The sequence below is a fragment of the Momordica charantia genome (assembly GCF_013281855.1).
Source record: "Momordica charantia cultivar OHB3-1 chromosome 9 unlocalized genomic scaffold, Mcharantia_2.0 BLBB01000009.1, whole genome shotgun sequence".
Taxonomy (NCBI): domain Eukaryota; kingdom Viridiplantae; phylum Streptophyta; class Magnoliopsida; order Cucurbitales; family Cucurbitaceae; genus Momordica; species Momordica charantia.
This window is the reverse complement of record NW_028275167.1, coordinates 12,759,034-12,831,122: the sequence shown is the minus strand read 5'-3', so window position 1 is coordinate 12,831,122 and position 72,089 is coordinate 12,759,034. Positions and strand designations below refer to the sequence as shown.

The following is a 72,089-nucleotide window of genomic DNA, read 5'->3' as shown; positions in this document are numbered from 1 at the left end:
TCCCCTTGCTAGCTCATAACGGGTAAAACGAGGATCAAGTTTTTGGAAGAATTTGAATTGTTCAAATTACTTAAGGGATTATATGTATATTGATACATTATAATATATAGTTAATTATAAATTAAAACTATATATTATGAGAGAAATTATTTGAATGAGATTCAAATAAAATTAATATGAATAAGATTCATATTAAAACTATAGGTTAAAAATAATGTGCATAAAATGTACATTAGAACTATAGGTTATACGAGAGAAATGTTTTAGAATATGATTCTAATTTTATAAATAATTAAGTGTTAATTATTTATGTATATATATATTTATTAATTATTAATTGGATTAATAATTAATTATATTAATTAATTTGATTAATTAATTATATATATATTACTTATTATATATATATTATTATATATATTATATATATATATATTAATATTAATAATATTAATAATATTATTATTAATATTAACTCCCCTGCAAAATTGCAGAGGAGTGGAAGGAGATGTGACGTGGGGAGTTACCCCACGTCACCCTTCTTCTTCCTCTCCAAGTGTTGGAGAAGCAGAACAAGAAGTGAGATACAGAACAAAAAAAAAAGTACTCCCATCCAATTTCTCTCAAAAGAAAAAAAAAAACTCTCTCAATCTCTCCCTCTCTTCGATCAAGGTGCTACCACAAGCACGATCCCGAAACCCAAGAGGATAGCGAGGAAGACGTAGTGGTGGTGTTCGTGGGAAACGTAGAAGAAAAATTCTTCAAAGGTAATGGTTTCCCCTGTATTTTCCCTCTTTCAATTTCGATTTTGTATCCCTAAAATCAGCAACGAAAATTCGCTTCCGCTCCGAGAATCTCATCCCTTCAAATAGACACAAGATATATCTAAAATTTGTAAAACATGAGAGGTTCAGGTATCGCCGAAATGGTGGTTTTGGTTTTCTTCTCCATTATCAGCTGCTTTAACATCTGGTTCATAGCCGCCATTTGGGCTTGCATTGAAGCTATTGTGTCTAACTCAAAGACTCCGGCTTATACTTGCTTCTGTGGTAATGACCTTCCTATTTCGCCTTGGTCATTAATCTTTGTCATCTTGTTTAAGATATCAACGATCTCATTTACCGACTTTTCTAGCAACGAGCCATTGGCTGCGTTGTTCAACATCATTATCGATGAATGATCCAATCCTCTATAGAACTGTTCAATCTGCACACATGCGGGCAATCCATGGCTCGGACATCTTCTCAGTAATTCCTTAAAACGCTCCCAAGCTTATTGAATTGTTTCGTTCTCCTTTTGTCGAAAAGACACAATGTCCTCTCGAAGGTCTGCGTTCTTGGTCAAAGTGTGGTACTTTGCCAAAAATTTCTCCGTCAGTTCCGCCCATGTGTTGATAGAATTTGGTTCAAGCGCATCTAGCCAAGTCCTTGCATTGCCCCTGAGGGAAAAAGGAAACATTTTTTTATCTTAGTGCATCCTCGGAGACACCAGAGAGTTGAAATGCATTGGCTATTTCAATAAAGGATTTGAGATGGGAGTAAGGATCTTCGTTAGTCAGTCCTCCGAACTGGCCCATCATCTGTAACATCTGGAACGTGTCTGACTTGAGCTCGAACTGTGCGGCTTGGGGTAAAGGATTATTTATCCCTGAATTTAGGTTGTGGAACGCATGAGTGACATAATTCTGCATGGCTACACTGGTAGGAGGATCAGATTAGGCACTTCTCCTGCTCGGTTTACTGCTCCTTCACCTGCCATATCTCCATTCACAGGTGGATTTTGTGGCGGTGAAGGATCTTGTGAATTTCTATTCATCTCAATGGTCTCTTCTTCAACTTCTTTTTTTTCTCGATCTTTTTTCAACCTCTGCTCACGCCTTACCCTCTTAAGGGTTCTTTCAATCTCTGGATCAAAGGTCAACCAACCAAACTCTATGCTCATACACAACTTCCTTAAAGGATAGATATAACAATTAAGTCCAATGATAGAGATATGCAACAATCATACATGAAACAATTCACTTGAAAAGAATATGATTTGAAAACTTAAGTCCCCGACAACGACGCCAAAAACTTGTTGGGACTTTCTCTACCTTCAAAAAGATTAGAGACTCGTGCAAGCACACACGGTCACAAGTAATACTCGGAAGTCATCCAAGGTCGAATCCTCAAGGACTTGTTCCTTTTCAAAACAGCTTTTAAGAAGTGAGCAGTTCAAATATGCAATTGTGATTTAGGAAGAAAATAGTGGTGAAATGTTGTCGTTTGGGGTTTTAATTAACGAGCAATGTAATGAAACTCAACCTCCTTGTCTCCTACCTCAGTTTTGATGCAAAACATGGAAAACATACTATGTTGGGAAAATGCACCAGGCGCAATTCCTGGCTTTTCTTGGGATTTGAGTTCTACTCTTTCACTACTGCTTTTGGTTGCTGCAGAGGCTAGGGTAACCTACAATCATATTCCTATGTGTGATTACAATCCTAGAGAATATCTACCAACTCATTTGCATTATGGGTCAGAGGGCCTATGCATAGGACCATGTTTTATGCGCTTATTCCTAAGTCACATCTCATATTGGTTTCCTATTATTTTAACTAACTCACATTTCCCAAGGTTGGGCTTTGGTGTATAAATTAAGTTCTCACTGGCCAAATGCAAAAAACGTAAAGAGAAGTTTTTAGAAACCAACCCAAAAAAGTGTCAGGCGCAATCTGGCCAAAATCCCGAGCGTGTTGAAAATCAAATCATTTGACTAAGGCATTCCACAAGGAGGTTGATAAATAATTTAGAACATGATTAAATGATAGTAAATGCACGAAAACATAAAGAAAGTATTGTTCATTGAATTTAAATGATAAATAAGACGTACAAGGAGTTCTACCTTGACCCTCTTCTCTCTCGAGCGTGAGGAGAGTTAAAACTCGCTAAAGAACTATAAAATAACAGAATAAACAAAGAACAGAAGTAATAACTCGAATTAAAAGCAATACGAAAGGTAAAAGCGTGAAAAACAAAGAAATGAACAACTAGAACATGAACATAAACCCTACAAACGTGTTCTACAACTAGAGAACATCTAAAAGAAGATGAAATGAAGCTTGGAAGGGATGAAATTCTGCTAGATGGATGGCTCCCTTTTATATAGCACCATACGTTGGTTGAAACTCCCCTCCATTTTAGGTGGAAACGGGTTTAGATTCACCTAACCACCTCACTTGGACTTGGACTCATGGTTTTGAACATGTGGGAAATGTTCTCCTTGCCATTCATTAATCAAAACGTGCGTTTTGACATTTTGCTCTCAAAAAATGCGTCGGGCGCAATTCTGCAAAAACATAATTATGTTATTTTCTTCCAAATTTGACCGCATTTATCTCATATTTTTGCTAAAGTACCATAGTTTGACTTTTATGCAGAAATAATCTATGCATGTTCTACTTTAAGAATATGTGGTCTTTTTTGGCAAATAATAATGGGAAAGGGGTAAAAATGTGGTCAAACTGGGCTACTGACACATGTTTCTGTAGTAAAAAGTCAACCCTAACAATACCTCTTTTATATCGGGTTCCATTTTTAGGGCACCCAGCTGAAAATTGTACGAACACGGTAAATCCCGTGTCTGGGCTATTACTGCTCGGTGAATCCATGCTCCAGCTCTGCTTCGCTCCAGCTTTCATCTGGTCTGTCTCGAAAATGCTTCGCTCACTATTCGATGGGCTTAGCACTCTCTTCATCTTTATCTTCTACTTCCAAGCTTGTGCATTTACACGAGAAATAAAAGCATTTAGTGCAATATTTAGTCAAAGCATTCAAGAGCTGAGACTTTTAGCTCGGATTCCATTTGCTAATCTTTTCTATGCTATTTACAAGCTAAACCCGACACACTTTGACATTTCTTTGAATAAAATCACCAAAATAAACACTAGAATAACTCTTTTTTGAAGAGTTGTCATACTTCCAAAACAAGATCAAAGCACACGCGTTCGCGCGCTTCAGCTGTGGGATTTGATCCCTTTAATTAGTATAAGAGTCTAGGCTCTGCTTTCGATCTTGTTTTGAATAACAAAGAAAATTATGGTGGGTGTTTGTCTTTACATTTGATTTATGTGGTTTGCAAATAGATAATTTCGGTCTTTGGCATTAGATTCGTTGTGTTGGGCGTTTAATCATGTAAATCGAGTTTGTAAGTCTATGTCGTTCGTGGCAAGGAGTTGTTGTGAAAGAGTACCAGAGAAGTGAAGAAAGACCAGAAAACCGAGTGGACAGTGCCTCGGCACTGGGGGCCGCACTTACGTGCTAGGCAGCGGTGCCTAGGCGCTTGTTAGGGTTGACTTTTTACTGCATAAATGTGTGTCGGTAGGCCTGTTTGACCATAAATTTGAACTCTTTCCCATCATTATTAGCTAAAAAGATTTACATATTCTTCGAGTAGAACATGCATAGAACATTTCTGGATAATTTGCAATATATGGTACTTTAGGAAAAATGTGAAAAAAATGTGGTTTAAGTTCGAAGAAAATCAAAAAAAAAAACATACTTTTTTACAAGAATTGCGTCTGACGCATTTTTGAGGTAAACTTGGTCAAAATGTGTGTTTCACTTAATGAAGGACAAGAGAGCCATTTCCAACATGTTTGAATCAACCCAAAATCGTGAGTCCAAGTGAAGGAAGGTTTGTTGAGAGAATCTCAACCTATTTCTGCCTAAAATAAAGGGTAATTCAACCACCTTGAGGGTCTATAAAAGGAAGCCACTCCCCCAACAACAAAGCATAGATTCTCATCTCATTTTCATCTTCCTTTCTCTCGTTCTTAGCTGTAGAGTTCGTTCGCAGGCTTAAGATTTACATTTTAGTTGTTAGTTTCTTGTATTTTCACTCTTTTACTTATCGTATTGCCTTTAATTCGAGTTTATACTTTCGTTCTTCATCTATTCCATTCTTTTAAAGTTCTTATGCGAGTTTACACTCCCCTCATGCTCGAAAGAGAAGAGGGTTAAGTTAGAACGCCTTGTACAATGTTATTTTTCATTTAAATTCAATGGAAATTATTTTATTTATGTCCTTGTGCGTTTTCTTTGCTTTAATTATGCACTAAGTCATTTATCAACTTCTCTGTGGAATGCCTTAGTCAAATGATTTGATTTTCGAACATGCTCGGGAGTTGACCAGTTTGCGCTTGGTGCATCTTGGGTTGGTTTCTAAAATATTATCTTTACATCTTTTTTCTATTTGGCCACTGGGAATTTGATGTATGAACTAAAGCCCAACTCTGAGAAGGGTGGGCTAGGTAAAATAATAGGAAACCAGTATGGGATGTGACTTAGACATAAGTGCATAAAATACGGCCCTAGACATAGGCCCTCTGACCCATAAATGAAAATGAGTTGATAAATACTTTCTAGGATTGTAATCACATAGAAATATGATGGTAGGTTACCCTAGCCTCTGCAGCAACCAAAAGCGGTTCGTGAAAGAGTAGAACTCATATTCCCAAGATTTATCCAATGGCTGGTGCTTTTTCCCGACGTGTGTATCCCCCATGTTTTCTATCAAAACTAAGGTACGAAGCAGAGAGGTTGTATTTTATTCAATTGTTTGTTATTTGAAACTCCAAACAACAACATTTTATCACTATTTTCTTCATAAACCACAATTGTATTATGAATCATTCACTTCTTTAAAATCGTTTTGAAAAGCACAAGTCCCTCAGGATTCGACCTTGGATTACTCCCAAGTATTACTTGTGACCGTGTACACTTGCACGTGTCTCTTATCTTTAAAGGTAAAAAAAGTCTTAACAACGCTGCTAGAACTGTAGAAACCCGAGAGCTCGGGCCTGCAGTAGTGGAGGCAGCGCCTAGGCGTTGTCCCGCTCCTCCTCGACATTGGGTCCGGGTGCTTAGGCACCAGGTTTTTTTTTTTTAAAGAGAATTTTAATTTTTTTTGTTTTTGTTTCATTTCTTATAGGAAGCCAAAAACCGGTCTATTTTGCTATTTAATTATTAATACATTTTGAATGTATACTTAATTAGTCGTATATGTTGCATAAAGTATGCCATATAGTTTAAAATCCCACCATAGGCTAAGCATGTTCATGCATCATATGTATATAATAGTTATAATGTATGATAGCATGATTTATTTTCATAATTAGTTAACATAAGTGTTGTATTAATTAGATAAAAATAAAGTTGCACTGAGCATGACATTGCTTTAGCGGATTTCAGCGGAATTGGTGGAGCTTAAGTCCATGGTGGTAGCATTAGCCAAGCATATCACAGCTCGAGACACTGAATTCAAAAGCCTCTTGGACCGTGTAGCCAAATCAGATGCCCCAGGCTCCTTTGCTCAGCATCGTGTAATCGACGATCTGCTGAAGCATAGCTCCAGTTCAAAGGAGGAAGAGATGCAGAAGGATAGTGGCTCTGTAGACGAAGAGAGCGAAAGTAGTTTGATCTAGCCAGTGGCGCCCCTCCCTTCGTCTTCATCTTTCTGGATCTGGAAACCCAACCAACCAACCAATATTAAATCAATTTTACCTTCTACATTTACTTTTTCGCAATTTTAATTTATGTCTTTTCATTCCCAATTTTACTTTCTGTCTTTAATTTATATGCTTAGTGTTCATTCTCCTATTTTGTGACCATCATGTCCTCCCCCCCCCCCCCCCCCCCCCCCCCCCCCCCCGGCTATTTTGAGGGAAAGAATTATGATAATCCTGCCTCTGCTACGTAGCCTCTTGTTTCTGTTCTGCTTTCTTAAGTAGTGTCTTTACCAAAGCATTATGAGTTTTTCCTCTATTTTTGAGTTAGCAGCATCCGCTTGCGGGCAGCAGGAGCCTTTGCTCTGCTTTAGCCTTGTCTTTAGCACGAAAGTCCTAGCATTAGCTCGTAAGTACAAGTTAGAGATAGAGAAATACTAGCGCTAACCTTCCTCATGGCCTCTCGAAACCAGCTCTTGCTTAGCTATTTCTCACCATATTTTTGCCCTTCCAGATTTAGCCTCTCTAGAGGTCCCTCGCACTCCATTAATCTTCTCTCAGTATGCTTCCCCCATCTATTTACTACTAAGTTTGGGGGTATGTTGTTGTGTCATTTGTCGCATTGGGGACAATGCTCGATTTTAAGTTTGGGGGTGTGCATTCAATTAGATACCCAAAAGGATAGGCTTCACTTGTAAGACTATGTATCTTTTTAGGCTTGTAATTCATCCATCACTTAATATATATATATATATATATATATATATTAGTAGCCCATAGTCGTTAGCCAAGAGGAATAGGTAAGCAAAGCTCTGGTAGATGAAAGGTAGTTGAGAAGTGCAGTGCAGGTGAATTGAAGTCTCTACGGAGAAAAGCAGGCGAGTGTTAGTACTATAGGAAAGAAGTCTTTGGCTAGTGCCGGAGCATAGACTTGGTTGCTCTCTTGAAGATGCAGCTAGAAAAAAAGAGTCATATATTCTTAGGTATGAGTTCGCAATAGGCACGAAAGTAGTATTGAGGCAAGGGGCGCTCATTTAGGTGCAAGCATTATCATTTTTCCAAGGCTGTAGAGTAATCTTGCTTGAGGACAAGCAAAGTTTTAAGTTTGGGGGTGTGATAACTCTCAATTAGACAGTGTTTTATAGGCTATTTGGGGTATTTTATGTGCGAAATGTGAGGATCCTTATCAATAAACCTAAGAAAAAGTGAGAATGCATCGAGTGGGCCCTCAAGCTACTACAATTCCTAAATTTCTTGATTTTTAATGATTTATGCTTAATAGTATAGCGTTATTGCAGGAATAACTAAATTCAGCTAAGGATGAGAGGAATGCTACCAAGATCCCAGGAATTAATGCTGGAGCCTATAATCACCAGGATGCCCTAGAGTGTATAACAGCGTAATAACTCATTGAGCTTATAATGTTACCGCGTCCGTACAACATCCAAAGGGTACCCTAATTTTTAAGGACCTAGTATATAAGGAAATGATGCCCTAGCCGAAAAAAAAGGCAACATTATTAATCCATTTTGGGTAGCATCGAGGGTCTCAAGCTTGTTGTAATATTCATTTCTTGCTATATTTTACAACTTTAAAGCTGATTTAATAGAAGTGTGTTTACTTTCCCATCTCACTAAACTTGTGTGGCCAACTTGGTTAGCGTGTTAGCTTACTTGAGGCTCGGGAGAGTCCTTGTTAAGTGGAGTTACTTCTGTTAGCTATAGTTCTCCTCTGTTAAAATGGGAAGGTGAACACTCAAGGATGGGGTTCATCCTGTAGCGCTTATAGATTGGTTTTATTGTTTGCTTTAGCTACGGCGGGAGTCGGGTTAAAGCATGCATTGGGTATCTCAAGAGAGAGCCGTGAATATCTGAGCAATCAGCGTTTTAAAGTATTTTTAGATAGGAAGTCGTGGAGAAAAACAGCAAATTGAAATCCCCTTCCCGATTTACTCACACATCGTCAATCTCGTATCATTTCTATGTTCTTTGGGTGGATGCTTCTGAGTGTAATAAGAGACTTTATCTATTGTTTGTTGTCTTTATATATTTCAATCTTATCAAAACAAAACCAAAGCATCTTTTATTTTTACTCTTGGTATTTTGAAATTACTTAGTCCGTTTGTAATCTATTTCCTTGAGGAGATGACCTTGTTTAAATACTACAACGAATAAATTGGTGTATACTTGCACCTTATTTCCTAGTTGTGAGGGAAACGAACATGTAATAGTAGAGACCTCGACTTTTGATGAAAGAAGCTTTCTCTTGGTCGGGCACATGCATTTTAATCTAGTTATACCCAGAATAAGCGTCCATGAAGCTTAGACTTTCTTGTCTGGCGGTTGCATCTACAAGTTGATCTATTCTCGGTAAAGGAAAAAAGTCTTTTGGGCAAGCTTTATTTAGATCCGTAAAGTCGATGCACATTCTCCACTTACCATTAGTCATTTTTACCAGAACTACATTGGATAACCATTAGCCACACGGTCTCTGATGCTTAAGTTAGAATCGGAATAGTCGAGTATGGTAGTTTCAAACATATCTCTAGGTTTTGGCTCACCCTTCTATTTATAGAAGTCAAATCCTAATACCTTTAGGAATTAATAAATTCGAATCTTAGTGTGTCGAGGAGATCTGGGCTTCCGAGCATGCGAGTTTCATAGTATGCCCAATGTCGAATCCATATCGAGACAATGCAAATTCAAATCGAGATGCGCTGAGTCGGGAGAGTACCGTCAGAGTTCTCGACCATGGAGCCGAGGCCTGGTCGGTTATGGCCGGCCCGAGTCGTGGAGTTTTGGCCTCCTTACCTGGTGTCGTGCACCCGCTCCTCTCATGGCCGAACTTTTCTCTTCCGTTGTTTAATATGATCTCGTTTTATGTTCCCATAACAAAAAGCTAATATAATGACCCAAAATTAGGTAAAAATATGAATTCGAATATAAAAAAAAAAGTACCTTTTTACTTTCAAAAAATAAAAAAAAATGTTATCTTTAATAATAATTAATTATAGAAGTTGGTTTATTATTAATTATTATTATTTTGAACTTGAAAGAAGTATAAAGGTGTGTTTGGGAGTGATAATAGAATTAATGATTTTAGAAAAAAGAGATTTAAGTAGAATTGATTTTAAGTTTTCTTAAATCAATTTTTAAATTTGACAAATATGGTTAATGAAAAAGGAAGTGATTTTGACAATGCCAAAAGTGATATTGGCTATGACAAAATCATTCCCAAACATACAATAAATTGATGAACCGTTATGTTTAATGTTTTATTATTATCTTTAAATGTTGTCTAAACGCCTCCCTTAAAAATCTAAAAAATGACATTTAAAAAAAATACAATATACTAAATTTAATTTAATAATATTTCTTTAAAATATGATGTGGACTCCACAAAGTTATTTGTTTTTAATGAAGTTATAGTTTACCGAGATATAAATAGTTGGAAGTATATGTCATTTTTTTTAGTTAAAATAAGTCAAGTTGACCAATTTTATGATTTCTGTGTCCATTCAATTCCACCTGGTAAATTAAATTAAAATATATATTATATATTATATGATTTTTATGGTTAGGTTTTACTTTTGGGCTCTTCTTCTTCTTTTTACCTTTCGGCCATCTCCTTCAGTCGAAAAAGCCACTTTTCAATTTTAACTCCTTTGTTCTCTTCTCTTCTCTTCTCCCGTTCTCCGCCAACTCAAAACCTTCTGTAGCTGATGAATTTAGCAGCCATGTCGACGCCACTTGTCGCCGCCCTTTCTTCAAATCTAACCTTCAACCTTCCTCTTCCTCTTCTCATTGGCATCTCATCTTCCCGTTTAATCGCAAAACCAAAACGTTTGATTTTCTTGCTCCCCCTGTGATGACGAAAGAGGAGAGTACTCAGCCAGAAGAAATCAACAACGAAGATTATAGTGGTTCAGCCATTGATGGCCTTCATCCACTTTACAAGGTGAGCTATCTTTATTCAATTACTGGAGAAAGAAATTGTAGCATGTAATAATATGCTTACAGATTTACTGAAGAATAAGACTATTTAAAGCCTATTGATTTATGTTTCCAACTAAAATTCGGTATATCACATATCAACCAAATTAACACCGTAACTGCTACTTGAAGGAAGCTCCAGCTCAGTAGCACATTGGGATAAAACAGGGGCAAATATTTCACACCCCCACAAAATTCAGTCCCTTTCCCACAAGCTCACAAGAGATTGCAATGTTAATCTAAGCGGGTTTCTAATTTCGAGGAAATTGCAATGTTGATCCTCCCGTGAGATGGCCTTTCTTTGTGGGTAAACTCTTCTACTCCTTAAGAATTTTTTCTGGGCTGATCTGTTTCTGTTCTTCTGTTAAATTTTAACTTCATGTGAGTCCAATATTCGATACGTGCTGGTGAGTGTGTGATAGTTGGTGGTAGAATGGTTAATAGTTAATGAAGCACACAAATTTATGATGTCTAATTTGTTAATAGAAAGCTTTTTGGAATTTTTGTCATTTTAACCAAAACATCTGCATCTGTAATGGCTTAAATTTGATTGCATAGGTTATGATTTTTAGTATGGTACCTATAGAAATCTGTTTGAAACCTTGACATTAGCCCGCTTAAATCATTGAGTAAGTTTGTGAGCTTTGTTTTCTATAATCGTTTGTAGTAATGAGTTCATGTTGTTAGTAATTATCCGAATCTTATTCATTACAGTTACTTTCTGAATTACCTCATGGAAGAGTAAGTAAACCACTTTGACTTTGATAGTGGCTGTTAAACCTTGTGCAAATATGTTATTTGCAATTTGTCCCAAATCACATCGTTTGAACAGTAAAAAATAAAAATAAAAATGTCACAAGAGGTAAAAAAACACAATTTTGGTGCGAGAAAGCAAAGTTTTTCAATTATGTGCCTTTTGTGACGTTTTTCCCGTCACGAAAAGTTGGATAAAAAACACTTTTTTCATGTTACGAAGAGGGTGAGGCTCGTTTTGAGTTATAAAAACCCTGTCTTTCTTTATCCCCTTCCCTTGTTTTCAGGCAAGCCAAGCACACACACCCTCTGTCGAAAAGCCTGGAATCCCTCATCATCCCTTTCTATCTCCCAAACCCATGAGTCATGAGAATGAGCGAGTAGATCTGCTACCACAGCTTGCAGCTGTCTTCTCCGGCTTGACGTGCTCGTCAGGGCAAGAACTTCATTCAGAATCAAATTAGTCTCTTGTGCTCTTTTGTGGAGGATATTTAAGTTAGTTTTTGTTATTTGCTGAGTTCTTTGAATCCATTTGTTGGTTTTGATTTGAGAAAGAATATCGTCTTGATAGAGAAACATGGCAGTTTTGCCATTGGTTGAGTGCTTCGAATTTTTACTCCATTCATGGTGTTCTCTGTTAGATTTAGAATATTATGTTTTGAATGAACTGTGTTGTATTGTAACCTAATTGTACACCTTTCTAGTTTTTTATTTTGACTGATTGCATATGTTCGCTGGAGTCTGTAGACGCCTTTGAGAGTGAATATTGTTTTTAAGTAAATAATAATAGAACAAGCAGATTATTGAAATAGTTAGATGGGTGATGATGGTTTTTGTAGTTATGTTTGTTAGGCTAAAATATGATATTAATCTTTCCGTGAAAGAATTTGCCTCATGGTTTATATCTGATGTGAGATTGATCAATTCTCTTTCTCTTGCTTCAAGTTTCTAATACTTGAAGAGATATTGACAATTGATATTAAATTGGGGTAGAAGAGATGTATGATAATAGGCCTAAGCCTTAATTTTATTTATCAACACAAGTCAAGCGAGTTTAGAGAGCTCCCTGCCTTTCTCAATTCTCACAGAGAATTCACAGACCTGATATTCAGCAAAAAGATACCCAAAACAGCCACCCCTTCCGCCATATATCACTCTGGTCCACACCAAACTAACAAATATGCTCTATGGGCCCACCTACAATTACTTAATACTCCCACTCACACCGACTCCCTCTTTCTCCGACGCTTACATTGATATACCCTAGTAATTGGGGGCCTATCATATGAATAAAAAGAAAAACTCTTCATGAGATTCGTGACCTTAGGAATTTATTTTTTTTCTATTGAAATTAGAATTCTGGTTACATTCATTTAGAAACTTTATGTTCATTTATTTGATGTGGCTTTTATTCCAAGAACTCTATCGTAGATTGTTGTTAAAACTAGTCACAATGGGGTTGTTTAGTGGACATCTCTATGTGAATGAATTTGAGAATGAGAAGATTTTCTTGATGAATTTGTTGGCTGAAATTGAATCTTATTATGTAGATTATTTCACGGGCGCCCTCTGTGAGGCCCCTCATAGTAAATAAGTACTCTAGGAGGGGCAATGAGGAAAATTTCCCCACCAACGATTAATGGGCTTGCTGGTATGGTCTAGAGGTAGGGGAATATATTTTGTGTGGGTAGTTTTTTTTTTTTTTTTTTTTTTGTGTGTGTGGGTAGTTATGGGAAGTATTATATCTTTTGGTTAAGGTTAGGATAGCAAAGGTAGAAGAGAGCAGCCCTCTCAAATTGGTTGGGACCTTTTGTATTGCCTCAGGCTTCTTGCATTTTGAATATATCAGTAACGAAAGGGATACCTTGCACCCTCATTTGTTTCCCGGTGCTTTTTCCGAAAATAATAGTTGTATCAAAGTATTATGCAAGGATTAATTTAAACAGATTTGCAAAGTTGTTGTGTGTTAATCTTTAGGTATGTTCGGCATGTTAACCTCTTTTTCTTATTATGATAAGTTCCACCTTTATCTATGCAACAATATTCAACTAGGTGAATTCGAGAGTCCCTTGCTCTCCTAGAAATGCTCAACAGAGCCTTAACACAAAAGACACCAAAAAGATAAAAAAAAAAACACTCTCCCCCTTTAGAGTAGAGTATATAGCCCCTCATAACTAACTATATTCCTTTGGGCCTACTAGAATAACCGTATGCTTTTCTATTCCTTACGTGTCCCTTGCCCCCCTACTTTCTTATGTACATAAACTTTAGTAATTGGGGGTCTATCACTACCCGCCCTCCAAAGAGCCACCTTGTCCTGAAGGTGGAAATCCATAAATTGGGAAGAAATAGTTGCAGCCTCCCAAGTAGCATCTTCAATAGTACCGCCTCCCCAATGGATGCGCACTTCTAAACCATCAACACCATGTTGTGACTTGCATAAGCCTAAAACTTCGTTTGGGCGAATTTTTATTTTTACAGTAAGATCAACAGAAAAGGATGGCCGGATAGAGAAAGGGCAAGTTACTCCCTATGGCCTTTCGAAGCTATGAGACATGGAAAACAAGGTGGATGGACATCCCTTCGGGTAAAGTGAAATTGTAGGCAATCGGGCCGATGCAGGCCAGTATACAGAAAGGGCCAATAAGCTGCAGGGCAAGCCTCAGATGAGCATGTTTCAGTTGGAAGGATTGACGATATGGCCTTAGTTTCATATACACCCAATCATTGACATTGAATTCTACATCCCAACTTCCCATTGGCTGCAGCCACCATACGTTGATGTGACTTTAATGTAGCTAGCATGGCATAACGCTCTCGCAGTTGGGAATCAACCTTGGCTAATGCAGAAAAATCAGAATTATAGGAGATCAGGCCGGGTGAGGGCACCCATATACAACCTCAAAGGGAGTCTTCTTAATGGAGGAGTGATGGGAGGTATTATAACTGAACTCAGCCCAAGATAACCACTTTGCCCATTTAGGGAGTTGTCTAGTAAAACAACGAAGATCTGCTCTGTTTTAGTTAGGTCTCTAGGCAGCGGAAGAGTTCCTCCCAAAACTTGCAGTGGTTGAAGGAGGCCAGACGGGGCTAAAGATAGGTACTTAGCCTGTTGATAAACAGAACAATCAGCCACAAATGCTTTAACTCTCGCCTTCATTCTTTTCCAATACACCTCACGGGCTATTCACTAATACGTTTTCAGTGCACCACCATGACCACCCACCAGGCCGTTATGTAATTCCTGTAATAAAAGAGGAATGGCGGGAGAGCTAGGAGACATAGGAGGTAAAACTGGAATGGCAGGAGAGCTAGGAGAGGTAGGAGGTAAAATTAACTTAACTCGGTAAAGGAGTAGGTCACCGTGGATAGAATATCGTGTTGGAAATTTCTTCCCTTCACGGTTTGTTTGTCGTATCTCACTCAACTCCTAATCATTATCAATCTGATCAACAAACAAAGTGGTATTGAGCCCATTTTGGCACTGCCACTACGGTTGCTGTCAATTCCCCTGCATAAACTGCCTTCAATTTCTTGGTCTTTGGCTTATTGAATTAATTACAGAACAATTATATTGGCCTCAACACTTAAACATTCAAATTTTTGTTGTTTGTTAACTGCTATTACCTCTCCAGCTTGGGTGTACAAAATAGAGAGAAAGAATTGGTTTTATTTTCCTTTTGCCATTAATAATGTGTAATTCTTAACTCTTCATTTTTTGTCACCTCACAGAGAAGGGGACTGTGTTATAAAAGATGTAAGGTTATTTGTTCTTATGCTATGTTAATGAATTATTAATATTTGCTAGTTTTATAACGTAGTTGAGTTTTCTAATGCAGTGGAAATTAAAGCCAACCAACCAAACTCTGCTGTTTTAAAATGTGCTTTTGCATGAGAATCTGGCTCCAGTATTTGGTGTGCTGGAAACTGGAATTTTGGAAGTCCCCGTAATTTGCATGGCCCTTCTTTAACGTCATGATCTTGTTCCGTCGGCAGCACATTCGGAGAAATTTTACAGTTTCGGTGGTCGCTGGCACAGAGACGAAGGATCTTCATTTTCTGAATTCAAAATCTGAATCTTTAAACCAAAACTCCTATTTAGAAAACCATATAAATGTGGCCGAAGCTAACATCCAGTTGAAACAATTAGTGAGAACCGGTCACTTGAAAGATGCACGCGAGCTGTTCGATCAAATGCCTGAAAAGGATGAGGTTTCGTGGACTAATGTTATTTCTGGGTACGTCAATGCCTCAGACATCTATGAGGCATTGCTTTTGTTTTCAAAGATACGGCTTCAACCTGAGCTCCGAATTGACCCCTTTGTGCTTAGTCTTGGTCTTAAGGCTTGTGGGCTCGATATGAATTACTACTATGGTACAAAATTGCATGGGTATTCTGTCAAAACAGGTTTAGTCAACTCTGTTTTTGTGGGTAGTGCTCTCCTTGACATGTATATGAAAATTGGAGAAATTGGGCGGAGTTGTAAAGTGTTCGATGAAATGCCTACAAGAAATGCAGTGACTTGGACGGCAGTCATAACTGGGCTTGTTCGTGCAGGGTATAATGAAGAAGGGTTGGTTTACTTTTCTAAAATGGGGAGGTCGAAGGTGGAATATGACTCATTTGCATATGCTATAGCGCTGAAGGCCACGGCTGATTCAGGTGCACTGAATCATGGAAGAGCAATTCATACACAGACATTGAAGAAAGGATTCGAGGAGAACTCCTTTGTGGCTAATTCACTGGCTAGCATGTATAACAAATGCGGTAAGCTAGATTATGGTTTGTATATGTTTGGGAAGATGAGGACACCAGATGTTGTTTCTTGGACGACGATTATAACGTCATACGTTCAAATGGGGGAGGAGGAACGTGGGCTTCAAGCATTTAGAAGAATGCACGAGAGCAATGTGATTCCAAATGAATATACCTTTGCTGCTGTTATCTCTGGTTGTGCTAATCTTTCAATGTTGAAGTGGGGGCAACAGCTGCATGCTCGTGTTTTATGTGTGGGTTTTCTGAATTCTTTGTCCGTGGCAAATTCTATCATGACCATGTACTCAAAATGTGGGGAGCTAGCTTCAGTTTCAAAATTATTTTGTACAATGATTTTTAGAGACATCATTTCATGGAGCACTATAATTGCAGCATCTTCTCAAGCATGTTATGGTGAAGAAGCTTTCAGGTATCTATCACGGATGAGAAGTGAAGGACCAAAACCTAACGAGTTCGCTCTGGCTAGTGTTCTAAGTGTATGTGGAAGTATGGCGATTCTCGAGCAAGGAAAGCAACTGCATGCTCATGTTCTGTCTGTTGGGTTAGAACAAACATCCATGATATGTAGTGCTCTCATCATTATGTACGCAAAATGCGGTAGCATCATGGAAGCTTCAAAAATCTTTATGGATTCATTGAAAGATGACATTATTTCATGGACAGCCATGATCAGTGGGTATGCTGAACATGGACATAGCCAAGAAGCCATTGAATTGTTTGAGAATATCCAAAAGGTTGGTTTGAGACCAGATCCCGTAACCTTTATTGGTGTTCTTACTGCTTGTAGCCATGCAGGAATGGTTGACCTTGGTTTCCACTACTTCAATTCAATGAGCAAAGATTATCACATCAGTCCTACAAAAGAACACTATGGATGTATGATTGATCTTCTCTGTCGAGCAGGACGATTGAGTGATGCAGAGGGCTTGATCAGAAGCATGCCGTTTCAACGGGACGATGTTGTCTGGTCTACTTTGCTGAGGGCATGTAGAATCCATGGTGATGTTGACTGTGGACAACGCGCTGCTGCTGAAGTTCTAAAATTAGATCCAAATTGTGCTGGGACTCACATAACCTTAGCTAACATTTATGCTGCCAAAGGAAAGTGGAGGGAAGCAGCAAATATAAGAATGTTAATGAAATCAAAGGGGGTGGTGAAGGAGCCAGGATGGTCTTCAATAAAGGTCAAGGGTAGCATTTTCGCGTTTGTTGCTGGAGATCGATCTCATCCACAAGGAGAAGACATATTCAGTATGTTGGAGTTGTTGGCTTCGAGAATGGAAATTTATATTCTTGAGCTGGAGCATTTAGTAACTGATGTGGAAGAATAGCAAACCATCATGGTAGTTCATGTTCAAGGGGACTAGGGTTAATTAAGAGGGAATGAGTTCAAACCCTATGATGGCCATCTATCTTAGGAATTAGTAATTCTTATATGTTAAGCTGGTCCACTAGCAGAATATTTGATTTGTACACTGCAACGTTAGAGATGTCAAGCATGTCTTGAGGGATATGTGGAAGATTTTTTTAGAATATTTTTCAGAAGAGGAATAGATAATCGAGCAGAAGAATTACAAGCATGTTGGTTTAGCCTTATATTTAGTCTTGAAACTGGATTCAATCGATGAATTATACCTCTTGAAAAATAATCTGAGTGATTAGTGTAACCTACGAATAACAGTCGTTTTCGTAATTTAGATTGTAGAAGAACAAGTGCAGTCGTTTACGGAGAAGATGGATTTCAAACTAGTGAAAGTTTGAAACTTTCAAGAGATTTTATACTCTTCAAAGATTCTTCAAAACTACAAATGAAATTTTTTGTCTTCTATAAGCCAGGAAATGATTCAATCAATTTTCCGTTCTATTGAAAAAAATCTAGTATAAAATATACTTCTAGTCCTTGAGTTTAAGGAGAGATTTCTATTTGATCTATAAATTTAAAAACGGGTGTTCGACCTTTAGAAAATGTTTCTAAAAAGTTCATGGAGTCAAACTCATGTTAGTATTACTAACGAAATATTGACGTAGAAATTAGAGGTATTAGATGACATTTGCTTATGTATTTATATCCCAACTTGTTTTTCATTGACACAATTCTCACTCGAAATCAGCAGATCAAATTAAATTCTCGGAGCACGGATTCGTCTTCAAAAAAAGACACTGAGGATCCCATTTAAGATTAATACTTGTCAGTTACATATACAACATAAAACTGTACATGTGACTAAAATTATTTTTCATCATTAAACCAATTGTTTATGACATAAGTAACGAAGCCTACACATAATCAGAAGCCCCCAAGACAGCAACTTGTATCCACAGATTGGTTGCAAAAGCTTCCATAACCACAGCCTTCCAGAAAAAATACCACAAAATGCAGAAGGAACAAAGGAAGAATAAGCACTTAATCCTCCATCCATTATATTTCATTTTTCATAATCAAGCTAAAAAGACTGTTTCATAATTTTTTATTGGTTAGAAGTTGAGAAATGACACAACAACCTACGATCTAAATTTGTAATTTAACCTTTTCTATTTAATGACATAACCTGAGTTTGTTTGTTTGTTTTATTGTTATTGTTATTTTGTATGTGGGGAGCTTCAAACTAAACATTTAATTCAATTGCAACAGGTGCCAAATTGCAACAATCCTGATAAGGACTTCAGCTACAAAAACACAAGTACAAGCATTATCTTCTGCCAGGTTCAACTAAAATGATGAGATGAGGAATAAACTTACAAAATATAAACCAAATATGAAGTAAAGTCCACAGACAGACAATGGTATTGCATTAACACCTAGCCATTCCACCGCTGCAACAACATCAGAAGTAGTATTAAAAATAAACCTTGATCAATTGAAGTTCTCATAACTGAGATTTTTTTATTACAAGCTTTGGAGCCCCACAGCATAAAATTAGGAGAACAAGAAGAAAGATAATATGCTTGGTGCATGCATGAGGGTCTGGAATGTCAGGAAATAGTGAATTTCAGCATAAGGGCACTCCTTGAAGGAAACGACCTTACTTGAACCTGATATATTTTATAGGTTGTACCACTGTGTCCTTGAGTTCTAAAGATAGTAATGAAGGATAAAAATAGGAAATATGATCTTTGTGCTTGGCGGTTTGTTATTCTGAAGAGGGTAGAAAGTAAGGAAAGTGATCAAGGATGTCTCGATGTGTGAAGATATCCTTCAAAGTCATGAGTTCAAGTTCTCGAGTTTAATACTTAATAATTGAAAATTAATGTTGTGTTTCATAGTTGGCCTAGATTGGGCAAGCTTCATCAGAGATGAGTGGGATGCACCATGAGCATAATACAAGAAGTGGGATCCCGATACTCCATTTAAGAAAAAACAAGGTTAGAAAAGTGCTCTCTAGAAATGGAAAATGCTTGAACCATTCAATCACATTCTTTAACTAGAGCTTTGAAAATGAAAGTTCTTCCAAAGTTGTACAACTTGATATCAAGGAGCAAAGTATCAATGTAGTATGAAAAGTCATTCCACACAGTTAAACGGTGGAAGTTGTAATAGAAGTAATTTGTAAGGTTTCTCCTCACTTTTGGAATAGAAATCAATAGATGAAGCCCGTAGGCGGTACAACGTCACCCCACCAATTCGAGAGGGTGGGTGTTCTCTCCACAAACTACCTTTCCGCACTCACAACAAGCATAATCCCCTTCTACCTTACTCATTCCATTTCTACACTCACTCCCCATATTACATTCCTGGGCCCCGCACCTCAAACCGTTACTCATTCCCATTATTCCTCTACCCCTAGTACAATTCTCTTTCTACCCTTTCTATAGTAAGTCTTCACTATTGGTGGCCTAATAACTTCTCCTTATGTCAGCTCCACCTTGTCCTCAAGGGGGAAATCAAGGAACTGTTGCTACATATCACAGAAAGTCTCTCATGTCGTTTATTGTTCTGGTAATCCCTTCCATCGTATTAGAGCCTTTTCCAATCATCTCGTTGACCCCAGTGGCAAACACCTCCTCAGGCTCAGCTATCCATTCCAAGTCACTAGTGAACTGTGGTGGAATGTGTTGCACCAATAAATTAGTATCTTTGGCTTTCTTGAGCAATGATACATGAAATACAGGATGGATGACTACGTCAGCTGGCAACTCCAACTTATATGCAACGGATCCCACACGTTGTACTATCTTGTAGGGACCAAATTATTTGGCTGCGAGTTTCTCACTGCGTCGTTTGGCAAAGGACTTCTATCGATATGGTCGAAGCTTCAAGAAAACCTTATCCCCAATTAGAAACTCTACCTGAGTGCGGTGGCTATCCGTATACTTCTTCATGCGATTTTGAGCACGGGACAAAGTCTCCTTCAGAGCCGTCAGGGCTGTATCTCGTTCAGCAAATTGTTGGTCCAAAGTAGCATTGGTCGTGCACTGACTACCATATGATATTAGAGGGGACGGTGGACGACCATAGACAGCTTGAAATGGCGTGGCACCCAAAAGAGATGTGGAAGGTAGTATTATACCAATACTTCCCCCATGGAAGCCATTGTCCCTAAGTTCAAAGGGAGTTACCACAGAAGCATCGGAGATAGGTTTATAGGCATTTGTTCACAATCTCCGTTTGGCCATCCCGTTTGTGGATGGTAGGCTGTGTTGCGTTTTAACTTAGTCCCCCTTATCCAAAAAAGCTCTGTCCAAAAATGACTAAGGAAGACTTTATCCCAATCTGAGATTATAGACTGATGAAAGCCATGGAGACGCACCACCTCCTTAACAAAAGCAGTGGCCATTGATTTAGCAGAGAAATGATGGCTGAGGGGAATGAAATGAGCACACTTGCTCAAACGATCGACCACCACAAAAATAGTGTCGTACCCCGCGGATTTCGATAGACCTTCTAGAAAGTCCATAGTTATGTGTCTTCCCAAATGCGCTCAGGGATCGTCAAATGTTGGAGCAATCGACGGGGGACACAGTTGAGGACTTGTTCGTGGGCATACACAACATTCCTCTACAAATTTCTTAACATCAGGCTTCATACCATGCCAAAACAGTTCCTCTATGATTCGCTTGTAAGCCACTCAACAGGTCATAATAATCATATTGTTGCAAGCTTAATTCAAGATGCAGTCTTTTCACACATAGATTGGTGATATAATCATTTGTCTCAGTTTTGGAAGAAATACCATATCCTTATCAAATGCAGATATGAGAAAATTCTTTAGTAAGAAAAGTTATAAATTAATGCAAAACACAAAATTGAATGGGAGTTATATAATATTTCGATTTTCTAATCAAGAAATTTGAACTAGAATTTTGTATCAAATGCTTGCAGTTACTAAAGGACGCAGGACAAATTTAATGAGAGTTTAACATATAAAGTTGCACTTTGAGAATAAATCAAAATGCCTAAATTAATTATGCTTTTCTAATACGCGACAACTCAAGCATATGGACTTATATAGCCTATAGCCACTTGAATCCAATTGTATAATTGGTTTCAACCCGAAAGAGAAATGTTAGACGAATTACCTTTACGGTCAGTTACTTGTTGCAGATAGATGACTCACTATGCTCTAGGTTGAAAACACTTCACGAGTTTGGTGACCAACCAAACAAGCATGCTCCAATGGGAAATAATGAAGTCCTAACTTCGACCACAAACAGGAAACCACTATTTGAGGAGGGGGGGGGGGCATTTGCACAAAACAAACGGGTGAAAAAACTCTCAATTTTCGAATTCTATATCAAATCAAAGGTGTCTAAAACAAAAGGGTGTACAAGGCTATATGGGTTAAGGACCATGACCTTTAACAAGGAATTTGTAAAATAACAAATAAACCTAAAAACTAAGAAAAAAAAATTAAAGAAATCGTTTCCTAAAATTGAAAATAATGTTATGAAGTGAGCGGCAAGACTCTTAAATTGATGCCAAAGGGGTGACGCACAGGGGGAGGGGCTGGCGGTATCAAGGGCGGGCGCGCACATGGAGGGATTGGCAGCATGGTGGGTGAACATTGGGCGAATGGGCGGCATGGCGGGCGCGCACGATGGGGACTGGCATTGGGCAATGGGCTGGCGTGCGCGTGAGCGAAGGCGGGTGGGGTACGCAAGAGCACTGTGCGAAGTTAGCATGGCGGGGCACGCGGGCGCTGGCAGTAGGGGCGTGTTGTGAGGTTAGCGCTTGGAGGGAGAAGGCCTGCGCTGGTGTGTGCAGTGTGGGACGTGCGCGCTTGACTTATGCTTGCTCTTAGGGCATGTCCTTGAGATGTGATAATCGTTTAGCCTTTTCTCTACTTTTTTCTTCCTCTGGACCATTTTTGGTTGTTCTTGGACCTTCAAGATAGACAAAATTTATTGATGGGTCCAATGAAATCTTCTTCTATTTGAGAGTCTTTCTTCTAGTTCTTCTTTATTGTAGTAGGTTAGGTCTTGGAGCTTGAAGTTCTTTCTGATCACATCATCTCCTTCTTGATTTGGATTCGTCCTTGAATCAAGTTTTTACCTACATCCAAACAAAGTAAGTTAGTCCAATCATAAGCATCAATAGTAGGACTATTACCTTGATGAAGTGTAGCAACTTCATTTTCATCGTTCTAAAAAATCTCCACTTGGTCATCTTATTTGGTCTCCTCATGTGGCTCGACCTCTTGAGATTCTTGGGATCCTTGATTTGGTGGCTCGGATGAACTCCCTTGTTGCTCTCCTTCTTCATCTTCAATTCTTGTTTCCAAGGATGGTATTCTCCTTGACGTCTCTTCGGGTAGTATCTCCTCCATTTCATATAAAAGCTTAACACAAACACTAGGCGAAGTATCTCGTCTTTCTCGTGTTAGGAGATTATTTACCTTCACGAGGGTCACGACTTTTTCACCTTTCTTGGTTGCCTTCTCTTGAAGTTGAATTGCTTCTTTCTTTTCGGCTTCCAATATTATTTCTTCCAATTTTAATTGACCAATATGAATTTCTTTTAGAGAAAGGGGTATAAGTGTGATTTTATTTCCTTGATGCTAAAATGAATATTTGTTAAGAAAACCACCAAAACTCGCTTTCTTGTCAAATTGCCACGATCTCCCTAGCAAGAAATCACTAACATGCATAGGTACAACATCATAAGTTACCTCATCTTTGTACCTACATGTGGCAAATAGAACTTGAACTTGTTTTTGGACTCTCACATCACCACTAACTTTTTATAGCGTTTTGGTAAAGCATTATTAAAACTTGCATGATCTTAGTCTTAATTGATTGATCAGATTAGTGACTTCATTAATATGAGAGTTAGTAGATGTCTTATCATCTATACGAATGTTGAAATATCTCCTAACAAGATATATCTTATTATTGGCAGAGGGGTTTTCATACCTGTTCGTCAGTGCCTCCATTAGATCTATTGTTAATATCTCATTCGCCATGAGACTCCCCACATTCATCAATAAACATAGTCTAATCATTGCAACTACATTTTCATCCATTTCTACCCAATCTTCATCGACATCCCAGCTAATCCTTCCTTAAAAATTATGCACCTTGTTGTAGGTTAAGTAATCATTAATCTGTATCTTCCAAAACCCAAAGTTCTCTCTATCGAACTTCATAATTCCTTTAAAATTGGACTTCACATTGAATCTCATGACTTTGAATCAAAACTATGATACCAGTTGTTGGAAAAATACAATATATATAAAAATACTCCTGACCCTCAAACACGAACTATCTGACAGGATCCAATAGTCTTTTCCCTTCCCCTTCCATATAAATTGAGCAAGTCATAGTTTAAACTAACAATAAAGAAATACAAATGATGAAAGAGTAGAGAACACCAAAGGTTATATTGGTTTACCCTAACTTACGATACGTCCAGTCTTCTATAATCTGCAGGTTCCACTATATTGGGAACATTACAATGAGCCTCACAAACAATCACTTTCTAGATGCCACAATGATGACCACCTAGCTTCTAAGCACTACAAAAATAATTACTTGGGGTTACAGAATGAGAAACTCACCAGAATCACAAGAATGGATTGTCAAATGATGCTCAACAAGCCAAGATCTTGTTTTGTTCTCCCTCTCTGCCAAAATTGTCGCCGGCCTCTATTTTATTTTGCCACACACACCAATCCTAGAAAATGAAACTGTTGCTTTAAATATGTCAAGATAGCATCGCCACGCTGTCCCTTAGTATTGTGGCACTACGAACTTTTGTTCACCTTCCACTCGCCTTTTGCGGTTTGTGACAGTGCTGCAGCGGTATAATGCGATGCCATGGTGCAGCCCTATCGGCCAACGCGCCATGTAGCCCCATTTCATTATCAGTTTTGGCTCCACATCCTACCAATGGAATGGGTAGGGTGGGTTTTGTGTTTTGAGATCATTTTGGCATCTTGGGCACCACTTATAGGCACTATTTGAAGCATGTCCTTGAGTTCTTGAACATCTTGAAGTTACTTTTTTGTTTACTGTACACGTACTTTTGTTTGGTTGAAGTTAATTTGTTTTAGCTAATTGACACGTACTTTTCAGTAAAAATTTAGTTGAATGAGTTAAGTACACAACTATTTTCACATAGGTTACTATATTTTATTTGTTATTTCAAGTTCTTTTAATTTTTTTCTTGAAAGCTTTGGATACCTCGGAGCTTTCTAGATTAGTTTTAGATTTACGGTTGTATTCATTCAATCTATCTTATGTTGTATTTAACTTTTTTACTAGATCGAGTGTAAAAATCACTTTTTGTTTTAATATAAATCTAAATTTATATGAAAATTTTGAATGCGTACCTATGAAGTTTGATTTAAACTGAAGAAATATTTAGCAACAATGTTATCACGAGAAAAAAAATATACATATGGCAGGTGCCTATGGTAACAAATTCAATTTTGTCGCAAAAGGTATCTATGGCAATGAATTCTAGGATTTCGTCAGCAGAAGTCAATCGCGACAAATTTGGCGATGAAAAAAACGTCGGGAAAGAGTTTTGTGGACAAAATATTTAGTTATGGCGATGATTATCGGTGTCTAAAAAATTTAAATTTCTTGCAGTACCATTTACCAAACAAAGGAAGAATCTGAAGCTTGATAGATGGGAGTTGCAATTTGAATCAAGTCATTTCAAGAATGTAGAGCACCAAATAACAAAGTTTCATAAAAGAAATAAGAGGAGGAGAAAAATAAAGAGAGTGAAAAAGGATGGAATAGAGAATCAAAGATTGTTCTTTGAAAGACCATGAGCTTCTTAATTGAGCGAACTATTTCATTTATTTTCTTCACAATCATTTTCTTTTGCTTTCCATAATCAAGTCATTTTCTTTGCTTTCCACGTGTGGTGCCAATGATCTAACTTGAACATCTTTATAGTTGCTTCTATCTTTCTAGTTTATGATTGGGTGGTTTATGTTGTGTGTGCTAGGTAATTAGGCGCGAGACAATCCCCTTCCATAGTTATATCTAATTATTTAAGCCAAGCCAATTATACAATGCTGAGAGAAATATAGTAATAAATGACACAATAGATTTATATTGATTCACCCCAATGGACTATGAATTATGTTAGTCTTCCGCTCAAATGCAAGTTCCACTAATAAAAGATTGGATATAAGCGCTCTCAAAATATGTATTTAAAGCTATACTTAAGTATAGGAATGAAGGAACTCACAATGAAATCAAGAACTAATTACCTAAAGCACATTGATCTCAATGTGCCCCTCTACTGCCAACACCATCACCATCGAGTCGTTGTCTCAAATGCCACAAGAATATTCTATAAAATCGGCTGCACCATCTAATTTTAAATCCAATTTTAAATCCATGATTGGCCCAAAACAAAGCCAACATAATAAATAAATATATATATATATGTCGTTGTAGTGTTGAGATGCTACGAGATATGTAGATATGTAATATGATTAGAATAACCCGCGCTTCCTTTAAATGGCGTTGTCTCAACGTTGTCTCCTCGAGTCAACGGACTCTTGGAGCAACACTTCATTTCTTCAATCCTCTCTTCCAATTTTTTTTACCTCAATTGTGGGTTGGCTCCACCAATTAGGGTTGAGCATCGGTCGGTCAGGGTCGGTTTTTGGTCAACCCTGACACCGAAACCAACCAAGTCGGCTCCATATTTTGGAAACCGACATCTCCCTTCGCATGGATGGCACCGACCGACCGACTGATCGGTTCGATCGGTCGGTTTGTCGGTTTAACCGACTCTTCTTTTTTATATATATACATACAGTGTAGGAGAGGAGATCAGAGAACTAGGACAGGGGGCGCGGTTGGGTTGGGCGACAAGAAGAACTGAGGGCGGGAGGGGATGGTGGGGGCACAGTTTGCGGCAAATAGGGTGATGGCGAAAACTAAAAAGAAATTGAAACAGGAAAGGCGATGGTGGAGGGCGACGGTGAAGGCGGAGCGGGGGGCGACAAACGACTGAGGACGACGAGCCAGAGAAAGAATAGAGAGTGAGGAGAGCCGGCGGGCGGCGTGAGGGAGATTGGATAAAATAAAAAAGAAATCGAGAGTCAAACCCTAAAATGACTATTAGAAATATTTGTTTTACTTTTAATAAAAAAAATTAGATTCGTCGGTCGGACCGACCTCTTTTCGATCGGTTTCGATCGGTCGGCCCGATTTTTCGAATTCCCATGCTCACCCCTGCCACCAATCCCAAACGTCTTCAAGTTTGAGTATTGTTTGGGGGTTTTCTTACTACTTCACGTTTTCCAATGTTATCAATGTTTGTTGCGTGTTGGAGCATTTGTTTGGAATCATCCTATCCAGTTACGTGTGGGAGCCTCTTTCGGCGGTTTTGTTTGCTTTGCTAAGGAGGACAATTTTGGATATTTCATTTTAATTTAAATGCGACACATTACATCACGATAATGGCAAATTAATAAGTTAAACAACTTGTTGATTTCGATCTTTTGGGATAATCGACTACGGACTCATCCTGATTTGAGGTTGAACGATTTGACGATAAACAAGATCGAACCCTTTTTTTTTTCTCTTTTTTAAATGAATATCTTTCATTTAATTCCAGTTCGAGCGTTTTTTCTTAAATCCTCCTTTCTATTATATTTTCTTCTCTTGAGGGTAATGGTTGGAAAATAAGTTTAATAATAAAAATACTTTTATAAAAAAAAATACATGATATTTTCAAATTAAAAATCAAATCTTTTTCTTTAATATTTTCCATACAATATCTGATGAAGGATTTGATTCCCTGATATTCTTGGATAAATTAAATTCAAATGATTAAAATTGTGTTAACGAGTTTACTCATGATTATTCTAAAATAATGAAAGTCAGAGACATCTATAAATAAAAATAAAAATATTTTTCTTTGTAGGTCACTTTTTAAAATAATACGACACCATAAATTATGAACTAATACTGTAGCTACTAATATGATGTTTCCGGAAATTTGAGGGAATAGGCATTCTGTCGAGTCTTTTAAGTTTTCTAATTGTTATTTCAAAACAGAAGTTTTCTAAGCATTTGAGGATGTGAAATTATGTATTTACCCTTCTTCCACTTTTCCCTCTTATCTCCTTTTTCCCCACTCTATTTCCCTCCCTCTCTTTACAGTATTTTTTTTTCTTCTATCATTTTTCATTAACCCATTCTCTCTCTCTTTCGCCCTCTCTCTTCCGCCGTGAGTTTTTTTCTCTCATCCTCCCTAAAATTTTCTTTGGGTTTCTCGTTCCCTTACTTCTTTACTCTAAAAGAACCCTAAATCTCTCGACCTTCTCTCTTTTTTTCTTTTCTTTTTAACGAGCAGCCTCCATGATTCCAGTGACGCCAGCGACGGGTGAATCAAAATCGACGAAGGAGGTCGTTTGTCGAAGAAGAAAACTCTGGGAAGAAGAAAGTTCAGCCTAACTTTGGGGATGTGGATGGGAAAGGAGATAGAGAGAGAGAAAGTTAAGCGAGAGAGAGCGAGAAAAGTGAGGGAGAGCGAGAAAAGTGAGGGAGAGAGAGAAAGTTGAGCGGAGGGAGAGCGAGAAAAGTGAGGGAGAGAGAGAAATTTGAGCGAGAGAGAGCGAGAGAGAAAAGTGAGGGAGAGAGAGAAAGTTGAGCGGAGAGAGAGAAATTTGAGCGAGAGAGAGCGAGAGAGAGAAAGTTGAGGTAGAGAGAGCGAGAAAAGTGAGGGAGTGAGAGAAAGTTGAGAGAGAGTGAGAGAAGGTTGAGATAAAACGTTATCTAAATTGGAATCTCAATCTCTTCAATTTTAGTAATTTGGTATTGAAATTTAAAATTTAATCTAAATTTGTTTCGTTAAATTTCTCTTCAATCTTTTCTTAAATCTCATTTATTCTATCGTAATTTAAGTTTTATTTCATTTTCAAATTTCAAATTTAATTATTTTCTCCCTATCATTACGTGTGTTTTTTTATTTTCTCTTCCTACGTGATGTGGAAAATCAAATTGAGGGAAATTAATTAAAATTGAAGATTGTGCGATGGTGGGATTTTTTAAATTTAGAAAATTTAATTATTAAACGTAATTTTAAGATGTGATGTTAGTTTTGATTTTGAGTTTGCTTTGAGTTTTATTAATTTAGGAGATTAAAGGAGAGATTTTTTTTATTTAAATTTCAAATTTGAATATGAATACACTAATCTGATTGAGATTCTATTTTTTTAATTCTAATTTTCAAATTTTTAATTAAAAAATCTTTAATCTAATAATAATTTTGAATTTGAATTTTACCCAACATTTTATTTATTTACATTTAATTTTGTTTATGATTTCATTTAAATTAACCAAATTTTATTAATAATTATTTAGATTAATAATTAATTCAAGAATTTATGAAATTTATTCCATAATTATTCGTTCTATAAATAGATTTTTAAGTAATTAAATTAAATTAGAAATTCAATTTTTTCTCTTCCCTCTCCCCCGTTCTTCTCTCGCTCTCCCTCGTCAATAATTTATGAAATTTATTCCATAATTATTTGTTGTATAAATAGATTTTTAAGTAATTAAATTAAATTAGAAATTCAATTCTCTCTCTTCCCTCTCCCCCGTTCTTCTCTCGCTCTCCCTTGTTCTCGTTCTTCCCTCTCTCCCTCATCTCTCGCTCTCCCTCGTTCTTCCCTCACTCCCTCATCTCTCGCTCTCTCCCGTTCTTTCCTCTCCCCCTCCAGGCGTTTTCTGGTGATATTCTTCTTCGACGGTGGGTCTCACGTTTATGCCAGCAACATCTCCTCCCTCGTCATCGTCTTCTATGAGATTTGCTAAATATTTTGAAAAATCTAAACTTCCTTAGCTTTTCTCAACTGGGATTTTGAGAAAAAGATAACAGAAAAAAAATCAAGGAAGTGGGAGGGAAGAAGAAAATTATGGAAAAAGAGGGAGGGAACAAGAAAGTGACAGTGAAAGGGAGTGAATGAAGGGTAAATATGTAATTTCATATTATCAAATGACTAAAAAACTATTATTTTCAAAAGGGCCCCTAAAAAACAAATAAGGTCCTACAGAATGCTTAAATTTCTCCTATGTTTCTCATATACCAAATCTTCAAATCTAAATGTTATCCACACGTTTAAATTAAGAAAGTTAGAGATGCAATTTTGATCATTGAGCTCTGGATTGCAAACCCGTACCTGACACCAAATTTAGATTTGAATGGTGAGAATGGGATACACCAAATCAAATTTTCCTTCGACCTCTTTTGAACATTGGATCAGATCTAATTTTCAAAAGCAGCCTAAGAATTTTTGGTACCATAAATTTCACCATTGATGATGTCAGGATAATGTTTCCTTTTTGTTTTTTCTGTTGCTCTTTCACTTTCTTTCCACGTGGATTCTAAACAAAAAATCTCTTCTTTCCATGTGTTTACTCCTTATCACTTTCCAATCAGACTACAAGACAAATTTTCTTCATTTTTCACGTGGTGTCCCAATATGGACATAGCATCATCTATCACTCAATCAATTTGATTTTCGTAACGTTTAAACAAGTACGTATATATTATTGTACTTATATCCTAATCTTGGAGACGAAACTCCATGAATATTAATATGATATTAGAGTAAAGAAAACGTTCGAACAAACAACTGATCTAAAAATAAGAATCTACCAAGATCGATGAACTAAAATAGCTACGATCTGAGGGGACATGTTAAGGATCTCATATTAAAAAAAGTGAGATCTTAGGTTTATAATAGATATGCTACGAAGGTTTTTTTTTTTATTTTTTTAGAAATTTATGATGTTTTAAAATTAATATACTCGCAACATAAACCCTCCATTAGTTCTTTTTTTAATAAAATTTAATCATCATATAAGATGTTTGAATTATAACACGGTATTTCTAACTGATTTTATTTTGTCAATTATTGGTACTTCTTAATTTATTTACTTTCTTTTTCATTTTAATTTTATAGAATCGACGCTTTATAGCTTACACGCTATCGTATCGCTATAATCAAAATTCGTAGCGTGGACTGAACAACATTGTAATTAATATAGGAATCAAATTTGAGATATCAAGTGGATGGTACCCAAGACCCGAAATGCTTGTCAACGTTCATTGCCTTTTGTTTTATTTTATTTATTTTATATTTTATATAAATTCTATTTACAAATTCTTTGACAACTCAACGTGACAAGACATAAAAATATGGATTTCTTGAAATCTGAGTGGTTCAGCTTCAATACTTAATATTGATAGGAAACACATTAAATGAAGAAAAAAGAAGAAGACAAAAAGATAAAAGATTGGGATTTTTAAAGGTACTTTACAATATCTCACACATACTCCCATTATATAAGGGATACTTTCACGTAACAAAATTTCTTCAAGAAAGCTCAATGGCAATGTGTTCAAATGGTCATATGCAACAACCGCTCGATTGTGAAGGAGAAGTAAACCCTTGCAAAGTAGTTCTAATAACTGGGGTGAGCAAAGGATTAGGGCGAGCTTTGGCATTAGAGTTAGCAAACCATGGCCACACTATTGTTGGTTGCTCTCGTGATAAAACAAAGTTAGATTTACTTCGAGCAGAGCTCCTCGATATTTCTCCACGCAACCATTTGCTCCTCAACTTTGATGTGGTATGTATAAATCATATGTATATATAAATTTAAAGTTTTATCTCTAAGAACATTTAAATGTTGGGTTTACAGAGTTCAAATGATAACGTTAAAGAGATGGCACGAACTGTTATGGATAAATTGGGTGCTCCAGATATCATTGGTACATATGTTATTTTAACATTTTTAGGGTGTATGATAGTTTTCCCTATAACTGAAGCCACAAAAATTACGTTTTTTTTTACAGTAAATAATGCAGCCATAATCAATACAAATGGCAAGATGTGGGAAATTCCTAGGAAAGAGTTTGATGATGTTATCGACGTAAATATAAAGGGGACAGCAAATGTGTTGCGCCACTTCATTCCTCTCTTGATTCCTAAAAATAAAAGCACTATTGTTAATATGACTTCGATATGTGGATGAGCCGGAATTGCCTTGGTATGTATATACTTGTTAACAGTGTAAATAAAAATTTTGTGAATGGTTTTACTTACATTATTTTCCATACTATAAGGTTAAACATAAATACATAAAAAAAATGGTATTCAAGAAGAATAAGTCGTCGTGGTCATCAGATTTTTACCTAATTGTTAATTAATTGTTTCGTTGTCATAAATATATTTTATTATTATGAATGTCATGGATATCTCTAAAAAATATTTACTTATTTAGAATATGAATAAATATTTTTAGATTTGTTAACATATTTATATTCTTTTTCAATTAAGAAAAGATGCTTGATTAGTTTTTTTAGTTTTAAAAATACCGGGGAAGAAATTTCTAGAAATCGGGTAGTGGCGAGAACATGAAGTCTTGTAATATTACTTACCATAAGATTTTGAGTTTGAGTCATGCGTTAATCACCATATCATTCAGCCCAAAAAACGAGAAATAATGACTTTCAATTCAAAAAAAAAAAAAAGTAAAAACGTAAAATTATACACATACCGATATTAAATTTGGGTTATGTGCTATTTCAAAACCTTCAATTTAAAAACTTGATATCCTTACTTTTTAAGGTTCTGATAAATTTTTGGTTTTTAAGACTCGTGGCCAAATTCGTGCTACCTATATTTTTATTTCTAAATTAATTTTTAATTAGTAAATTGTTATATTTATGGCGCTATTTAAATTGTTGTTGTATAGCTTTCGGCATATTGTAGTTCAAAGTGGGCGATTGAAGGTTTAAGCAAATCCGTAGCAAAAGAGGTACCAGATGGAATGACAATCGTGGCCTTGGATCCCGGTATCATATATACACAAATGCTTGTTTCCTGCTTGGGTGACGTAGCTTCTGAATACCAATCTCCCCAGCAATGGTATGATTATAATAAATGTAATTTTCAACTTAAAAAATGGGGTGTTATATCATCTAAATTTTTATAGTCATAAGAAGTTAATTAAATTAAACCAAAAATTTGATTTCACATTTTTTAGTTTGTGTCGGTATCCAAGTGGGTCAAATTTGAACTTGAATTTTTCATATTTTTAGTTCTTTTTTACTTTATTTTTGGAAGGTAACTTGGGCATTTTTTCCTTTAGATGGATTTCAAGTATTTGATTGGCTGGTTTTTGGATGACATTTTTCTTTTGTTTTGTGTTTTAATCTGAAAATTCAATTTATGACAAAGTTTTGTTCATAAAAGAAAAGGTACGGTAAAAAAGAAAAAAGGGTGGTTAGCTAAATTTTTGTTTAAGAAAAGCTTAATGTGTCCCACAAATTTGTATTCAATATCTTTAATTTCGTTTTATGGTAGGCAATAAAATTTGAAAATATTGTACCAAAGTAATAATTACAAAAAAAATATATATATATATCATTTGAATATGTTTCAATTATCCATTGGTTGAAACTTCGAAATATCAAACCATCTCTTTTATAATATTATTTCTTCAAATAAAAATAACACAAAATATGCTTGGATACTGCTTTTTTCTTTTTTCTTTTTTCATTTAAAAGAGAACTTTTAAATTCTTATATAATCATTAGTTTGTAAATATTAAATTTAAATATTAAAAAATCTTACAGTTTATAAGAACTTGACCACCACTGTCAAAAATAGCCTTGAAAAGAAAGTTGAAAGCAAGCATTTAATTTTTGTTAAGTCCAAACCATCAAATAAAATACATCATAGTTTGTAATTGCTTTTCTATTTCTCTTTTAGGTTTTTTTTATACTCTCTTTTAAATTTAAAAAGAGAAAATAATAGTTCGTGTACGTAGCATATATTTTAATGAATCTCTCTGTAGTTTAAAATATTTAGTATTTAAAAATATTAGATTTATTATTCATATAAATTTGAATGTTTCTCACAATTATTACATAACCATGTATTCATCACAAAACAAATAATAGTCGTAGTCATAATAACAATAGCAATACGGTAAAATAAATCAACATTTCATCGTTGAACCAGAATGCACAATAAACGTAATGTTATTATTATTTATTTGGTAAATTGTGTCAGGGCTTCGAAGGCAGCTTCAATGATTCTGAATCTTACCAACAATGATAATGGTGCATCTCTCACCGTTCAAGATCCAGGATCTTTTCCTTTACAATAATTTATTATTTTAATAAAAAAATTAGAGTGATGTATTTGAACAACATGCTAATATTACGTTTCTGTGTGTTTTTTTTTTTTCAAATATATATTTTTATTGAGGCAAGGGGGGCATTATGTAAGTTTGTAATTTAAAAGTATTGTTAAGTTTCTTCAATTGTCTCGTATTTCTCCTGATTTTATTATTATCTTAATAGAAGTATTCCCTCTCTCCCATGCCATTTTGATCCTCTTAGTTGAAGTTCCGAAAATCCTCTTAATTGAAGGAGGTTATGATAGAATATATTTACCTGACTATAGCTCAATTGATTAACGGATATATTTTCGACCAAAAAGTTAGAGATATAAATCTCAATTCTCACATCTTGTTGAATTAAAAAAAAAAAAACTTTTTAAATTTTTTGAAATGCTTAATATCTTTTATGTACGAGATAAATATGAATATTGTTTGGGGATGAAAAATCCTATTGCCACGTGGAGGACGGAGATTCGCCACTAAAGCTAGATTCAAAAGTACACTTTCGGAGCTCCATCTCGGAACCTTCCGAGATGGAAGACTTGCCATTTCCGATTGAGGGTCAACCCGTCATTTTCAGAAAAGTGTCTGAGCTCAATCTATTGGAGCCCGACACGACCGATCTCAAATTCGACCAAGGTAACCGCATGTCACAGCCTTTGTCGGAACCAAAACCTATAAATAGAGGGCCTCATTTTACCGTCAGGTATCGAATTTCTCCTCGAACCTAATATTGAGTCCAAGCTGCTTATTGACTTGAGCGTCGGAGATTTTGCCCTCTTGTGCAGGTCTTCCCTTAGCGTTTCGGGTCGGAGTAAGGACCGGATTCGAGCTAGATTGACGTTGTGCAATTTCTTGCATAAACATTTGGCGCCGTCTATGGGGAAGACAACTTAAATCATCCCAATAACTAAGTGATCCGAGATGGTGCAGCCGGCAAATTCTGATAATACGGCGGAACGGAGAGGGCTTAACAGGAACAATGGCACTTAGCGCGAGGCTGACGCCAAGGTGACCGAGGATCAGGCACGGATAGGACAAGAGGTAGATCCACCTCGGAGGTCCACCTGACATGCGAATACGATTCTGCCTCCTGCTCATCCGAGGCCTGCTAAGACCAACCGATGCCGAGGTGGGGTCTCGAAGAAGACTTCCTGGAGGCCTGCACCAGTTGCCGACCCTGAAGTTCTCGCTACCCTCCAGCGAGAACTAGATGACATGCGCAACCGAGTACGCACCATGGAGGAAACTTATAATGAAATGATGCGGGCGAACCAAACTGGGTCTCATTCCAAGTCCCCAAACGGAGGGACCTGTCGGATGATGGGGATGATCAGGATCCACCCCTCCACTCGGACGACTATGAGCTCATTGCCGACAATGGGAGTTGACTATAGCTTGCGGGACCACGATCTTAGAAAACACCTCGTCGATAAAAAGAGGAATGCCTCGCGGGACCTAGGGATCTCTCCATCCTACTCTCACAAATATTTTAACTCCGACCTCAAGGCCCAGTCGAAGTACAAACCGTTGACACCGAAGGCTGTGATTACGAGGGAAGAGTTCGACCTGATGAAGCACAGGTTTGACGAACAAGTTGAAGCACTAAAGGCGAAGTGCGAAAAGAAAGACATCCATTTGACGATGGCGAGATGAGTGAATCACCATTCACCTCAGACATCCTGGAGACGCCAATCCCTCCAAAGTTCAAAACACCCGCTATGAAGCCCTATGATGGGTTTAAGGACCCAAAGAACTACGTTGAAGTCTTTGAAGGCCTCATGGACTTCCAGGCGGCAATTGATGCCATCAAATGCCGGGCATTTCAGATCGCCCTCACGGGTAATGCTCGGTTTTGGTATAGGAGGCTGTCGGCGAGGTCGGTCTCGACCTACAACTAACTGTGGAAAGAGTTCATCGGCCAATTCTCTTCTCGGAATTATGACAGGAAGACAGCCACTCATCTCGCCACCATTCGACAAAAAGAAGGCGAAACTTTTAAGAGAATACGTGACCCGCTTCTAAGAGGAGCAACTTAAAGTTGCGCACTGCTCTGAAGATTCAGCCATGTGTTACTTCCTCACTGGCCTGGCCGATGAGACTCTGACAGTTAAACTGGGCGAGGAAGCCCCGTCAACCTTCGTCGAGGTCTTGCAAAAGGCCAAGAAGGTTATAAATGAGCAGGAATTGCTTAGAACGAAGTTAGGTCGGACGGACAGGAGGGCCGACCAGAAGAAGTCAGGCGGCCAAGATAAAGGGAAGTCTGATTCCAAGTCTAAGGACAAGGAGTCATCTTCTCAGCCCTCATAGGGCCGATCCGATTACAGGAGATCCGGCTCGGACTCTAGTCGAAGGGGGCCTTACAAGAGGTACACCCCAACCACCATTTCGATCTCCGAGATTCTCACTAACATCGAGAAGAACGGATTGGAAAAGCTCCTCAAGCGACCTGATAAGCTTAGAGGAGACCCATAGAAGGCAGCAAGGACAGGTAAGGTTGTTTCCACCGCGACCACGGCCATGATACCTCTAGCTGCTGGGAGTTGAAGCGCCGGATTAAGATCTGATTCAAGACGGCTACTTCAAAAAATATGTTAGCAAGCCAGGCTCGGGCTCGGTAAAGAAGAAGGAAGAGAGGAAGCGTTCAAGGACGTCGCCTCGGAGGGACGACGACCTGCGGTCATCAACACTATTTTCAGTGGCCCAAGTGGGGGCCAATCCGGGAACAAAAAAAGGAGCTTGCCAGAGAAGCTTGGCGCGAGGTCTGCACCGTTCAAGAATAGAAGCCGACCTGCCCTATTATCTTCTCAAACTCCGACCTGGAGGGGGTACACCTACCTCACATGATGCCCTGGTGATTTGCCGCTGATAGACCATGTTCAGGTTAGAAGGGTGTTGGTGGATGGAGGTGCTTTGGCCAAAATTTTATCTCTCACCACTTACTCAGCGTTGGGATAGACCAGGACACAGCTAAAGAAAAGTCCAATGCCCTTAGTTAGACTCGCGGGAGAATTTGTCACTCCCGAAGGCTGCATTGACCTTCTCATTACCATCGGCCAGGGTGACACCCAAGTCACGCAAATGGTCGAGTTTGTGGTGATTGATGGTCGGCCAGCTTACAATGCCACCTTCGGCCGACCCATCATTCATTCACTTCGGGCCATCCCGTCAACCCTGCATCAAGTGATGAAATATTCAACTATTAATGGGGTCGGCATGATCTGGGGAGAACAAAAGACATCTCGGGAGTGCTATACCTCTGCACTCAAAGGGTCAGCAGTTTGTGTTGTGGAAGAACGGTCAAATCTTCTAAATCCAACTATTCAAACTTCCGATGACGAACTGCCCCGAGTTAATAAGCGAGAGATAACAGCACCCACAGAGGAGTTGGAGCTTGTCCCTTTGCTCAGCCCGAAGAAGCAAGTGAGCATCGGCACCAAGCTGGGGGCCGCGGATAGGGAAGAGCTCATCTCCTTCCTTAGATCGAACTCGGACGTGTTCGCATGGTCTCACGAAGACATGCCAGACATTGATCCGACGATAATGGTTCATCGCCTCAACATCGACCCATCATTTCCACCTATTAAACAAAAGAGAAGACCTGTAAATAAAGAGAGGAGTGATGTAATTGTTGAGGAAGTAAACAAATTATTAAAGGCTGAATACATAAAAGAGATTTTGTATCCCAAGTGGCTTTCTAACGTTGTCCTAGTTAAAAAATCCAACGGAAAGTGGAGAATGTGTGTAGATTTCACCAATCTTAACAAGACCTGCCCAAAAGACTATTTCCCAAATTGACAAGCTCGTAGACACTACGACCGGGCACGAGCTGCTCACCTTTATAGACGCCTACTCCGGATACAATCAAATAAAGATGCACTAACCAGACCAAGTTCACACCTCTTTCATAACCGATAAAGGCCTATACTGCTATAAGGTCATGCCCTTTGGTCTAAAGAACGCAGGGGCAACTATCAAAGGATGGTGAACAAGATGTTCGCCTACCAGATTGGACGCAATATGGAAGTCTACATGGACGGCATGCTTGTCAAGAGCAAGCAGTCCAGGTCGCACCTGGCTGACCTAACCGAAACTTTCGGGATCCTCCGAAAGTCCCAGATGAAGTTGAATCCTGTCAAGTGCGCCTTTGGAGTATCATCTGGCAAGGTCCTGGGGTTCATGGTGAATAATCGTGGCATAGAGGTTGACCCAGAGAAGATAAGGGTCGTGCTCGAGATGCAAGCCCCAATGACCTTAAGCAGCTACAGTGCCTTAACGGGAGAATCGTTGCCCTCAACCTGTTTGTCTCCAAGTCCACGGATAAATGTATCCCTTTCTTAAAACCCTAAGAAATAAGGGACCTTTTGAGTGGACAGCCGAATGTGAAACAGCCTTTGAAGAACTCAAAAGCTACCTCTGCTCGACACCATTGCTTGCGAAGCCTATGCCAAGAGATAAACTACATTTATATTTGGCCGTGTTCGACAACGCAGTCAGTTCGGCCCTAATTAAACAAGACGGACTGCGGCAAAGTTCTGTTTACTACACAAGTAAGGCCATGACCGAGGCTGAGACCAGGTATCCCCAAATGGAGAAACTGGCTCTTGCCTTAGTCATCTGGGCACGAAGACTTAGGCCGTACTTCCAAGCCCACACTATGACTGTGCTCACAAACTTGCCTTTGAAGCAAGTCTTTCATAAGCCATAAACGTCTGGCCGATTGATGAAATGGGTCGTGGAGCTGAGCGAGTATGATATTCAGTTCGGACCCCGAACGGCTGTGAAGGGGTAGGTCGTCGCAGACTTCATAGCCGAACTCACTCCCCCACCGGCTCAAACCTCCATGTCCGACCAGTCGTGGACGGGTCTTCAAATGAAAAAGGATGCGGTGCATGTGTGCTTTCCTCATCCCGGATGGCATGCGTTTTGAGTACGCCCTTCGCTTCAACTTTCGTACCTCAAACAATAAGGCCGAGTACGAAGCCCTGTTGATCGGACTATGCATAGCAAGAGGACTTGTAGCCAACCACCTCCAAATTTTTAGTGATTCACAGCTAATAGTGAATCAGATCAAAGAAGAATATCAAACAAAAGACCCTTGGATGGAGAAATACCTGGGAAAGGTCAAGTCGCACCTCGCCCATTTTCAAGCTTACGAAATCAGCCAGATTCCGAGGTCACAAAACTCTAATGCCAATGCCTTGGCCAAATTAGCATCTGCCTATGAGACCGACCGGACGAGATCGGTTCCGGTGGAAATCTTGGACAACCCTTCCATTTTGGAGCCGGATATGATGGAAGTTGACTTCCAGCCTCCGTCATGGATGGATCTAATTACGAACTTCCGAGAAGGTAATATCCCAATAGACCCGAAGGAAGCCAAAAAGAGGACAAGGAAAGCAGCTCGGTACTTGCTCCGAGATGGAATAATGTACCGGCGCGGGTTGTCCTTACCTCTCCTTAAGTGCATTTACAAAGAAGATGGGAATTATGTTCTCAGGGAAGTACATGAAGGGGTCTATGGCAATCACTCGGGGGCCAGGTCCGTATAGGCCAAGGTCGTTCGTCAAGGTTACTACTAGCCTACGATTGATCAAGATGCATAAGAGTTCGTGAAAGCGTGTGACAACTGCCAGCGCTTTGCGAACTTCATCCATCAACCGCCTGAGTTGCTGACTTCGATCTCAGCTCCATGACCCTTTGCACAATGGGGAGTTGACCTGATTGGACCTTTCCCATTGGGTAATGGGCAGACTAAGTATGTTGTTGTAGCCGTGGATTACTTAACCAAATGGGCCGAGGCCGAAACACTCTCGACAATCACGGAGGCCAGAGTCACGGCCTTCATTTGGACAAACGTTGTCTACCGCTTCGGCATACCTAATGCTATTGTGACAGACAATGACAAGCAGTTTTATAATGCCAAGTTCAAAGATTTTTGCTGCAAGCTTGAGATTAGTCACCTCTGCTCGTCCCCAGCTCACCCTAAAGCCAATGGACAAGTAGAGGCGGTCAACAAAAACATTAAGCGCGGCCTTAAGCTACGACTGGACGCAAGGAAAGGATGGTGGGCCAAGGAGTTACCTGAAGTACTCTGGTCCTACTGAACTACGCCTCGGGAGTCTAGTGGCGAAACTCCCTTCGTTATGGCCTTTGGTTCCGAGGCCGTGGTGCCTGTAGAAATTTGGATGAGAATTGAGAGGATAGACTACTACGAGCATGTTAGGAACGAGAAAGAGCTACTCCTCAACCTCGACCTTTTTTACGAGAAGAGGGAAGCAGCTCAACTACGCTTGGCAGAGTACCAAAATTGAATGGCGAGACACTACAACTTGAGAGTTCGACCTCGGACCTTCCAGATCGGACACTTGGTCTTTCGGAAAGTGCGGAAGCATGTTGACGTGCTAGAGCCGAGCTGGGATGGGCCGTTCGAAGTCAAAGGCGTAGTTCGACCTGGGACGTATATGCTCACCGATCTCTGATAAGACTTGATTTAAGGCTAAAAAGGGTATGTTCACATGCTTAGTTGGGAGTTAATTATGATGAAAAATGTATGCTCAAGCATATAATTTAGGGAAAATGTGCATAATTTGTGATTAGGGACTTTGGAATTCAGTTATAGCTAAATGAAGGCTAATTTGTGTAAATATGCTTATTTTGTAAGGAAAAGTGAAGATTTATGATCACAATGCGTCAGACACATTGCAAGGCCAGAATTTCTAGCTTACTAGAGGAATGAGCCAGCCAAGTTACTTTGAAAGTTCCAGCTTCGTAATGTGCCAGCCATATTCGATGCATAGATTGTCAAAACGGGAATAACCACTTTTGACCAAGTAATTGGTCCAAGATTTGGTTTTACTCCTAATATCTCTACAACAAGTGGTTGCCAACTTCCCTTGAATTTCTCAAATCCTTGTTACTTCCATGGCCTATAAAAGGGCTTCCAAGCATCACTTCAACACATCTTATTTTTCCATGCTTTTGTTTTCCTTTCTACTTTAGTTTTGTAGTTTTTATTTAAGTTTTGTTTTCAATTATTTTTCTACAATTACTCTTGTTTATTTTATTGCAATTCAATTTGTTCCATTTTGTGCTTTCTTTCCAATTCTCATTAAAATGCTTTCTTTTGTTATCTTCTCTTGTGTTTTAATTTCTTTCAATTCCATGAGTAGGTAAATTGTTTCTTCAACCCTCCTACGAATGCTTTAGTTCTTATCACTATAAATTACATCTATCAGTGAGCACGGCGTATTACGCTCTCTTTGCTTATCTTGATTGATACAATTTATCTAGTTGATTTTTCTTGTTGGCCACTTGTTTAAATCACAACAGTTGAGTTTAATTCTGAAAAGGTTAGAGTCAACGGAGTTCATCAAGATAAAACGGGAAGTTACCTAGAAATAAGAACTAAAACAAGATCCTAGACATAGGCTCTCTTACCCGTTAAACGTAAGTTGGAACTTGATTTATTTAGGATTCTAAAGTTGCATAGACATATGTAAACACTAGCCTAAACTTATAAACAAACCAAAAGCGGTATGGAATAGGAGTTGAACCAGTTTGTATAAATTGAGCGTAATTACGGGCACATTTGGTAGGTGTAATTCATCATTTTAGAACTAAACAGAAGTAGGGGGTTGGCCTTTTATTTTCCGTGTTTCTAATTCGTGTTCCCAACAATTCCACAAATTTTTATTCCCAAACTCGATTGCTCATTCAAGCAGTTTACAAAATCAATTTTAAAAGAAAACTAGTCCCTGTGGAGACGAACTTGGAATATTTCCAGATTATTACTTGTGACAGTGTGCACTTGCACTTATCCTCTAGCTATTAAGCAGAGGCACAACAAGTTTTTAAAGGGAAGTTACTCTCGCATCCGTGGAATGCAGAGCACCTGAGACGGTATTACCTTTGAAATGTCAAAATGGTCCAAGAGTGGAATGAGACTTGTAAAATTCTCAAGCGTTAATTCTTGTAAAGGGCATCGTATTATTTAATTTTTATGTCTCCTAACGGTTGAGTTCGATGTGAAATTAAATGGGGGCCAGACGTGCACTAAGACTTAGAAAATTAAAACCTTTGGAACCTACGAGTTCGAGGTGAGATGTGCACTAAAACTTAGGAAATTCGAACCTTTAGAATTTACGAGTTCGAAGTGAGATGTGAATTAAGACTTAGAAAAATTAGAGCATATAAAGACTCGCGGGTACGAAGTTCGAGGTAGAGTAAAATGGGCGAATTTGAAATGTGGAACGCTAAGCTTAAAGACAGAATTCAAAATAAGGTATTGTCTTAAAAATCAAAGTTTGGGCTGAGGTATTTAGGCCTCGAGACCCGGTACATAAAGGATGGAAAACAAGAGAAGTACAAAGAAAAGCTTGAATAATCTGAAAGGCGGGAAGAGCAGGAGCGTATCAGCTACTTTTGAGGTGCGACCCGAGTTCACCTTGAGAAGCCAGAATGTCAAACTCATGGGAGTCCCCTAGCTCAGCCTCTTAAGAAGAAATCGCTCCATAGACAGGAAAGTTGACTCCATCAACCTCCTAAAAAGAGAAGCCGGTATATTCGCCCTCATTGCGCTCGGCTTCAGAGTCGAGATCTTTCAGGTACTGGTCCACCACGTCCTGGGGGATGGGAGTATCATTTGGGCTCGAAGCCCACTTCTTGGCGTACCAAAGCCTGATTGGCTTGAGGTCAAGCTCGGGAGCTATTTCCTTAAGTCCCTTCATTAGGAACGTGAAGCCCGCATCATAGAAATCTTTGGCGAACCCGTCAAAATCAGGATGTTGGCGAAAAGTTTCCTCCAAGAGTACTCCGTTGCTGAGCTTTGACTCCGCAAGCTCAAGCTTGGTCCTCAGCACCTCCAACTCGGAGCTCTAGGTCCTCAGTTTCTCTTCCAAGTCTGGTCGAAGGCGCTTGAGTTCGTTGTTCCTTTTCAGCAACGCGAACTTTTCCTTTTCCAAGCCCTTCGCTACCGCGTGCGCCCCCCGCAGAAGATCCAGGTGGCGAGCAGCCTTCGCCTTGACACTCTCGAGCTCGGCCTTGTCAACCTTCGAAGTGGATTTCCACGGTCGGGCCTCAGCTCGGGCCTCCTTGAGCTCCCCTTCCAAGGCTGCAGCAACCTTCAATGCAGCCAAGGAGGCTTCTCGTTCCTTCACAGTCAAAAGGTCACGCCCGTCCAGCTTAGGCTTCACCATGATGGCTGCCTGACAGATGGTGGCGTGGGTCTGAGAAAGAAAGAAAAAAAAGAAAGAAGAGAATAAAGGTTTAAGTCTGAAAAGTTTGCATGAAAGTAATAAGGTTAGTTCTTACATTCGCATAGTAGTCCAGCATGCGTTGGATAGCAGACTCGGGGCGCTTACAAACTTGGAAGCCTTCCTCCAGCATCGGTCGAGGCATGAGCTTGACATTACCATGGCCTTTTCTTTCACTCCAGCACAGGAGGGTTCGATCTTAAACCTTATGTCGATATCCTGGCTGCTGGATAGTCAACAAGATCCCCGAAGGTGTTAACCCCTACTTCTGCTCGGCCCTCGTCCAGCACGTCCTCGGAAGAAGGGGACTGATGCTTCTTCTTCTTCTTCAACTTCTTAGGGGAGGCGCGTCTCCGAACCTCCCTGAGGGGAGAAACGTCCAAAATCTCCTGGTCTTGAACGGTGCCAATTCCCTTGGGAGTGAGAGCATCCTGGTGAACCTCCACCACCTCGACCTCAGTAGGAAGGTCGATAGCCATAAGGGTGGGCGCTTTCTTGGAGCTAGAGGCAACCCCTTGGCTAGGGCGCTTTTGTTTCACGCCTTGAGAAAATCCGCAAACCATCGCTGCATGAAAAATCATGTTCAAGGTTAATTCATCTAACCAAGTGGCGAAATCTAAAAATACCTCTAGTCAAGGTTTGAGCACAACTTACCAAGCTCTGAGTTGGGTCTGTGGGCCTCAGAAGGAATGAGCAGTGGGTTGTAGTCGAGCAGACCTGAAGCTAAGAGAAGCTTGTCGGTTAGAAAGTCACTGATTTTCCTGCCACTCTTAAACCTATCCTTGTAAAACTTCAGAATGTCGAAAGTAGATTGAGAGAGCTGAGGAATGGGCCAGATAGCAACTGAAAGAGCAAAACGTCAAGAGTTAGAACACGAAAATAAACAACGAAAGCAAGCAAAGACTCTATTCCTTACCTAAGTTCCCAAACCTACAGGGAACGTGGTGGAAACGCTGGTCGGACTCGTCCTTAGTCAGCCATGCTTCGGAGGCCAAAAACCATTTTCCGACCCACTTCTTTATTGAGGTCGGACCTTTGAGGGTGCCTCCTGCACTCTTCCTAGCACACAAGTAGTATCAACCTGGCTTCCTAGAGATTCGCTTGACCTCGAAATATGCTAAAAGCTGGTCGACGCTAAGGAGATCTAACTCTTCTACGTCTCGACACCTAAGCCAGAACAATACGGCTAAACTAACAATTACACCCCATCCATTGGGCGCCACTTGAGCAGGAGCTAGCCCAATTCAAACTAGGAACTCTTGCGCCAAAGGATGAACGGGTAGGCGAAAGCCGTACTCGAGCATCTTTAGGTACAAGGTTACACATCCTTCTAGGGGATTATCCGCTCGCTCCCCCTCTTTAGAGAGCCTAAGGACGATGTTGTCCGGAATACTATACCTTTTACGAAGAGAACCGGGGTAACTTTCGGGCATTTGAGAGGAAAATTCCAAACCCTAGCCCGAGGTGGAAGTACCACTATCATCCTCATCCTCATCAGGAAACCTGAAATTATCTATCTCTTCTTCTAATTCGGAATCTAGCCTATTAGCAAATTCCTCGACATAACTGGCCTTTCCAAGGGAAAGGCTCCGATTCCGATCTACACTATTAGAAGAATTCAAACTAGAAGAACCTGACGAAGTGGAAGAACTAGACATGATTCAAAATTAACAGGAGAAAATGAAACAAAAGCGAAGGAACGAGACTAACCTAAAGCAAAGACTCTGATCTGATCAGGTCGGACTCCAAGATTTTAGAAAGTGTAAAAAGCGGAAATGAAGTCTTGGGGGTATTTATAGTAACCCGAGATTTAATCCCCACCACACAAGTGTCCAAAATTGGACGACCTAGATAGGAAGAAGTCTGAACGTAAGGGGTACTCAAGTGCGAGCTGAACACCGGTTCCGTTTTCAAAGTTTTCCAACAACAATAATTATTATGATGACACCGGAAGTCACCACGTGGATTGGTTTCGCAAAAAGAACTTCTCTGTCAGATCAAGATCGAACCCGACAGAGAGGGGGCCAATGTTTGGGGATGAAAAATCCTATTGCCACGTGGAGGACAGAGATTCGCCACTAAAGCTAGATTCGAAAGAACACTTACGGAGCTCCATCTCGGAACCTTCTGAGATGGAAGACTTGCCATTCCGATTGAGGGTCAACCCGTCATTTTCAGGAAAATGTCCGAGCTCGATCTGCTGGAGCCCAACATGATCGATCTCAAATCCGACCAAGGTAATCGCCTGTCGAAGCCCTTATCGGAACCAACACCTATAAATAGAGGGCCTCATTTTACCGTCAGGTATCGAATTTCTTCTCGAACCAATATTGAGTCCGAGCTGCTTACTGACTTGAGCGTTGGAGATTTTACCCTCTTGTGTAGGTCTTCCTTAACGTTTCGAGTCGGAGCAAGGACCGGGTTCGAGCTAGATTGACGTTGTGCAATTTCTTGCATAAACAAATATTATTAAAGGAATTACAAATCATTTAAATAAAGTTAAACAAATCACAACTCACCTGAGGAATTTAAATTATAATAAAATATTTATACAACACTTTAGTGACAGATCTATATTTTTTGTTCAAAAGGATACACTCAATGGCATAACCAAAGCTTTATATCAAGGCAAAGATTCTTATATAAAGATAATTTTGAACACGGTGATACCTATTGATATTAGATTATATACCTTCGACAAGATATGTTATTTTGTTGCGGATAATGGAGCCAAACCAAAAAGAAATTGAAGAAAATGTGCTACAAAAGGTTGGAGATGAGAGGACAACGATGAAATACTGTAGAAGCTATTTTGGTCGGGAGGGAGGCGCCACAATGCTGTCTTATAAGTGCGGTTTTTTTCTTTCCTTCCCTTGGTTTCCTATTTGTAAAAGGTTTTTTGTATTTGTCAAAACCTTATCCTATATGTATTTGGTTTTCCATTTATTATAAATAGGATAAAATGGGTCATTTGATAGATTAGTCCAAATAAAGCGTCGTAAGAAATTCTCCAAGAAGAGAGACTTTGAGAGCTAAGTACTTGTGTATTTCTTACAGAAATTATTGTAAAGGGGCTGGGCTCTTAACTCTTGGGAGATTCTCCCTGACATTTTACTAGAACCTGCCACGATAGCAGATAACTGGACATAGCTCACATTGGGTGAACCAGTATAAGTATAACATTGAATTTTCTTCTTCCTAATCTTTATTTATCGTTCTTATTACTCATGAGTTTAATAATAGTTTATTTATTCTTTTAAGTAGTAAGTTACAGAACCTGATTTGGGATTAGCTAACAAATATTGTTTGTATTGTGATTAAGATAATTATTAGTTGACTGCTTTGTACCTCCAACAATTGGCATCAAAGCCCAAAGTTGAAGAACGATGACTAGAGAAGATAAATTGATTGTTTTTTATGGACCAGATTTTTCATATTGGAAGGATTACGTAGTGGATTATCTACACTCCAAGGAATTAGAATTGTCATTAGACAAGAACTTGGATGACATGGAAGAAACACAATGGAAAAAGTTGGACAAGAAGATGTTGGGTACGATTCACCTAACCTTAACAAAAAAAAATGTACAGAGCAGCGTAGCTAATGAGACTACCACAAAGGGGTTGACGACCGTACTAACCAACATGTATGAGAAGCCCTCAGTAAATAATAAGGTGTATCTCACAACTAAATTTTTTAATTTGAAGATGTCTGAAGGTACATCTGTGGATACCGATATAAAGAGTTTGATATGTTGATTAACAAACTAGTTGCTATTGGTTTAAAATTTACTAATGTAGTTAATACTATCACGTTATTGAGATCCTTGGGAGTCTATGATGAAGGTTGATATTTCAAATTCTTATGGAAATAGAAAATTAAATTTGAAGATGTCAGAGATACAACTATTGGAGAGGAGATTTGTAGAAATGGTTTTTTGTATTGCATCTTCTTCTAGTACAACGTTGAATGTAGACAAATGAAGAAATAATAACAGATGCTATGGAAATCGTGTAAAGTAAGAAATAACAGAAGTAGGTCTAGAAACACAAAACTAGAATGTTTTAATTGTGGTAAGACAAGACATCTTAGAAGAGCTGCAAAGCCCTAAAGAAAGTCGAGGCGAAAGAATCTGGTACAAATGTTGTTGCTAAAGAAATACATTATGCTCGAGTTCTTCAAGTTGAGAGCACTCATGGCACATGAGCGGTGGTGCAAGTGCGTCAATTCATACTATAGGACAACATGACATTCTTTAGAATCATGTTGCACGAACTTATTGAAAGGTATATGTTGCTGATGGAGAACTTTTAGACATCATTAGGATTGGTGACGTAATTTTAAAAATGACGAACGGTTTTAGTCTAGAACTTTGGCAAGGTACATCACGTTAAGAATATGATGAAGAACTTAATTTCTGTCGGGCAGCTGGATATTCGAACAAGGGAATTGAAAAGTTACAAAGAGTGCCATTGTAATTGCTCGAGGAAAAAAGTCAAGAGCTTTGTAAATGTTTTGGGTAGAGTTCATAGCCATAGCAGAAGTTGTAAATTATTCACTCTACAGGGAAGCTACATGGACTTAAGGTAGTTCAACACAAGCTATGTGAAGGGATATTTGGGAAGTAGAGTCATATCAGTTTCTCAAAGATAGGATCAATGTTATAGTCTACAAAATTGGAGCTGGTTCACACCGATGTGTCGGGGCATTATGAAGTATCTTTTGTTGGAGGTTCCAAATACTATGAAACTTTCATAGACGATCCAAGTGAGAATATATGAACTTATTTTATCGAACATAAGTCTGATGTATTTTTTGTCTTCAACACATGGAAGACTATGGTAGCGAATGAGACAAGTCTGAAAATTAAAAGCTTAAGGTCAAACAATGAAAGTGAGTATGTTGATAGGAAATTCAATAGATATTTTGAAGATAGTGGAATTGTGATTGTAAAGACTATTCTAGGGACACTACATCAGAACAGTGTGGCCAAGAGAATGAACATGACTCTGAACGGGCGTGCCAAGAGCATGAGAATACATTTAGAATTGCTTAACACATTTTGGGCAGAGGTAATCAATTGTGCGACCTCTAATTAATAGGAGCCTGAAGATATCACTAGATTTCAAATTGCCTGAAGAAGTCTATACTGGTAAACCTTTCCCATCTAAATATTTTTGGCTACGTATCTTACACTCACATTGATACTACAGACAATAGTAAATTGGATGTCAAATCTAAAAGTGTTTCTTTCGGGTACAGTGTAACTACAGACAATAGTAAATTGGATGTCAAATCTAAAAGTGTTTCTTTCGGGTACAGTGTAACTAAGATAGGCTATAGATTTTGGAATAACCAAAACAAGAAGATTATAAGAAGTGATAGATTGTATTTCAAGAAGATTATAAGAAGTGATAGATTGTCTAAATACGCAAATTTAAGTGCACTAAAAAATCTTTTCTCGTCTATTTCTATCATTTCTGTTTTCATTAAAGAAGTAGTGCGATTTCATAGAGTTCTGCGGAATATGTTTACTGACCAAGACAAGTATTTACACAGTTTATTTTGGGAGGAATTATTTCTATGCTTGGGATCACAATTAAAAGGAAGAACGACATATCATACACAAGTCAGACAAACAGAAGTGGTGAACAAGGGTCCTGAGAGTTATCTTTGTTGCTTCAGCATGGCCTCTCCGGCTAAATGGGCAAAATGGTTATCTTGGTTCGAGTTTAGTTATAATACCTCTCATCACACAGCCATCAAGATGATGTCGTTTGACGTTGTGTACAAACGACCCCCACTTGGTCTAATCTATTATAATTATGATTCTACTATAGTGACCGAGATTGATTTACAGTTGTGAGAGCACGACACAATGTTGCTACGTTGAAATCCTATTTATTAAAGCCACAACAATGCATGGTAGGCAGCAACCAATGGATAACACCGAGATTTCAAGTGTAATGTCAATAATTGGGTGTATGTAAAACTAAGACCTTATCGTCAGTCATCCTTGTTGAATGAATACCTAATCCTGGTAAAAGAATGCCTTAATACAGAGTTTGAGATTAAAGACTTAGGCAAGACAAGGAAAATCATAGGCATGGAAATAACAAGAAACTCAGACATGAGTGAGCTTAACAGTAGAGTCATTTGAAAAATATAATATGCAAAATGCAAAGTCCTAAAGACCCAGATGCTCAATACTTTATATTATCAGAAGCAGACTCCCCAAATGAAACTGACTGAACACACAAAAATTCTGAGCTTAGTACCGTATTAAAGTTTAGTTGTGTGTCTTATGTACCAGATATGGCCTATGGGACTAGTCTTGTGAGCAGATACATGATGAAACCTGGAAAGAAAACCTAGAAAGAAGCCGTGAAAGGAATACTCAAGTATTTGAAAGGTACAAATCATGTGTCTGACACGTAAAGCAACAGAGATATATAGATGAAATTAAACTCAATTCATACGTGGATTATGATAATGCGGGATATTTTGATAAATGAAGGTCTTTAACAGGTTTTTGACGATTCACTTGTCTAAAAAATTAGTTATTTCACATCCGGACAAAACACGTTGATTTGAAATAAAAGTAATTTTCAAAATCTGGTTTTTTTTTTCTAATACTCAACTGTTTTTTTTTTCTTTCTCACCTTTATTTCTAAAAAATTTCTTTTCCGTTCTAATTTTTTTTCTATGTAAAATTTTTATATTTTCAATATTTATTATTATTTATTTCTCTCCCAAAATTTAATATTTTTTCCAATTTTTTTCTCTCTAAAATTTCGTCTTTTATAACTTTTCTTTCTCTTTCTTAATCTATTTTCTTTTCTTAATAAATTATATCGTTCAATTTTCTTTCACAGGGACTTTTATTTATCTCTGTATTTATTTATTTTCTCTAAAAATTATATTTTGAATCTTGTTTATTTATATCTAAATTTTTTTTCACTATAATTGTTCTCTTTCTTTCTAATTTCTTTTTTTTTCTTTAAGATATATTTTGCTCTCGACTTTACTTTTTTCTCTAAAATTTCTTTGTCTTTAACTTTTCTTTCACTAATTTTTTTTCTAAATCTTATTTATTTATTTCTCTAATCTTTATTTTCCAAAAGTTTATTTACATCTCTTTAAACTTGTATTTTCAAGATCGGGCACCAAAAGTAGGAAATGTATGTCCTAACCCTGTCCTCAATTCCATTTTTAAATAATTAATATATATTTATTACAATTTTTTATTTTTCAAATTCTAAAAATAATTAAGAAGAATTATAAAATTGATAATTTTCTCGAGAACATCTCTCAGACTGAAGAATGAGGTGGAGACAAAGATAAAATTTTTTCACAAGCACGAGAATAGGGGAGAACATTCTCAGTTGCACCCACACCATTGTCATCTTTACTCTATATATAATTTTCTCTCTTTAATATGTATTTTCAATTTTCTAACTTTTTAAAAACAGAAAAGTAAAAATGTTTACTAAACACGGTTTGGTTTTCTATTATTTAAAAATAAAAAACAAAAAATGGTTATCAAACGTATATGTTTTGGTTTTTAAAAAATAAAAAACCAAAAACCAAAAATAAAAAACAGAAAAACTAAAAATCAAAAACAGAAATAATTATCAAACGAGCCCTTCAAAGTTTGTTGAACGGAAGAATCTAGTTGAAAAGCAATACAAATGAAAACTCAAAAATCTTAATATCAGAGAATGGTTTGGACTTCCTAAGTAGAGATTTCAAACAAATGTGTCAAAAGGAAGGGATTGAGAGCATCTTACGGTAAGGGGAATGCCACAACATAATGGTTTGGCTGAAACGATGAATTGTTAAGATATCTACTGTGTAATGCTAATCTTCCTCAAACATGTTGGAGAGGTTGTTACTACAGCTCCTTATCTTATACATCGTTGTCCTCCATCAGCAATTGGCTTTAAACCTTCCCTTCAAAAATAGATTGGAAAATCCCAAATCTGGGTAACTTGAAAATTTTTGGATGTGTAGCATATGCTCACTTAAAGCAGGGAAACTTCACCACAGAGTGAAAAAGGTTACCTAATATGGTTTGATAACCATTTGATAACCATTTTGTTTTTGGTTTGATTTCTAAGGATCCGTTTGATAACCATTTCGTTTTTGGTTTTTGGTTTTTAGTTTTTGAAAAACAGACCTGTTTGACAACCAATTTAATTTTATGTTTTTGTTTTCAAAAACGATTTTGAAATTCTATGTAAATTTTAAAATAAAAAAAGTGGTTTATAAAATCAAATTTCTATTTTATTTTTTCTCCTAGTACCCAAGCTTTTTTATTTGACATATATATTTCTAACCAATTTCTTTATCACTCTAAAATTTCTTTTTCATAAATATCTTTATAAAAATGGATTTTTCTCTCTCTAAAATTCTAATATTTTTAATATTTATTATTATTTTTCTATCTCCAAAATTTTGATCCCTATGTATTTTAATTTTTTATTTTATTTTTTTTCTAATAGATTACTTTCATTCCTCTATCTATAAATTTAATATTTGTATGAATCTCTCTTTTTAAAATTTCGTTTTTGTTTTTATTTTTCTTTCTCTTCCTAATTTGTTCTTCCTTTTAAATTCGTTAAATTTTCTTTCACTATAACTTTTATTTCTTTTTTATATTTATTTATTTTCTATAAAAAGTATATTTGGAACTTTATTTTTATCTCTAAATTTCTTTTTCACTATAACTTTTCTCTCTTTCTAATTTATTTTTTTTCTTTAACATGTTATTTCCTCTCAAGTTTACTCTTTCTTTTTAAAATTTTTTCTCTTTTTCTCTTTTTGTCTTTAACTTTTCTTTTCACTATTTTTTTTCAAAAATTTTTATTTATCTCTCTAAATGCTCTCTTTCAAAAGCTTATTTTCATCTCTCTAAACTTATATTTTTCACACATTAGGGTTAGACAAAAATTCTCACAGGGTTGAGTCATTGCTCCAAGAATAGGAAATGCATGTGTCGACACCGTCCTTGATTCCATTTTTTAAATATAATTAATATATATTTTATTGACATCTTTACTAAATTGTGAATAAATTATTAAATATTTTTAAAACTAATTATTTATGATAGTAAACAATAATTCTAAAAATAATTAATATATATTTATTACATTTTTTAATTCTAAAAATAATTAAAATTAATTATAAAACTCGTAATTTTTCTTACGAATATCTGCGGACCAAAGAATGAGGTGGAGACGGGGGACTAAAAATTTTTACGAGCATGAGAATAAAAAACAAAAATGTTTTTTAAGCAGAAAACTAAAAACGTTTACTAAACATGTTTTGGTTTTATATTTTTTAATGACAAAAAACAGGTATCAAACATATATGGTTTTTATTTTTTAAAAACATAAAACTAAAAACTGAAAGTAAAAAAACCGAAAAACCAAAGACCAAAATTAGAAATAGAAATCAACGGACCTTAATCAATGGAGATGTCATCTTTGATGAAAACAACATTGCCATGAATCGGGTAATTACGAAAGCTGGCATTAGAAGCTGAAACTAGTTCATTTGAAATGGAACCTGAGTTGAGTTGAAGTAAAACTCAACAGCCAGAGATCCAAAGATGTAACAAATGAACCTGAACTTGAATATGAAATTATAGCTCAACCAATCCCTGAAATTCAAGAAAAGTAAGGTGAGGATTTGCAGAATTACAGATTAGCTCGAGACAGAGAGAGAAGACAAAAAAGACCAGCTACCAAGTATGGAACGGTTGGAATAATAGAGCCATTTTGTTTAGGTTTTTGCTTTTGTGTTGTTGCACATCAAAGTGGCGGCTGAACGTATAGGTGCACCAATTTTTAGAGGACAGTGTCAGTGGTATTTGACAGAGTTTCAGAGGCAAGATCCTGAGGTTGTAAGCATCGTCGGTAACCTATTCTTGTAGGTATTTGGGGAGGTTTTTCATTCATGTTTCTTAGGATTATATTGTTGTAGTTCCAATAAGTTAAGTGGCTTTTGTCGAGGTCTCTAGATCTGAGAGATTATTGTATTTGTCCATTGTATTATCCCCAAATCATAATAGAACTCGTTGTCGCAAAAGACTGGACGTAGCCTGTAGTTGGGGTGAACCAGTATAAATCTCTTGTGTCGTTTACCGTGCTTTGCCTATATTTCTCTTATTGTGTGATTGACTTAGTTTTCACTGAAAATTTGTGGAAGGGAAAAATATTTTTGGTAAATAATTTTCCGAACAAGAACAACTGATTTGGTTTACTATGCCTTAGTTACTAAATTGGAGCAAGAAGGGCATGAACCATTATCATACCAAGTAATAGTAAATTCAAATAAAAGATGAAAAGAAAAATGGTTGCAAGCTATAAATGAAGAAATGGACTCCCTTGTACAAATAAAACTTAGGAATTAGTTCCTCCTCCACCGAAATCAAAGTTAGTAGGTTATAAATGGATTTTTAAAAGAAAAGCAACTATCGATCGAAAAGAGCCTATTAGTTTTAAGGCAAGATTAGTAACTCGAGGTTTTATAGAAAAAAGGGTAGACTACAATGTAATATTCTCACCTGTGGTAAGACATACATTTATACGGTTCATTTTGTCTACGACGACTACTTTTTCAACTTTTAACTAGATCAAATGGACGTTAAAACTGTCTTTCTTTATGAAAGTTTGTCGGAAGAGATTTGTATGAACCAACAGATGGGTTTTATCTCAAAATAAACAAAGAATAAAGTCTTTTTGCTCTCACGAAATTATCTCTATATGGACTAAAACTGTTCCAAAGGCAGTGGTACTTGAAGTTTCGTTCATTTATAACTTCATCAGACTTTGAAATAAGTAACTTAGATAATTGTGTATGATAAGCATATTAACACACATATTCAGTCTATTTGATCTTGTACTTCGATGATATGCTAATAGCTAGTTTAGATCCAGAAGAAATCAATAAGCTTAACGGTCAACTGAAAGAAAATTTTGAACTGAAAGACCTTGGACAATGAATCAGGCAACAAGGTTATTTGAGTCTCTCCCTCGTACTGTTTGAAACTATTAAATAAGTTTCAAATGGAAAATTGTAAACTTGTTACAATCCCCACTTGGACAGTACTTCAAACTTTCACTGAATCAATCTCCTCAAACAGAGAAAAAATTGTCTGATATGGCTTCAGTTCCCTATTTGGCTTACGAAAATAGTAGGTGAGTTCTTCAAAGTGATTGATAAACCAGTGATAATGAAACTGTGATAACCAAAATGCAGTGTTTTTATCCAAGAACCAAACAAATCACAAAAGGACAAAATATATTGATATAACATTTCATTTTATTCGTCATATTTTAAAACAAGGGAAGATATGTTTGCAAAAAATATCTACGGATGATAATGTAACTGATGTACTGACAAAACCCTTCAATTTTGTAAGTTTGAGAGCTGTCTTAAAGATCTGAATCTGATAAAGGTTGACCAACCTTTTGGACCAACAGTTTCACTGATGTTAGAGACCAATTTTCAAAGTAGGTGGAGTATTTTTCTCCTCTTTAAATACTGGTGAAAAAAAGAAGGGAAGAAAAATAAAGAGAGATACTCCTACTAGAGTGGTATTACTAGCCAGGGGCCTTCGTGATACTCATTTCTACCTTTGTGTAAAATGGAGACTTAGAAAATGAGTATTCATTAGCGGTCCTTTTTTTGGTGACCGTTGATCTTTAGCTCATGCAAACAGAACTAAACAGAAACAATATGTGCTTCACAGATTCAATAATCAGCCGTCCAACCAAAACTCCTATTACCGAAAGTAATATGTAAAGAAGAGATGAACTTAAACAACAAATAGAAAACAGAGAAAGAGATGGACACAAAGTTTACAGTGGTTCGACCCAAATATACCTGCATCCACTTTAACAGACCAGTCATTATTTTAGATATTGAGAAATACAACATGAGAGATGTTGATCCAGATATTTGGCTCTTCGGAATTGTTCCAAATTTGCACCAATCTTCTAAACGTGAAAAGGATCAGCGTGACTTGCAAAATAGAACAACCCTAAGACCGGTGTGGCTTCTACCACATGGTTCCCGACGCTTAATTCAGTATCAAAGTAATCAAGTATAGAGAGTTGGGTATTTCAACGTACCTCTAGGGTTTGGTTCTGTTGGAGAAATATGCATAGAAAACTTAAGGAAACACAAAATAAAAAATACAACCCAACGTAGCGTTGTTTCCTTAAGACAATTTTGTTCCCTCTACGGTGCTCAAGGTTTCATGACCAATTGTCTCCCAGGATAGGACGGATATACCAACCTGTGAATGCAGCACTTCACACACAGGCTCAACGAACTCACAGTATTTAAGTATTTGTACGGAGGAGAAACGAGAGAATTTTGAGGGATCAGTTTTCTGTTTTTTTAAAACGTAGAAGAACCACCTATTTATAGACTATTTGTGGCATTCAAATAGTCATATCTTTTCATATAAAGTTACGTCTTTTGAGAAAATGACATAACTTTTACAAAAGACGCACTAGTTCATGAAAAGTTGTGATTCTTCATTTTTAACAAAAATAATTTTATTCAAAAATTCCAACAGGTTCACCCTCTTATTTATAGAAGTCGAATCCTAAGACACTCAAGAGATGTGGAATCCTGGACCCATGCGTTTCATCGTGGCCTAATGTCAAATCGGGATCAAAACAAGATAGGTTCGAGTCGGGCAACATAGCAGTCGAGAGAGAACCAAAAGAGGGTTCTCATGAAGGGATGTGATTCCCGGAGCGGAAGCGGATTTTCGTTGCTGATTTTAGGGATACAAAATCGAAATTGAAAGAGGGAAAATACAGGGGAAACCATTACCTTTGAAGAACGTTTCTTCAACTTTTTCCCAACGAACACCACCAAAATATCTTCCTTGCTATCCTCTTGGGTTTCGAGAACCGTGCTTGTGGGAGCACCTTGTTTGGAATGAGAGGGAGAGTTTGAGAGAGTGAGCTTGAGAGAGAAATTGACAGTGCCTCTTTTTTTTTGTTATGTCCTGTTCTTCTTTTGTTTTACAGAACTGCAAAGGAAGAAGAACAAAAAGTAGTGACGTTGGGAGATACGCCACGTCACTTAACTGCGCACTCCCCTGCAACTTTGCAGAGGAGTTAATTATTAATTTATATATTAATTAATAATAATAATTAATATATATATAATAATTAATATTATATATATTAATTTATTAATTAATCGTATTAATTAATAAATATAATTAATTATTAATCCAATTAATAATTAATTAATAAATATATATATAAATCAAATAAATAATTAACACTTAATTATTTATTATAAAATTAGAATCATATTCTAAAACATTTCTCTCGCATAACCTATACTTGTAATGTACATCTTATGCACATTATTTTTAACCTATAGTTTTAATATGAATCATATTCGTATTAATTTTATTTGAATCTCATTCAAATAATTTCTCTCATAATATATAGTTTTTAATTTATAATTAACTATATATTATAATGTACCAATATACATATAATCCGTTAAGTAATTTGAACAATTCAAATTCTTCCAAAAACTTGATCCTCGTTTTACCCGTTATGAGCTAGCAAGGGGACCTAATGGACCTACAGATCCGAAGCTTCAACGATGCAAGATTAATCAGTCAAACTCATTGACCGAGTTAATCTAGATTCGTTAACTACAGGTCATTCCACTAAAGACCCGCAGTTGCACTCTTCTCACTGCAGAATGTTTTCGTGTCCATGGATATACGACCATTAATGACGAGTCAATCCTTCACGAGTGTTCGTAACTCAAGTTGGGTCAAATTACCGTTTTACCCCTGAGTTACATCTTACTCCTTAAACACCACTGCTCCTCTAATGAACAACCCAGTTATGGTCCAACCAATAACCGGAAGTCCCTCTCGGCCAATGAGAGGGTGGGGCCCCTTGTTCAAGTCCCGAAGTCAGTATTTAAGGGAACACTCATCTACTCCCCTAAAGTCGGGGAGGAGTGAATTTCATCTTGTGAAGTTATGTTCCCAGCTCCCCACTTGGTCTCGTCCCCAAAATGATAGGAATGTTGAGTCGGCGTCTCGGGCCACTCTCACCCATACAGATCAAAGCACGAGCCCTCACGGGCAGGAGTCCATAACTCACTAAGGATTGAGAATGAGTTGCCTGGTCATCCTAAGAAATAGCAACCTATTAGTTAACGGTGTTACATCTAAATATTGCCTATTTCGTGGTCCGGTCTTATACAAACTCATTGTATAGGATACCCCCACTCGCATGTCTCCACACGAACGACCTGGATCAAGTCGTCTGTAACCTTTACAGAGTGGGCCGTATCCATAGTGTTGTCAGGATAAGGTATCCAACCTTATCCATATACTATAGACCCTTTAGGTTATTCACGGGACATTATCCATTCATATATGAGGGGTATATCAAATATATACCCCGTATATCAACTATATACCCAGTATATATACAGTCCCGATTACATAAAAAATAACCTTGGATGTTTAGTTTATTGGATTTTGGACAATGCAAAGCTATGATTCAACAACAAATTTATTGAATAAAACTTTATTAAATAGACATTTGTTTCTACAAAATACAAACTACGAGTTTAGGGCAACACATCCAACATCTCAGTCATTGGTCGAGAACACCTCAGTGCCGAGCAAGTCAGCCCTAGTCAATCCAGTTGGTCTGGTGCTTACATGGTTCATGCGCTTCTCCCTCGACCCAATCTCTTCTTTGTGGTTTGGTCCATTCCATTTTTATCTTCCCCTAACAAGAGAAATTGAGGCAACTCCCACAGCAATCAATTCATCAATATTCTAGCCTATAAAACAAAGAAAATATAGCTTCTTCTTTAAACACTTTACCTTATTATGAAGAAAAAAGGCCTTCGTGCTATTATAGAGAATCGCTCTTCGGGCCACTCTTACACTCTCCCCTGCACTCGAAACAACCTTGTACAGTGGCAGTAACGAACTTGCGGGTTATGACCCATGAGAGGAAGAACCTGATTCGTCTAAATGCAAGTAGATTAATAATGAGCTGGAATATTTTTTTTCTTGACCGAGTAAGAGCCACCAAAGCACTAATATTTTGCTTTTCATATTGTTCTTGGGAAAGAAATAGAGTTCCTTTTGCTCTATTTCTTTTAATATCAATCCCAAGGATTCTTTTAGCTTCACCTAACTCTTTCATTTCAAATGCCCCTTTAAGATTTTCTTTAAGTTTCAGCAATTCTGATTTGTCACTACAAGCAAGTAGCATGTCATCCACATATGAGAGAAGGTATATAGAAAGCTTATCTTTAGTATGTTTAAAGTATATACAATGGTCTAACATGCTCCTAGAGAAACCACATAATAACATAAATGAGTTAAATTTTAGATACCATTACATAGAAGCTTGTTTCAATCCATATAAAGACTTTTTTAACAAACATATTTGATCTTCAGTTCCTTCCTTAATAAATCCAAATGGTCGTTCCATGTAAATAATTTCTCGACAAATCCCCAAGTAAAAATGTTGTCTTTACATCTAATTGCTCCAACTCCAAATCATATGCAGCAACTAGAGACAAGAGAATTCTTATTGAGGAGTGCCTTACAATCGGAGAGAATATCTCTTCATAATCTGGTCCTTCCTTCTGTGTAAAGCCTTTTGCAACCAACCTTGCCTTATATCGAATTGGTTGTGAAGGATCAACAGTTTGTTTCAATTTGAAGACCATTTACAACCAACTAGCTTTTGGTCAGGTGGTTTCTTTACCAATTCCCATGTTTCATTTTTAAGAAGAGAACTCATTTCGTCTTCCATTGCTACCAATCATTTGTCTGATTCTTTGGAGTTTATAGCCTCTGTGTAGGTTAATGGTTCATCTCCAGCTTGTTATAATTAGTGACTAAAGCATAGTGCACTAGATCTGCATTAGCATATCTAGCTGGAGGGCGTATTACTCTTCTTTGTCTATCCCGAGCAAGACTGTAGTCTTGTAAAGGCTGAGTGATGGTAGGTTATGCAGCTGGTTCAGTATCATTGTCTGGTTCATCAGGATTATCTGGTTCATTAAGATTCTGCACTTGATCAACAACATTTGTCTTGCCAGTTGGAAGTTCCAACTCCATTTCAAAAGTTTGTCTAGTGACACTTTCTTGATTATCCTCTGATGTTACATTTTCATAAGCCATTTTAGACTCATCAAAGATTACGTCCCGACTTATAATACATTTTTCTTCACCTTTTTCAATGCACCACAATTTATAACCTTTGACACCATGAGGATAACCTAAGAATAGACACTTCTTGGCTCTATTGTCCAACTTATCCTCTCTACTGTGTGCATAAGCAATGCAGCCAAAAATCTTAAGATTATTCAAGTCTGGAGGATGTTTAAACCACTTTTCAATGGGTGTTTTAAATTCAGTAGCAGAGGATGGGCTTCTGTTTACTAAATAAGTTGTTGTTGACAGTGCTTCACCCCAAAATTTTTTTGGCAAATGAGCATTCGACATCAAGCATCTTATCTTTTCAAGCCACGTTCGATTCATCCTCTCAGCCAACCCATTTTGCTGTGGAGTTCCTCAAACAGTTAGATGCCTATTGATCCCTTCCTTTGCACATAAAATTTTGAATTCATTACTTAAGAATTCCAACCCATTATCAATTCGCAAGTTCTTTACCTTCCTTTCAGTCTGTTTTTCTACTAATGTTTTTCATTCAAAAAATTTTCTGAAGGTTTCATCTTTAGTTTTTAGTAGATATGTCCATACTTTCCGTGAAAAATCATCAACTATTGACAAAAAATACCTTGCTCCCCCCATAGTAGATGTTTTTTCAGGACCCCACAAATCAGCAGGAACATACTCCAAAATCCCTCTTGAGCAATGCTTTCCTTTGCTAAAAGAAAATCTAGTTTTTTTTTTACCATAGATACAGTGTTCACAAATTTCAAGTGAATCCATAGTCGTTTTCCCAAGAAGTCCTTACTTAGACAACTCTTTTAGTCCTCTTTCACTCATGTGGCCTAACCTCATATGCCACATTTTTGTTTGCTGTTGGTCTTTTGAAGAGGTTACTGCAAAACTTCCAACAATTATATTTCCATCCATAACATAAAAGCCATTTTGTAAATATCCTTTAGCCTTGACCATTGCTCCCTTAGTGATTTTCATTGTTTCATTCTCAAGTTTGCATATGTAGCCACTCTTATCAAAGACACCAAGGGATATTAAGTTTCTTTTCAAATATGGCACATATCTTACTGAAGTAAGTTCTCTGACCTGATTATCAAACATTTTTACAAAGACATTCCCAATCCCTTTAATGCTACATTCATGGTGATTACCTAGTAGCACTTTTCCTCCTTCAATTTCTTGAAATTTCTTAAACCAATGTTTATTAGGGGTCATATGAAAGTACATCTAGAGTCTAAGATTCATTCAGAGTTAAAACTCCCTTCAGATACTGTTAAAACCTCAGTAATATCATAATTTCCTGTCACATTTGCATTATATGACTCTTCATCTCTTTTGTTTTCATTTTTCCGCTTGTTTTTCAACTCAAAACAATTTCTCCTTATATGACCATCTTTGTGACAATAGAAATAGTTCTTAATCTTCCTCTGAGATTTAGATCTGTTTCCATTACTGCTTTTATTTGGTTTTTTATCTGTTCTACCCCTAGCCATCAATGCTTCGAGTCTTTGGCTTTGTTTTTCTTAATTTCCAGATCTCTGGATCTCAAAAGATTTAACACAATGTCTAATGTTAAGCTATCCCTTCCCTATTTTATAGCAGTTTTCACCTTATTGTAGGAGTTAGGAAGAGAATTAAGCAATATTATGTCCTTGTTTTCATCAGACATTACTTCATCTATATTGCTAAGGTCAAGAACAATCTGGTTGAACTCGTCTAAATTTTGTTCAAGGTCTTTGCTAACATCCATCTTGAAACCAAAAAACTTTTCCTCAATATAAAGCTTATTGGTTAATGATTTTGTGGGGTAAAGTGAGTCTAATTTGGTCCAAAGTTCTTTAGCAGTCTTGGCTTCATGTACTTCACGCAAAACATTGTCAGCCAAATACAATATTATAGTACTAAAACAGATTTCATTAAATTCTTCAATTTCCAGGGATGTTAAAGCTTTAGGACAAGTAGGATTATCATCTAAAGTTTTAGAAACCTTTTGCTGAACTAATGTTGCATCTACACAACTATGTCGACAATGCGTGCAAGTAGACTCGAATAGTCAATTGTAGTACGTAACGAGATCGTATCCACAGGGATTTTGGGTTTATATTTTAATGATAAAAGTAGATACCAACAATAAAAAAAATATACAGAGTTGAGTATGAATATTTTATAGAAGAATTAAAACAAAGGAATAACAGGACGACACAACGTTGCAAGAGACAACAGTTTCAAGGCTTTCGACACAAGGAAATAGCAGCACAGAAAGCGATAATAGAGGATTAAAAGATATGAAGGTGGCGGGGGAGTTCAGCATACTTTAGCACGTTATCAACCTATACTCTAGCTTAGCAAACATTTATTAGTGCCCAGTTCGACTCGGTTCCCTTCCGAGACACCCCAAACATGAGTAAATACAACTTCCGTTGCTAAATACCCAAGCAATAAATCCAAACTATAGGCATGATTAGGAGACCTCGTTCCTGAGTATCCCTATAGCTATAGAAAATGGCTAATCACAAGAAAAACAAATCAGCACCCACAAGCCCTTCCGGGTCAATAACAGAGCTAGCATACACGAAACAGCAGCCAACAGTAACGCCAAGAATTGAGAAATAAATTCAGATTTGCTTAAAAATAAATGTAGCATGCTAGATATTCGGTCTCAAGTCAGTTACAGCGTGTGAACCTCCCCCGAAATGGGGTTTAGCTCATAATGGGTGTAGAAAACAAAATGGAAGAAGAAGAAATACAACCCATAGCAGAAATTTAGCTAAATGACAGAGAAGAAAAGCAGTCAGCGCAAAGCAGCAGATGAGTTTCCCCTTTCTAGAGTCAGCTCTCCTCTCGAAAATGGGTATATTCCCTCCCTTGGTCATTTCAGCTTTCAACTTTTGCCTCCCTTAGGATCTGCGTGCCCGTCGGCTAGGGCAACCTTTCCTTTAAATATCGGATCCCGTTTTTAGGGCACCCGACTGGAGATTGTACGGACATAAGTGAATCTGGTGTTTTTGATTTAACTGTACGGACACCCATGCCCTGATATCGCTATGCTCCAGCTTTTATATGCTTCGACTTGACAATGCTTTGGCTTTTCCTCTCTGGTTCCGCACTTCTTTCTCTTCTCGGCTCCTCCTTAAAAACCTGTGCAAAAGAACCACAAATACGAGAGTTTATACTGTTTTTGGCCAAAGTTCTCAAGACTAAGTATGTTTAGCTATGAGTTTGCAATTAAACACTATTTGTGCTAATTATGACCTAAAACCGACACACTTTGACATTTTAATGCACACGTTCACCCAAATAAACACCAGAATAACTCTCTTTTGGAGAGTTATCACACCCCCAAACTTAAAATCTTGCTTATCCTCAAGCAAGAGTATACATTTTTACCTCTTTTCACAAAAGAAGAACGTTAGAAACCTGCACTTCAAACATTCATCTCTATGCCTCAAACCTTTACCTTGATCATCAATGCTAGAACTTACCTATTCTGCTATAGTGCTTCAGCTAGAGCAAAGAAATGAAAGCAGCCTAGATTTGTTCACGTTCTGGAAGACGCTATTTTCTGTCCAACTCTAGCTTCCTTCTACTTCCCAGCCTCAAGCTTAACTTCTCCTAGAAATTCATTTCTCAAGCCCCTTTCACTAGCCTAAACCTTTAAACCTTGTACTACTCACTTGGGCTTCTTAACCATGGGCTACTAGCCCTTCCTAATCCAAGAGATCTTCCTAGCTATTCTCAAGGCTTGGAATAGAGTGGTGGACTCTTTTTAGAGAAGAAAAATTTGAGAGAAATATGGAGCTAAAAGTAGTTATGTAAGCTTTTTGAAAAACATCAAATGGCCAAAGGTTCCAAGAGATTTTAATGTTTGGACAAAAGCCTTCTTAAATAGGTAAATTACATGCAACTCTTGCATGTCAAAGTTCACCAAAAGCTTACAACACATATTTCACTCATGCATGGCATGGCTAAGTGTCAAAATGCATGTCTAAGTTCACCAAAAGCTTACAAGACACATTCCACTCATGCATGCTATGGCTAAGTGTCAAAATACATTTCTAAGTTCACCAGAAGCTTACAACACACATTCCACTCATGCATGCTATGATTAAGTGTCAAAAAGTGGATTTTTTTTAGATTATTTAAATGTTTCACTCAACAATTTAGTGGAATTTTCCACCAACTTGGTTAAAAACATTATTTTAATCTTCTTAGTCAACCTTTGACTTTCTCGAGTCAAAGTCAACTATTTGACTTTTTTCGAAATCCGACTGTTTGACGAAATCCATGCCTCCGATTGTGAATCTGCATTCATAATTTTAATATTTAAATCCTATTTAAATATTTTGACCAAATTTCTCAAATTGATATCATATATCAATTACTTAATCATATCTCATATGATTAACCTAATTCGTACGATTCGAATTATTCCTTCAAATTATTCCAAGTTTATTCCTATATGAGCTAGCCAGGGGACCTTATGGACCTACAGATCATGAGTTGCAACGATCCAAGATTAACCGGTTAAACTCTTTAACCTAGTTAACCAACATTCGTTAACTACCGGGTCACTCCACTAAAACCCGTAGCTGCACTCTCCTCAATGTAGATATATTATGTCCATTTGATATAACCATGATCAGTAAGTCGACCCTTCACAGGTTGTTCGTAATTACAACTGGGTCAAAATACCACTTTACCCCTGTAATTACCTCTTGTTCCTTAAGTCCCACTGATCCTCTAATGAACAATGATTTGTAGTCCAACTATCAAATAAAAAAATTCTCTCAAACCTTTTGATGAGGGTTTCGCCAATTATTAAAGACTTGGATTCAGCCCTTAAGAGAACAACCTCTCTACTATCCCAAAATTGGGTAGAAGTGAATTCCTTCTTGCACCCTATGTCCCTAGCTATCTACCTGGTCTTACCCCTGAAATGGTAGGCTTATTGAGCCAGCACTGTTGAGCTTCTCTCATCCATGTAGATCTAAGGATAATCCCGAGTAAACAAAAGTTCATAGTTAGCTCAGGATTAAGATCGAGTTATCTAGGCCATCAAAGTCGAGATAGTCAGTTTCAGACAGTAAACGGTGTTATAAAGTAAAAGCGACTATCTCATGGTCCGGTCTTATGCAAACTCTTTACACGAGACGCCCTCACTCGCATGTCTTCACATGAACGAATTAGGATCACGTCGTTTGTACTAGCTACTGATTACGCTTGTTTACATGCGTAAAAAGAAGGTTTTAGATGCTGTTTTTACTACGTTTTAACTTTGTTTCGGACTTTTCTCGATCATTTGAGTTCCAATTCATGCAAAATTCATAATGATGGTTTGTGGTTGGCTTATATTATATTTATGACATTTTAGGACCATCTGGGAGTGCAAATTAATCAAAAGAAGCAAAAAGACGGAAATATTTACATGGGAGGCGCCAGACGCCTGGGAAAACTGCAGAAAACAGTTTTTCTTCCAACTTTGCCCTTAATGAAACGCATCTTCCAATGCATTTTGGTTGTTCCAACCGATGCATACGTGTAGAAGAAGTGTTCCACTATCAGTTTGAGCACGATTTAGTCAGTCAAACGAGTTGGAAATGAGTGATTCACCATCGTTTTAGGACCTACCTAACCAATTCTGCACAGCTATAAATTCCAGCAGCTTCTCCACCAAATGCATCAAGCCTTGCTTCCTTCTCTTGATCATTTTTAGTGTTTCTTTGTTGCTTTCTAAGTACTTTTGAGTTGCTTTCATTAGTTGCTTTTGGTTTTTAAATCCCGAGCACTTTACATTCCTTTATTGAGCTTTGTTTTGTTTCCATTTGTACTTATTTATTTTCTACTTATTCAAATATATAAAAATCCAGCACTTTGCTTATCTTCCCTTTGCCTTTACTTTATTTTTAGTTAAGAGAGTTGTGTTTTTGGAGGAAAGAGCACGTGACACTCCCCCTTGCTTGAAAGAGAAGGGCGAAGCTCTCAATCCCGAGAAAAACTCTCCGTTAGTTAACTTTTGTTTTTCACACATGCATTTCACATTCAACCATTTTACTTGCTGTATTTTCTTCAATATGTCTTTCTAAATTCTCGTCTCTAGCCCGGTTATGGATAGTTAGCCTTTTATTTCTAAAAAGGGTTGCTAAGAAGTAGTGTTTTTGCTTTCCAATCATTGCTCAACATGTTTTCCCAAAAAGTTAGGATTTAGAGAAGGCCACTGTAAGTCTTAACAAGTCAATACTGAAAAGGTTGCTTATTTGCATTGTTGAGTGGTTAAACCGAGGAGAGGAGCGCCTTAGACATAAGGGTTCCGCTTAAGTAGCCTAGACATAGAACCTTAACCCGAGGTTGCGACTATTTCCATCCTAAAACTAAGATATCTCTCATAATAGACATATTAGGGAATGTCTTAGGACTTTGAACTTGCTTAGACATAAGTCAAGTGAAAAGCGTAGTCGTTGGTTCCTAAAGTAAAATGCATATCGTCCTTAGCATATCCTTGATTCTTTGTTGGCTAACTTGAAGTAATTCGGGCTAGGTTTTACCATTATAAGACCAAATCCCAAATCCAAAACCATTATTTGTGACCTCTTCCCATTTTACAGATATCACTCATTTCAACGTTCACTATTCATTAAAACTTTAGAGTTTGGAAATTATTTAGAAGTCTTTGAGGATCGATACTTGGATACTCCATCCATTTTATATTACTCTGACAGGTGTGCGCTTGCATCTATAGAATTGTTACCACGCTTAGTGTGTGCGTTCAGCATAACCACCAGTCAGCTACAAAGTGGGCCGCTTCCATAGTGTCCCTAGAATAAGGCGTCCAACCTTATTCCTATACTATACACCATTTAGACTGTTAACTCAAACTTGATAGATCTAGTAAGAACATTGTATTGGATCAATAACTACTTATTGATTAAAACCTTCAATAACAACTTTATTGAATGATAAAAGTATATATGTCATTTCAAACTATGAGTTTTAGACATGAAACCCAACAAACGGCACATTAATTGGTCTGTACCGATCAAAACGATGTAGTCAGGGGTAATTCTCCATTATGTTTTGATCTTATCACTATTGATTATCGTAGTTCAGCTTTCTATACCTACAATCTCTACTCGCTGATTCCTACTCAGCTGATCTCTACTCGGTTGCGAACTACTACCATCCCCAACCGTTTGATCATTGGATAGAAGTAGTTGCTTTGCTTTGAGCATATATTTTTGCGTGCATATACTTCTTTGCACGCTGAATTGCTTCGTTGTAGGTAATTGTCGATTGTAGTGTGAATGACTTTGATAAGTCAGGATTAGTGACGACAATGATAAACGTCATTCTTGCCACATCGTCCCAACAATCTACTACTTTTATTTTTCCTACCATTAATCTTCCAACGAATTCTTAGGTAGATTCACCCTCCTCCTAGGCTCCACTAACTAGTTAGGTCTATCCATTAGTTTTACTATCCTAAGGGTTCTAACTGGCTGGGCTCATTCGCTTGTCTTTTTCAACACATTTAGGTTTTTACCTATTTGAGACCTTTTCCATTGCCTTTGTATACTTGTGGTTTCACTAACTTTCTTGGCTTGTTTGTCTGCTTTCAGTTTTAATTGGTTTGGCTCGTTCGCTTGCCTTTTTCAATACCTTTAGGTTTTACCTATTTGGGTTTATTTGCCATTGGTTTTTTATACCCCTGATTTCACTGACTAGCTTAACCTATTTGCATACTTTCAATTTTGTACCCTTACGATTTTCTTGATTATCTTTATCGTTGATTAACCTTGTCGATTTGTCAAACTGTTTCTCTTACTTAGTCCCCACCTGAGGAGTTTTTTTTCTCTTTTTTTTTTCTTTTTAAGGAAAATAAATAAAAAGGTAATTGATCAAGTATGTAAAATTCAAATGTCTTTGCTAAGAGTGAAATGATGTTTATATGAAAAATAAAGTAAAATACTTAACTAGTGGTAACAAATCTTAAGATGCTCAGCATTCCATGGATGGGATACGACTTTGTCGTGTTGGTTTTCTAAGCCATAGGTGCTTTGCCGGACTACTATGGTAACCTTATATGATCCTTCCCATGTAGGTCCTAGTACTCCACTGGTCGGGTCTTTAGTGTCTGACATGACTTTTCTCAAGACAAGTTCACCACTTTGTAAAATACATTCTTTAACCTTCGGATTATGATACCGAGCGATTCAATTTTGTAATTCGTTCTTCACAACCAAGATTGTAAAGCCCTATATTTTTATTAAATGTATTTTAGTAGTTTAAATTTTAAATACTGTCAGATTAGATAAGATTTGTTTAAAAAAATGTGTAAATATAAAATCGTTTAAAAAAAATCATAAAAGGGAAAATAAGGAAAAAAAAGGTAGATGAATGCTTGGGATTAATATATATATATATATTTGCTAAAACTAATTTTGATTGAGTCAAAATTGAGAGATTTTGAATTTAGAATTCAAAATATCAAACCTTCATTTTTTCTTCTTCTTTAGGCGTGGTTCTTCTTCCCCGCTGCACTCCTCATCTCTTAAAGAATAATAAAAAAGAAATTCTTCTTTTGTTCCAATTGTTTCTCTCACGAACGATTCATTTTTTTTTTGTTTCTTTAACTTCGCTCTCATGCTCGTAGTCGGATATCAATTTCTCCTCAACATTGAGCAATAAGCTAAAGAAGATTTTTTTTTTCATCTAATGTGAACCATTTGTTCCTTATGTTAAGTTTTGAGATTTATAAAATTTATTTAATTTGTTTGAATTATTTTGAAATTATTTTAGGTTCATCAAGGTTATAGTTTTTGGTTCGCCGTTGAGGTAAGTGACTCTGCTTTCGGAATGCCTTAGGGCTAGGTTAAAAATTTTATATGATGTTTTGAATGACTATATGATAGATGTTGTCTGTGAAATGAATGTTATGTGGAATTGTTGTGCTGCATTACCTAATATTTAGTCATGCACCTCATACATGATCATGAATGTGAAAATGTTTTAAGACCTAAGGGTAGGTGAGACTTGGCTCTATTGACTGGGTGCCAACTACCATCAGTTAGGGTAGAGTCTCCCAATTAACCCACCTATGTACTATAATGGAGTTGTATCGTTTGTGTAGGGTTGGGTTAATTGCTCCTTTTAGCCAAAAGGAAAGGAAAAGAAAAACGAAAAAGAAAAATAATTTGACTGGTAAAGATTTATGTCCCACACGTTCATGGTACATTATGTATGTGTATGCATGTCTGACCCCGTTAGCTCGTTTACTTACTAAGTATCTTTCATACTCGCCCTTTTCCCCCCCTTTTTTTTAAGGGAATGACAAAGATGTACAAGTTGTGTAAAGAAGATGTCTACGGGCTGTGCATGGGTTTTTGCGTCCACATTAGTTTCATGTTTTTTTTTATTGTATTAAGATCTATTTATGTTAATATTATGTTTTATATATAACTATTTTATGGGATCCCAAATGAAGCTTTTTAATTTTATTTTATAAAGTTCTGTTTTGAGATTGTATTTTGTTTTATTTAATAACTTTTATTTTGAAACAACTTTTAAAGTACTTAAAGCATGCATGTAGTAACGTCCCTTAGAAGTTTAAGTCTCAAAACGTCGGGTTGTTACAACCAAGCTGTCTCTCCATGTTCTAACAATAGGACAAGGTTGAATTGCATGCAATCCTAGTTTCCTTGTAGATCCAATTGCTCTACTCTTAGAGAAGGAAGACCGATTTCCACTGGAACCACTACTTCATAACCTAATGATAAATAAAAATGGGTTTCCCCAATTGAGGTGCGAGGTGTTGTCTTGTAAGCCCATAAAACCTCGAAAAGTTCTTAAACACACTGCCCTTTAAATTTTACGAGTCGGGTTTCAAATTTCTTTTGATGATTTTGTTGACTGCTTCAACTTGTCTGTTAGTTTGTGGGTGCGCTTGCGAAGAACGAATATGATCAATATCTAGTTCCCCACATAATTTAAAAAATGCGGCATTGTGAAATTGTTTCTATACATGAAGCTGATTTTCTTCTTTTCCGTCATTATAGCTAAGGCCTCAGCCCCGACCCATTTAGTAAAGTAGTCCACGTTTACCACTACAAATTTTGTCTAGTCTTTCTCTTATGGAAAAGGATTGATGAGGTCTACTTGCCACTGAGCGAAAGGCTAAGGACTCATAGCATTCGTCAACAGCTCATGTGGCAGCATGAGTATTACTGCAAATTACTAACATATGTTGCATTTCTTTGTGAACTGCATGGTGTCTTTCAACATGGTGGGCCAATAGTACTTTTCGCGAATAATTTTGTGACTTAAGGACTGCGCTTTGGAGTAATTGCCACACACGCCTTCGTGTATTTCTCTCATGACGTAGTTAGCCTTATTTGAGCTAAAGCACTATAAGAGAAGTGGGGGATCGAACGTACAAGCTCTTGATTGGAAATATATGTCAACGCGAGCATATCTTATTAGTAATTGACATATATTTCCAACCAAAAGCTTGTACTAAAAATAAAAATAACAATAAGTAAATATATATGTAATCATGTCATTTAAATTACTGAGTTTGGGGTGTTACAAATTAGGTTGTTCGTCGTTGGAGCTGTCCAGCTTCCATCTTTTATAAGAGTGGAATCTCGTCCTTCGGACACTTAACCAATGGATCCATCAAATTCTTCTCTAGCTGCTTTGGTTCGCCGACCTACATCACATTTTGTACTTGTACGCTCGGCTCAAGACTAATCTCAACTAGAACAGTTCTCCTCAAGTCTGTTTCGTAGGCTGCACCAAGTCGAGCCAAGGAATCTGCATTGACATTATGAGAAAGCGGGATTCGTTTGATCTCAAACTTTGAAAACATGACGATTTGACCTCTGACTTTAGCCAGGTAGTGTGCCATTCGTGGCTTTTTAGCTTGAAATTCATCTTTCAATTATTTCACAATTAATTGTGAATCATTGAGAATAAGAAGATTTGTGACACTAACATATATGGTCATTCTCAATCCTTCTAGTAAAACTTCATATTCGTCTCGTAGTTTGAAGCATGAAAACTGAATCGGAGTGTGTACTTGAATCACTCTCCATCGAGTGAGATGAGTTAGAGACTTGCTCCACAGAGAGACTTGCTCCACAGCCTTTGATGCTCGAGGATCCATCCACATTGAGTGTTTGATGACTCCTCTTTGTGATACGGAATCAGTTGATGCTTGATGTCGCAGACTTGATGTTCTAGACCTTTTGGCATTGTTTAGTTAAGCTATAAAATCTGTCGCAGCCTAACCTTTCATTGTTGTTCTCGATTTGTAGTAGATGTAATACTCATTGAATTGCACTGCCAATTTATTACTCAAACTGAGGCCTTAGGTTTTTTCAAGATCTGTCTCCGGAAAGTTAGTTAAAACAATTACTTTATGTGCTTGGAAGTAAGGACGTATCCTTTAAGCTGAGGTAATCAATGCTAGTGCCAATTTCTCGACTTGTGGGTATCTGGTCTCTATATCCACCATGGCCTTATTTGTATAGTAAATGGGACATTTATGGTCGTTCTCTTCCTTCGCTAATGCTAAACTCACAGTATTTTCAGACACAGGAAGGTAAAAGTAGAGTTCGTCGCCAATGACAGGCTTTGAGAGAAGTGGTGCTGAATTGAGGTAATTCTTTAGTTGTTTGAAGGTGAGTTCACAATCTTCTGTCCATTAAAAGTTTTCCTTCTTTCTCAAGGTTTTTAAGAAAGGGAGACATTGACTACAAATATGTTGAGTACAACTATTCTCCCGTTGAGGCTTTGTAGTTGTTTTAAGTTTTTAGGCAAATTCATCTCTAACATAGCTCGAATTTTATCATGATTTGCTTCGTCTTGTTGATGCACCATGAATCCAAGAAACATTTTTAAGGTGACCCGAAACGCACACTTGCTTGGATTGAGCTTCATTTTGTATTTTCTTAAAACTTCGAATGCTTCCGCCAAATCCACCTCATGTTGATTGGGTTGTCGACTCTTCAACATCATGTCGTCCTCTGAATTTCTATCGATTAGTGCTACGAACATTATATTCATCATTATTTGGTATGTTTTTCTAGTGTTCATTAGCCCAAATGGTATCATAGTGCAGCAGTAGATACCTTGGCTCGTACTGACAAAAGTTTTCTCTGGGTCGGGTAAATACATTTTAATTTGTACTGTATCCGAAATAAGCGTCCATGGAACCCAGCTTCTCATGTTTAGAAGTCACATCTACGAATGGATCTATACTTGGCATAGGAAAACTGTCTTTTGGAAGGGTTTTAATTAGATTTGTAATGTCAATAAACATCCTCCACTTACCATTAACTTTCTTTACTAGTACTACATTGGATGGTCATTAAGGATAATGAAGTTCTGGAATCCATTGAGGATAATTAACTTCTCTAATACACTTTGCTTTTAATAATTATTCTACATGCTCGGTTAAGACTTCATTCCTTGCTTAGTTGAAGGTGTAAGGCTTTTGTCTTATTGGTTTAAAGTCTTGATCTATATTAAGTCCATGCACCATGTTTTCTAGATCGTTACCGAGCATGTTTTCTTGTGACCATGTGAATATATCAGCATTGCTTCTAAGAAAATTGACGAGACTTGTTGATATGAACCAAGATGCATTAGCCTTGCTGCCAGGACCAATCACTCGTTCAAGGGCCAAACAGTTACAGCTAGCATTTGATTCTCACATCCAAGCAGTAGTGAGCTCCACTAATGGACATCAAGAGGATAAAGATTGGACAAAACTTTATTCATGGTGCCAAATGAATATACGAGATGAAGATGAAGCCAAATGAAGACACGAAAAGAAGATGATGGAACTTTACAAAGTTATTAATTATTTTTTATTATTATTATTATTATTATTATTATTATTTTTAAATGGTTATCTATCTCATTTGTAGGCCTTTTATATTTTTAGCACAATGATGTGGGCATTTAATTTATCAATTTTTAGGTGTTTTTT

General features: G+C 37.3%; 1 protein-coding gene, 1 non-coding gene and 1 pseudogene across 9 annotated transcripts; all 3 read left to right on the top strand.

Moving 5' to 3' along the window:
* Positions 1-1,222: 1,222 nt before the first annotated feature.
* On the top strand, positions 1,223-1,329 carry LOC148208974 (small nucleolar RNA R71). Its single transcript, XR_015787492.1, has one exon. It is a non-coding gene; the product is annotated as a small nucleolar RNA R71 (small nucleolar RNA).
* An 8,770-nt stretch (positions 1,330-10,099) lies between these two features.
* On the top strand, positions 10,100-17,586 carry LOC111024006 (putative pentatricopeptide repeat-containing protein At3g47840). Of its 7 annotated transcripts, none has more exons than XM_088117804.1 (4): positions 10,100-10,441; positions 10,609-10,783; positions 14,962-14,986; positions 15,069-17,586. In XM_088117804.1, exon 4 carries the CDS (start codon positions 15,205-15,207, stop codon positions 17,335-17,337), a length of 2,133 nt encoding a protein of 710 aa, XP_087973930.1. In that variant the 5' UTR covers positions 10,100-10,441; positions 10,609-10,783; positions 14,962-14,986; positions 15,069-15,204; the 3' UTR covers positions 17,338-17,586. The 7 variants fall into 7 exon arrangements, with proteins under 7 accessions (XP_087973930.1, XP_022157250.1, XP_022157248.1 ...); XM_022301558.2 differs by lacking the exon at positions 14,962-14,986 and adding an exon at positions 11,517-11,724 and having other exon boundaries at positions 10,101-10,441; positions 10,609-10,779; XM_022301556.2 differs by lacking the exon at positions 14,962-14,986 and adding an exon at positions 11,517-11,724 and having other exon boundaries at positions 10,101-10,441.
* A 13,200-nt stretch (positions 17,587-30,786) lies between these two features.
* Positions 30,787-33,827, top strand: LOC111024009 (NADPH-dependent pterin aldehyde reductase-like; annotated as a pseudogene). Its single transcript, XR_015787212.1, has 5 exons — positions 30,787-31,060; positions 31,133-31,202; positions 31,287-31,480; positions 32,189-32,361; positions 33,511-33,827. The product of XR_015787212.1 is annotated as an NADPH-dependent pterin aldehyde reductase-like (transcript).
* The last annotated feature ends 38,262 nt before the right edge of the window (positions 33,828-72,089 follow it).

What these genes read in the sequence shown, in the direction of transcription:
- LOC111024006 (XM_088117804.1), top strand. Translation starts at nt 15,205, where the DNA reads ATGATCTTGTTCCGTCGGCAGCACATTCGGAGAAATTTTACAGTTTCG.